At 34.2% G+C, this 53,369-nt stretch overlaps 4 protein-coding genes, 1 long non-coding RNA gene, 1 other non-coding gene and 4 pseudogenes across 8 annotated transcripts; 6 read left to right on the forward strand and 4 right to left on the reverse strand.

The window, feature by feature from the left end:
* Positions 1 to 662: 662 nt before the first annotated feature.
* Positions 663 to 1,750, reverse strand: LOC117931858 (annotated as a pseudogene).
* Positions 1,751 to 5,791: 4,041 nt separating this feature from the next.
* LOC117931512 lies at positions 5,792 to 8,005 on the forward strand (annotated as a pseudogene).
* A 920-nt stretch (positions 8,006 to 8,925) lies between these two features.
* On the forward strand, positions 8,926 to 11,274 carry LOC117931581. The gene is made up of 2 exons (XR_004654068.1): positions 8,926 to 9,066; positions 10,526 to 11,274. It is a non-coding gene; the product is annotated as an uncharacterized LOC117931581 (long non-coding RNA).
* Positions 11,275 to 15,952: 4,678 nt separating this feature from the next.
* LOC117931645 lies at positions 15,953 to 21,809 on the forward strand (annotated as a pseudogene).
* Positions 21,545 to 26,889, forward strand: LOC117932596 (UDP-D-xylose:L-fucose alpha-1,3-D-xylosyltransferase MGP4-like). Its single transcript, XM_034853871.1, has 6 exons — positions 21,545 to 21,559; positions 21,637 to 21,678; positions 22,924 to 23,469; positions 24,078 to 24,239; positions 24,964 to 25,179; positions 26,310 to 26,889. Exons 1-6 carry the CDS (start codon positions 21,545 to 21,547, stop codon positions 26,517 to 26,519), a joined length of 1,191 nt encoding a protein of 396 aa, XP_034709762.1. The 3' UTR covers positions 26,520 to 26,889.
* A 231-nt stretch (positions 26,890 to 27,120) lies between these two features.
* On the reverse strand, positions 27,121 to 27,192 carry TRNAG-UCC. Its single transcript has one exon. It is a non-coding gene; the product is annotated as a tRNA-Gly (tRNA).
* Positions 27,193 to 28,304: 1,112 nt separating this feature from the next.
* LOC117932307 lies at positions 28,305 to 38,839 on the forward strand. 3 transcript variants are annotated; one of them, XM_034853498.1, is made up of 14 exons: positions 28,305 to 29,126; positions 29,306 to 29,392; positions 31,245 to 31,354; positions 31,915 to 31,965; positions 33,366 to 33,537; positions 33,687 to 34,004; positions 34,091 to 34,297; positions 34,949 to 35,425; positions 35,775 to 35,984; positions 36,170 to 36,358; positions 36,887 to 37,050; positions 37,149 to 37,301; positions 37,394 to 37,472; positions 37,580 to 37,841. In XM_034853498.1, the coding sequence occupies exons 1-14, from the start codon at positions 28,704 to 28,706 to the stop codon at positions 37,604 to 37,606; spliced, it is 2,667 nt and encodes an 888-aa protein (XP_034709389.1). In that variant the 5' UTR covers positions 28,305 to 28,703; the 3' UTR covers positions 37,607 to 37,841. The 3 variants fall into 3 exon arrangements, with proteins under 3 accessions (XP_034709389.1, XP_034709388.1, XP_034709390.1); XM_034853497.1 differs by lacking the exon at positions 37,580 to 37,841 and adding an exon at positions 38,145 to 38,839 and having other exon boundaries at positions 28,311 to 29,126; XM_034853499.1 differs by lacking the exons at positions 34,949 to 35,425; positions 37,580 to 37,841 and adding an exon at positions 38,145 to 38,839 and having other exon boundaries at positions 28,311 to 29,126.
* A 977-nt stretch (positions 38,840 to 39,816) lies between these two features.
* On the reverse strand, positions 39,817 to 40,962 carry LOC117932643 (annotated as a pseudogene).
* A 2,219-nt stretch (positions 40,963 to 43,181) lies between these two features.
* LOC117932597 lies at positions 43,182 to 44,362 on the forward strand. Its single transcript, XM_034853872.1, has 2 exons — positions 43,182 to 43,623; positions 43,758 to 44,362. Exons 1-2 carry the CDS (start codon positions 43,182 to 43,184, stop codon positions 44,360 to 44,362), a joined length of 1,047 nt encoding a protein of 348 aa, XP_034709763.1.
* Positions 44,363 to 46,111: 1,749 nt separating this feature from the next.
* On the reverse strand, positions 46,112 to 47,458 carry LOC117932474 (acidic endochitinase-like). Its single transcript, XM_034853733.1, has 2 exons — positions 47,086 to 47,458; positions 46,112 to 46,937 (listed from the first exon to the last, which is right to left on the reverse strand). The coding sequence occupies exons 1-2, from the start codon at positions 47,448 to 47,450 to the stop codon at positions 46,361 to 46,363; spliced, it is 942 nt and encodes a 313-aa protein (XP_034709624.1). The 5' UTR covers positions 47,451 to 47,458; the 3' UTR covers positions 46,112 to 46,360.
* Between the last annotated feature and the right edge of the window lie 5,911 nt (positions 47,459 to 53,369).

The raw sequence follows: 53,369 nt of genomic DNA on the forward strand, positions 1-53,369 counted from the left end.
AACAAAAGCAACCCTTGAACATGATATAAATATATTTACTCAAATGCTTGTATGCATAGTATCTATCCAAAAAAAAAAAAAAAATGCTTGTATGCATAGTTCTATAAAGCTATTTACTAAAATTTTATTTTATTAGAATGCATAGATAGTGTAGAGACTGTCTAAAGATTTATTTGCAAGATCAATGTCAATAGGCAGACAAAATCATTGGGATGGATGCCCAAAACCATTTGCAACATTGAATTTGCTTCCACACAGTTTCGAGACTTTGTAGGCCACTTGTTGATGTTTGTTCTTTTCGGTTAAAAGTATCTTGTAGCTTGGCATGTGAATTCTTTTCTTTTGTGTCTGCTACATTAAGGAATTTTTGTAGTCAAAAGACCCAAAAGCATAACACAGCCAGGACAAATGGGACAAAGGTATAAACATGCCAAGTGGTTATTTCGGCTTCAAATCGACTTTTTACTAGTTGGGAAATAAATGGCCAAATGAGCGTTCAAACAATGAAACCTAGGTACGACTCTGTTAGTCTCATCTTGAAACTTAATACAAATGCTCCCTAATACAAAGGCTTTTACTTGTATGATTTGCAGCCATACCCTTCTCCAAATTCTTACCATTTTTCTATTAAGATGGTTCAAACAGTTGAAAATAGGTGAACATGATATTAATAGTAATTAATGTGCTATGGAGAATACATTATGAAGATATGGAAACTCAGCAAATATGGAATTGACATCGAGATGCTAGAGTGTCCCAGGTTTTAGACATGGCTCTTGATGGCAGAACTATAACCAGTTTGCTCATCGTAGTACTTGGACCACAGTATAACACCGCCATACTTGGCAGAATCATTGATGGCTGGAAGCACAGTCGATATGAGATCACCTACTGGAATGAAGCCACTTCCTGCTGCATCAGGAGCTGCAGGCAGGCCAAGGAAAATCATGGTGGGTCCATGCATCTTCGAGGTTGCCAGCATTCCCAGGAGTGTACTGACAATGAGGATTGTTGTGTAGAATTGAACCCAAACATAATCGAAAAGGCCTGTCTTTAGGGCACCTCCTACCCAAGCATCAGGAAATAGACATTGGGGAGCTGCAGTTAAATACACCTTGTTGCCTCACTTGCTGTATCCAGAAAGGCACTTAGCAAGATCATCCCAATGTTGGCTTGTTCCTCCTTTGATGTCAAGGTAATTCCATCCAAAACAGCTGGACCAAGTGAACGAGAAGCCGAATGACCCCCCAAGAAGTTGTTCCAGAGGTAAGTCGCGACTTGCCTAGCATCTTCCTTGGAGGTAAAGGTAGTAGCTCCCAGCTCCTCCCCCAATAGAGAGCATCACCTTGATGCCTTGCTTGACATGACTTTACGTCCAAGCTTAAGCCAGTGCAATCATTACTGTGTGGATCACAATGACCAGCAAGGTTGATCATTGGAGTCTGTCCATTGCCAAAAGTTGGTAGAAAGGCCATGTTCACAAAATCATAGTTCCCACTGGCACAAGCCTCTGCCAGGGTTCCCTCATTTCCATTCTGACCCCAGTAGATGGCAATTCCTCCCGCTTCGGTACCCACCACTAGTATTAACACTACAATGGAGAGAAAAGCTAGCAGAACCGACGCCTTGAACGCCATTCTAACTGGTTCTGCTTTCCTTTGATTCTCCCCCTAGTATACTACTGTTCTAGTTATGTTTTTGCTCTGCATTGTTAACAAACCATCCCTTTTATAAGTAGACGATGATCCATCAACAATAGCTAGTGTTTTGTACTTACCCGATTGAATGAGCGTGGTTGAATCGTTACTTCCATCTTGCTGATCTTAACTTCGAACTATTCAGCCGTAATGCTGATGCTGATGTTGATGCTTCATCTTATGAGATTGCTCTGTCTTTTAGCTTTTGTCCAGTTCGTGCTGAGCCAACAATAATCTTGTTCCCTGTCTTGAACTCTCTAAATGTTTGTGTATAGTTGCTATCAAATGTGACTCATTACCTGGAGAAGAGAAATCCTTTTTGAGCCCTAGACTTTGACATGAACTGATTCTTCTTTTGTCTGCTCTGTCTTGCTCTTCCTCTGTTTTGTGAATGAATTCAATGAGTCTGGTAACAAATAATTCGACCCAGTCCCTCCTGAAACAAGAACCAATGATTTCATTTATCTGCTCATGCTGGGCTGCCTGTCATTCATCAATTTAGCTATATTTCTTTCATTTTTTCAAGCTTTGGTTTAGGCTTATGATCCGGGTTGCCTTGTATTTTTCCACAAACAGAGCAACTTCCAACTCAATTTCAAGGGCATTGGAATGCAGAAACTAATAAATCAGTCCCGCCCGTTTAAAATAGTCCGGCCCAATGCATGATTGGCCGGCCCTGTACTTTGCTTTGAGTCCAAGCCCAGTTGGGTTAGCCTGCACTGGAGATTCTCCTCCTGGAATAGGCCCAAGATAAGGCACGCTGTACCACATAAGAACTAGCCCAACTTAGACACTCAATTTCATGGTTGTTTGATTTGAGTTCAAAAGTGAGTTTTTCATGTTCGAGAAGTCAATCCAAACAAGGCCTAAATAACGATTATTTGTTACCATCACTTCAAAAATGATTTATATTCTTAACACCAAATTTATCCTAAAAATTCTAAACATTAAATACATGTAATTTGAAATAAACAAGATGGATTGAAGTCCTGCAGGCCCAAAATAAGCTAGTCCTATCTTTAAGGGGCCCAAATTGCTTGAAGTAAACGGGTTTGGATGGAAGCTTTATGGGCCCTATCCGGCCCAATTGTAAGAGTTATTTATGGGTGGGTTTATTCTTTAATTGCAATATTCATCATAATTTTGAAGTCCTTATAGTTTGCATAATTGCTATGAAGGGTAGAACAAGTTTCTAAATTGCTCACTTATGTAAGCACATTTTATGAGCCAAAAATACCCAAAATATCCTTAAAAAAGGATTTTTTTTAAAATACACATGGAGATGGTTGATATGGAAATTATTTAATGGGAAAAACTCCAATTGTAATTTTAAAATTCGAAATCTCTAAAATCTTGAAATATTGGTTGTCACCTTAAAAGTAAAATTTAAAATAAAGTTTACTTTTGCTACCATACATTTTAAAATTTTTAAAAACTAAGGTCTCTTTTAAATATATTTATTGTTTTTTATTTTAAAAAAATAGAAAGTATTAATCATTTTTATAATTTAAAAAATAAAAATTCTTATATGAAGAATGTTGGCTTGTGTTATATCCTTAAAAATTACTTTCAAAAAATTTTAAAATGTGAAATAGTAAAAATATTTTAATGCCTCATTTAAAAAAATAATTAAAATCATTACCTTTTTAATGCAAGCCTATAATAGATACTGTTATTTTTAATTTTCAAATTTTATCTTAAAATAAAATTAAAACAATCTATTTTTATATTTATCAAATGGGACAACTCATATATATATAAATTTTTTTCCTTCCACTAAAGAGAAAAGTTGCAGAATAAATTAAAGATGGACAAAAACGGGAGCTTTATGAGTTCTTTGTTGGTAATGTAGCACAAATTCAAAGATCACTAGGAGACTACTGTTAGCCCCTTATCCTCTTGACCCAATGTTGGAGGAAAGGACCTCCATGGTAGGCCTTGCACTCATGGGAGCCTAAATGGAAAGCAATGATGGTCTAGAGATTTGGGGGTTCAAACTCTGGGAGTTAAAATGAAGAGGTCATGTGCGAGCCAGACACACAATGCGCGCGCACCATGGGCGAGCCAGACATGCACTGCATGCGCATCTGACAAGCACCGCACACGCACCAAGCAGACACCGCGCACACACCAGATAGGCACAATGTGCGCGTCAGGCAGGCACCGCGCTCGCACCAGGCATAGGTGGGCTATGGAGTTGGTGCATATGGAAGGTGAGGTTTATTTTAGAATATAATTTATAATTATTTAAATATTTCATTATGTCTCCTCAAGCATATATGATGTATCCTCCAGACATCTTGAGAATGACCCGTATTACTTTTTAAGAGGAGGATAAGTGACTCAAGGGAGTACCAAGGGAAGACCTTGACCGCACCAAGGAGGCACCATAACATAGCCTTGGGCGTGCCTAGGACACACAGACGACACTCAAGCACACACACATGGGCTTCACGACATGTGTGATGTGCACCCCGTGACCACAAAGACATGGGGTCTGGTGCGACCCACTCCTCCTCGTGCTAGCACAAGGGTGCCTAAGCCTTGTGCAATGAGTCAGCTAGAGAAGCCATGGGCGCAACGCCATGGTTCGATGGGGCACTAGGATGTGCGGCTTACTTGGACCCATGATGCTTACGCATGGCACAGGGGCGCAATGCCCTATGCACCAAGAGGGAACAGCCATGAACGCAATGCCATGGCTCGTTGCTGTTGAGCTTGACTTGACAGTGGAAGCTAGCAACATGCCCAGGACATGGGCACCTCAACATGGCATGGGTTCACACATCAGTGTGGGAAAGGCACAATGAATGCACCAGACACTTGGGCAGCTGGTTGGTGCATGCTACTGGTTCAAAAGGCCTTGATCAGAGACATGTTGGTGGGCACCCGTTCACAAGAGGTATTTTATGGGGAGGAGGCAGCTTGTTAGGGGAACTCATCAGTAGCTTGATGGAAAAGGCTTGAGGGGATGGCAGCTAGCTAATGACAACTAGCTAGTGATCAGGACAACATTCAGCTACAAGGGACTGGCAGATGGTTGTGGTGTTGATGGTTGGTGCGAAGAGACACCTTGGACTGAATGAGTGTCTCCAGCTGGGTGGTTATGCAAGCAGTTATGGGAGGTTGGGGCAGTTGCATAACCACTAGACAGGCTCCTTAGTTTTTAAATTCATTGTAAACTGCAGGCTGAGTCTTTTAAAAGGGTCTCCTACATCTCTGAGACATAGCATGAGAGCATAGAGAATGTTTCTGAATGCTTAAGGGTTCTAAGCATTGTACTTTGACTCAGGTCAGGTGTTAAGACACTTTGGGAAGACAATTTTGTATCTTGTAGAGTTGAATAATACAAGTTGGGAAGGGTGTTCCTGTAATCGTGTGGTTGCCTGTTACTTTGCTTTTTTAAGGGTTGAGAAGAAAGGTTGGCTAAGGAAGGGTCCTTAACACCGCACACTTAGTGAAAAAAATTAGGTTGATATTTAAGGGTGTGACAACTACTAAGTGGGTTAAAATGATCTACAACAATTACAAGGTATGACAATTGTAGTCAAACTTACAAGGTTTGAGATGATGAATGCAAGGATTTCAAAAGGATTAAGATGAGAAAGGGGAATGGGTTGACTAGGTAGCTGAAATGGCACTTGATAAGGATATTTTAGTAATTATGTAAAATATGTGTCCTTTAATATAATTATTAGGCTCATCTACCCTTTTATTGTAATTGTCACTTAAATTTGTTATTAATATTTTAAAAATAAATAATTTTAAGTTTAATATTATATATAGAAGTACTTAAAAATATTTTTAAATTTTAAGAATATATAAATTATATATTTCATCATGCTTGAATAATGGAATCAAGATTGGAAATATACTGTTTTGGAGAAAAGAAAAGTTGGGTGGAAAATGTTCTCTCTTGCATATACCGTTCGATCGACAGAACATTCTTTCAAAAGACAAAAATGAGACGGCTCGGATCAATGGGCTCGACGCGTAAACATACACTTTTAGGAAGATACGTGCGCTGCCCAACAGCCAATCACATTTTTTTCTCTATTAATCACCCGATAATTTGAATTCTCATGAATTATCCAAACACAACTTATCCAGACGTATCTTCCAATTTCCCTTCCATATTTTCCGGTTGGGGCCATAAAATCTCTGCAGATTTTTCCTGACAAGTTTCTCGCCAAAAATGTCCTTTTCCGGATCAACTTCTCCCTGATCCGCAGCTTCTTCTTCCCTAAACCTCACCGGAATCTGACTTCCGATGGCCGTTCTCATCCATTCTCCGGAAGTTTCATCCATTTCCGGCCGCCTCCGCGGCGAGACTTCGGGGAGGATTGTCACCAATCCTAGCCACAGAGCTCTCAAAAGCGTCGCAAATTTGAAGCGCTATGAGAAAGGCGGTGGTAGGGGTAGGGTTAGAATTGGGGTTCGTTCGAGCATCAAGGAGTCGGAGGTTAGGGTTTCCGATTTGGAGCAGAGCGCGGGTCTGTACGGACAGTTCTCAGCTCCAGTGAAGCCAGGATCGTCGAAGCAGAGCAAAGAGGATGAAGAGAAGCAGAATTACTACGTGAATACCGGGTATGCGATTCGGACTCTAAGAGAGGAATTTCCGGAGCTATTCTATAGGAGCTCAGTTTCGATATCTACAGGTTTGAACGCAATTTCTTAATTTTATTATTGTGGACTTTGGATTTATGATCCGTTTGGTTTCCTTAAAAGCAAAGAAATTTGGAATCCTTATATGTTATGTTTTGATTTCTGTTCTAGGTTACTGCGAAAGTATTTACATTTAAATTTTAGCATCTTTGCTTTCCTACATTTTCTCAGCAACCAACCAGATGATTAACCTTGAATTCAGTTAATTCAGTATAGAGAACTTTTGTTCATGATTATTTCCAATTCTTTTAATTCACCATGTTTTTTCTCCTGATTAATTCTAATAGATACTAAATCCTGTGCCTTTTCTCACTGTTTTCATGATCTTTATGCAACTTCTATGTCCAGAAAAAAAAGGGTACAGACTCAAACAATTCCCGTCTCTTTTCTTCATGATTGTTTCCTACATCATTGGTTAAAGATCACTTTCGTTGTCAGACCAAAATCAATCTGCTGAATGCTAAAGCTAAGTCCAAAGTAGGAGTGCCATTGTGAAATTCTCAGTGGGTAACATAAGATTCTTTTGAGTTCGTTAAGCTTCTTCTGATACACACAAAGGATAATGAATTCAGGCGTCTTGTGCTCATTGTGACACATAGTCTAGTTGGGAATCAAATTCATTTTTCTATGGCAGATATGTCTCTTATTTGTTTCCCTATGACACTGCATGATTATATAGAATGATGCCCTTTTCATTCCATGGCATTGGATGCTAATCTGGTATGTTGTATTATTCTTAGGGATGACATTGTTTTCAAAGATCCCCTCAACACTTTTGTGGGTGTCGAGAATTATAAGTCAATCTTCTGGGGCTTCGATTCCATGGAAAGATATTCTTCAAGGCATTATGGGTCGACCTTATCAGTGTTTCACAGCCTGTGGAGAATGTCATAATGGTTCGCTGGACTGTCCATGGCATCCCACGAGTCCTATGGGAGAGTCACAGCAGATTTGATGGCACATCTGAATACAAACTCGATAAGAATGGAAAAATCTTTGAGCACAGAGTTGACAACATCGCCCTCAACTCACACCCCAAGTTTCGTGTCCTGGCCGTGGAGGAACTAATCCAAGCTCTCGGCTGCCTATCAACTCCCAAACCAACCTACTTTGAGATTTTGCCCTCTTCCATCATAGACTTCACGCCACCACCACCGGAACTCACTAGGATGACATTCTGCATGGCTTCAACCCTTGCGGTTTCTGGCGGATATGAAGAAGAAGCAGAAACTCCAAATGAACCATAACGTTTGCTGCTCTTCTTTCCAAATTTTGGTACATATTGTGGTCTGTTGCAGCAAATAATGAGCTTCCAGCACCCAAGTTAGATCCAGATGGTAGGCCTTCTGGCCCGGTCCTAATGGTGAATACCCAAAATCTAATACAAGGTTGGAGTCCTTTTTCCCACAACCCAGTTGACTATAATGCTTAGCTCTCATCTTCAACCTCCCACTTATACTGTATAAGGATAAAGATTGTATACTATGCATACCAGGAGTGAAGTATATAGCTTGGTGTGTTGTTAGAGAGCAATGTTGTGTACTCTGTACTTTGTCAAATATTGTATAGCAGTGGCTGCATGTGTAGAGAGCATATTCCTTGGGCGATTTCTCTTTGTGCAGAAGAATTGCACCTTTGAATCATTTTTAGTTATTTAATTTTTATTTCTATGAAAAAAAAAAAGGTGAAAGGGATTTTAAGTCTTTGGGAACTTCTTAAAGAGGAAAGTAGATTTAATTTTTATTTCTATGAAAAAAAAAAGGTGAAAGGAATTTTAAGTCTTTGGGAACTTCTTAAAGAGGAAAGTAGATTTAATTTTAATAAAAGTATTTTTTAAATATTATATTTTAAAAAAAATCGATGCAACAAATAGTAAAAATTAAAGGCCGTTTCAAACAAACTTGAGTGAAAAATGAAGTTATTTATAATCATAATTATTTAAAATTTATATATTTAAGATTTTTAATTTATGTATTAAAATACTTTTCCTTAGACTTTCGAATTTAAAAGTTTTTGTTTCTATTCTAGACCATAGAACTACCTAGCATGAAATTTTACCAAAAGTTAATATCTTAAATTATTTACAAAGATCACCTAAAATTCCAACTATAAAAATAGATCTATTAAATGAAGAAAAATTTACTAACTTTGTGATGCAACTATCTTACAAATTTTATACGACTAACATCTGCAAGTTTTCGTTATAGGTCCTTAAGCATTAATGTGATATCCCACATCGGATAGAAGGGAAAACTTCTGACGCTATATAAGTATAAACTCTTTATAATCCTGTAAACACATTTTTAAGTCGTGATGACTCATTTTTGTCTAAAACAAATAATATCTACACAGTTGGGAGGTTACAATTAAAGCCTAAACCCCACCCATATGAATAGGATTTGAACCCTTCTAAAGTCATGTTTGAGAAGATTTTTTTTTTTTCAATAATAACTTTTGTGCTTGTTTGAAATTGCTTGGGCTTAGGGCCGTATCTCGACTGAGAAATAAATTTTTTTCGTCTGGGATAAAAGGCTTTCTGGGCCGAGCTAAGGCAGCCCGATCCGCGTGAGCCCAAGATAAGAGGGCTCGACTCTCGGGTCCTGGTCTGGCCCCTTTTTATATTAAGTTACTAATGACCTTTGCTTTGTCTGAATGGCCCACACACGCCCATCTTATCTTCTGGAGTCAGACTCTCTCCCTGGAGGTAAAGGTCTCACTCTCCTCCTCCTTACAATGCCATTTTTTTATGAGTTTGATTTTGCTTTAATGATGTCACTTTTCAGCAATTTTTTTACAAGTGGGGTTGGTTGAGAATCCTGATATTGGAGCTCCATCCATGAATTTTATTGCATAAAAACGATGGATTCGTAGCACTTTGAAAAGTGGTAACAGCATGGCCAAAACCACCCAAAAAAAAGCTTAGAATCTCCCACTGGGTCGTCTCAACTTTGTTCTTAACGCAATATTTCATGTGTTAAAAATATTAAGAATTTCATTTTCCCTAAGGTTCATATCAGCAGTGTTTTACCGATTCAATTTTTCTTCTGTTGCTAAAAACATAAGCAGGCTGCAGGATACAGTTTTAGCAGCTTTTGCAACTTCTATTCTCTTTCATATTCCTATGTTACTTGGTGGGATTAATGACTTGACCTTAATCTCATGGAGTTGATAGAAGTTTTGTGTTGAGGGCCATTTTTGAGGTTTTTTACTTCTGAATATCTTCTTCTTTAAAGTGGTTTTCTGTTTGAGTTGATTGAGATTGTTGGTGAAACAAATAAGTGGCTCACTCCTATTTTGAATCTTGTTGGTTTTGTGGGTGTTGCTCAGGCGGCTCCATGGTTGACCTATTTACAACCTTATCTTTTTTGCTTGGCTCCTAAGAAACTGCAAAAATTACCCTTTGAAAAAAAAAAAACCTTCACTCCTTTGCAGCATATTGACCAAGATGAAGGAAATTTTTGGACTTCCATTTTTGTCGACTTGTTGTGTGGGCCATTTTTTCTAGTTGTGTTAGAAATGAAAATATTAGGGTTTTGTGCATAGAGTGGGAAGAAAATGCAAATTTTGTTCAGGCATTGGTTTTGTGGTAGCCTTTGTGTTTGGATTTTTCAGAAACATTGTTCTGTTTTTTCCTTTACCATTTCAGAGATTTGGCCAGGGCTGATCATGCTAGTTTCAATTCCCTCTTTTGCTGACTAAATGACCCATATCTGTGTGTGTGAATTAGTACAAAGGGAAATAAACTCATAGACTTCTACAATATAAACTTCTTCCACTGGATCACCTGAATCACATTCCAATGAATATACTATCTACCTCATGACAATCCTGCAGTGGCTCGGGATTAAGGACAGTGATTAAGAGTGGTTGAATTAACGGTTGACAGGAAGTGGTCAGTACTGGGGATGACAATGAACTCTTTTCCAGACACCTCTCCTTAAAACTATCCGGGTGCCTATTGCTCTTTCCTGATATGCAGGCCTCAAATAGTTTAAGCTATCTCCTATTCAGCTTATGTGAAAAACTTTCTATTATTGTTTATGATTGGACTTGAATTTGAAGTTCAATGGTATGCCCACTCTTAATCTTTTCATGCCCCTGTCTTTTGCCTTAATTTGTCAAGTAATGGTGATTATGCATATGTTTTTTGTCCCCTGTTGCAGTTTAATCCAAGGAAGGGGGAAAGGTTGAGCAGGCAAAGCCATGGAACCAAGCCGCGATCATATTAAACAGAAGATAGAAAAGATGAGGACAATAAACTATAAGCAAGAAAAACGCATAAATTACTTTGAAAAAAGTGCTTACCGCATTACAAGTTTCTACTTCATCTTTCAAGGAATGATCTTCATTTCCATCTCCAAACGTTCATCATCCCTCCCTTGTTACCACTGGTGGATCCCTTTCACTCTGTCCCTCCTCTCCTCTACCATCTATGGTCTCACATTCTTCTCCACCCTCACCAATTGCATCCAAACCTTATATCACCTCGACTTGAACAGGCTGGAACTTGAGTTGATGATACAACAACTGCACATGGGGGAGCAGCAAGGTAATCAGATGACCCAAGATCAGTTGAAGCCTGATAAAGTTCAGTGGTTGCGACGCTATGCGCTTGTTTACCTAGTAGTTCTAGTCATGCTTGCCTTTGCAGGCATAATGCTATATGCATGTCACTCCTTTCTCTGCAACAAGTAATGGCAATTCCCAGCAGTAATATTCAGCTTTGATGAATAAAGAAGAATCCCGTTTGTTGTTTGGTTGTTTTAAGTATAGAGTTTGTGTAAATCATCTGCACCTGGGCTCTGATACATTGCCTTATTGTTAATATTGGTAGATCCTTGTGAGTTATACTAGTGAATGTGAGCATGTACTATGAATAAAGTTAGTCTCATGTTGTGATTTTGTGGTTTCCCGTTGGTTTGTAGTTTTGGGAAGGTATTTGTGTTTATGGTAGTCACTTGCTTTCATGGTGGGGACTTTTGATGCTTCAATGATAAATTATTGTTTGGTTCTAAAGTTTAAGTCATTAGAGAATGTATCTATTAGGGTTTTCGGTAAGATGGTCAAAGACCAATCCAAGAATTGGTATTGGAGTCAAAGTCACAGGTCTGAGCCGCAATAGCCTCATGTCAAGGGTCACCCACATTAAACCTTGATTGATTTTTGGATGAGATGATTCAAAACTTAGAGGAATGTATGGATTTTGATTCAATTCTTAGAAAATGGGGCAAAGTAAAGTGGTTGAAATCTAAAACAAACAATCAAGTTAGTTAGATGTGCCATTGAAAGTAATTTTACCATATGTTTCACTCATATTTGTGGTCTTGGTGTATGAAAGGCCATGTGATAATCCTACCTATTGTTGGAAAGTGTTCCAAATTTTAATTAGTATAAATTCCTTTTTGTAAAAAATATTTATAAAATATATATTATTGTAATATTAAATTTTCTTATAAAATAAGAAAAGTTGTGATGTCTCACATCGGATAGGGGAGAATGTTCCTGACGCTATATATATGTAGAGACTCCTCTTAACCAAGTAGACGTGTTTTAAAGCCGTGAGGGCCCTCTTGGGCCCAAAGTTGTGATGTCCCACATCGGACTGAAGCCTTATCTGAAGAATAAGATATCAATTCTGAAGCTTAGTGTTTATTCAGAGGTGGTAGACAGAGCCCTTATTGCAGAGAATAATAATGAAGAGTTTCACCAGTATAGGAAACAACAAAGGAAGAGGAATAGAAATGATGGTGTTCATGGTAACCAAGCACAGAAAAGGTCTGCTCCAAGTAGAAATCAGAATAAAGGAAAAACGGCACAAAATTTAAATGAGATTTGTCCTACTTATGACAAGAAGCATGGGAGTAGGCCATGCTATAGAGAGACAAGAGTTTGCTTTGGTTGTGGAAAACAGGGACATATGGTTCGGGATTGTCCAGAGAGTAGGAAGTTTGTATTTGGGAAGCCTAAGGAGGAGAATAAAAAGGATAGACAGAAGCCCAGGGCTCAAGGGCGGGTATATGCTATGACTCATAGAGATGCTCAGGCTACGTCTGATGTAATGACATGTACTCTTCGAATTCACACCTTATTTGTTAGAGCCTTAATTGATCCTGGATCAACGCACTCTTTTGTTTCCGTATCTTTTGCTGGTTTGTTGGGTATGCCGATTGATAATATGGACTTTGATTTATTTGTTGCTACTCTTTTGGGAGATTCTGTTGTGGTTAATAAAATAATTAGAGATTGTTGTGTGATGATTGGGTATAGAGAGATGACAGTTGACTTAGTACTTCTAGACCTTCAAGATTTTGATGTGATTTTGGGGATGGATTGGTTAGCTTCTTATCATGCATCTGTTGATTGTTTTGGGAAAAGAGTGACTTTTAGCATTCATGGTCAGCCTGATTTTAGTTTTGAGGGGAAGCATGTGGACAAACCACTGCGTGTGATCTCAGCCTTGCGAGCTAGTTCTTTGCTCAGGAGAGGATGTTAAGTTTTTTAGCTTATGTTGTGAATGAGGAAAATGATTTAAAGTTGGAAGACATACCCATTGTAAGGACTATCCTGATGTTTTTCCAGAGGATCTACCTGGCTTGCCACCAAGAGGGAGGTGGAATTCACCATTGATTTGGCACCAGGGACAGCTCCTATCTCTAAGGCCCCTTATAGGATAGCACCTATGGAGCTTAAGGAGTTGAAGATTCAACTTCAGGAGTTGTTAGATAAGGGCTTCATTAAGCCTAGTGTTTCACCTTGGGGAGCTCCTATTTTATTTGTAAAGAAATTTGTAATGGCTCGCATCCAACCGTGTAGATTTTGTCCGCTTTGGGCCCAAGGGGGCCCTCACGACTTTAAAACACATCTACTTGGTTAAGATGAGCATCTACATATATATAGCGCCAGGAACATTCTCCCCTATCCGATGTGGGACATCACAAACACCCACATGCAGACACAACATCCTCGTTGTGTCCCATAGGATTGCGGCGGCTAAACAAACAAACACCCCATACGGGGCCAAACAAACCCCCACACGGGGGTTGGGGATCGGCTTTGATACCATTTGCAATGGCTCGCACCCAACTGTATAGATATTGTCCGCTTTGAGCCCAAGGAGGCCCTCACGGCTTTAAATGCGTCTAGTTGGTTAAGATGAGCCTCTACATATATATAGCGTCAGGAACATTCTCCCCTATCCGATGTGGGGCATCACCTTGTGTCTACTTGTGATGTCCCACATCAGATAGGGAGAATGTTCCTGACGCTATATATATGTAGAGGCTCATCTTAACCAACTAGACGCATTTTAAAGTCGTGAGGACCTCCTTGGGCTCAAAAGCGGACAATATCTACACGGTTGGGTGCGAGCCATTGCAAATGGTATCAAAGTCGATCCCCAACCCCGGTGTGAGGGTTTGTTTGGCCCGCAATCCATGAGACACAACGTCCTTGGGGGGGTATTTGTGATATCCCACATCGAATAGGGGAGAATGTTCTTGGCGCTATATATGTAGAGACTCTTCTTAACCAAGTAGACGCGTTTTAAAGCCGTGAGGGCCCCCTTGGGCCAAAAGCGGACAATATCTACACGGTTGGGTGCAAACCATTACAAAAGTTATTAGGAATATCTTTATAAATATTTTAGATATGAGGGGAAAAATTTAGGAGATAGAGACAAACTCATAAAGACTATCCAAAACGAATAGAAATGTGAAGAAGAATATGACACGCCCAATAAAATGAGGGGTGTGTTTAGGATGGGGAGACATGAAATGTTTCAAAAACCTAATGATTGTATATGGTTCTGTTTTTTTAATATTCTTTATGGTATAATTAAAATTATAGAATGATCCTCTCTTATTCGTAAATATAAAGCATGATATAATGAAATGATTATCTCTCATTCATAAATATAATATAATTGATCGAATCATGTTAAAACCCTATATACCTTTATATGATATTTTATCTTCGTGTTCTTTAACTAATATTGTTTTTATTAAAACTTTGGTTGGTACAACAAACTACTACTAGCATTAAAACTTCTACATGCTCAACACCCATATTTGTTTCCAGGTATTAACACCCATTCTATAATTTATTTATTTTTAAACTTTGCACCCCACGAAAAGAAAGCTTTGATGGTACATTCCCTTTACACATTTATATATATATATTATATATATATATATATATAATATAAATCTTTGGATATTATTGAACATTTGTATCATTACAACATGATTTGTCCTCTAAGTAAAGTTTCAATCAAATTCACCATCAATTATTATTTAAATTGGAGTTTCAATTAAAAACAACCATCATTCGTACTCCAAATCCACCATCATTACTAGTATCTATAAAAGATTTTGAGAGAGAGATTAATCTTTGGGTTATGATTGATCATGTGTATCATCATAACATGATTTGCCCTCTAAGTGAAGTTTCAATCAAAAATTCACCATCATTTATGATCTAAAATGGAGTTTCAATTAAAAATCACCATCATTCATTCTTTATATTTACCATCATTACTAATGGATATAAAAGATTTTGTGAGAGAATTTTTTGTATAAATTATGCAACTAAAATTTCAATTTAAAGCAAGTCATGTTTTTTGAAACCTATTTTTAAATTAAAAATAAAAAGTAATTTTAAAAAATATTTAAAAACAAGTTTCATAAAATATGATCAAATGGGTATATGTTTTCTTTTTATTTTCAAAAATTGATAAAAATAATTTATATTTTTATCTAAAGTTATTATCTATTTTACTTTGTTTTGAAAAATTATTTTAAGAGAACAACCGTCAAATCGTGTTAAAAATTTTTAAAAACAGGTTTTTATGTTTAAAAACAGAAAATTTTAAATCATACGACTAAACATACTCTTAGAACCCGTTTAATTATGTTTTTTTAAAAATTATTTTTTATTCTTTAACTTAAAAACAAATTTTAGAAAACTCATAATAGGCTTATATTTTTATTTTGTTTTTAAAAACAGGTAAAAATAATTTCTATTTATTCTCTAAAAATTATTATCTATTTTACTTATTTTTACTAATTTCTATTTATTCTCTAAAAATTATTATCTATTTTATTTTATTTTTACAAATTATTTTTAAAGAACAACGGTCAAATTATATTAAAAAATTTTAAAATAATTTTTTATATTTAAAAATAAAAACTATTTTTAAAGTCCAACGAACTTTTATTTATCTTTTTGAAGTACATCTTACCTAAATTCATAATGATTATGAATTTATCAAAGGAAAATTCTAAATTTAAAATATCCTAAAAGTAATTTTATGTAATTTTATTTTATAAAGAGGGACATTTATTAACTTATAGCATACTATATTCCAATAATTTTCATTTTCCAATATGTAATAAAAATTTTGTGAGATGTAATTTTAGTGTAAAAAATAAATATTATGGAAAATGCTTTCTAGGAAAATTAAAAAAAATTAAATAATTTAGTTTTAAAATCATTTTGATTTTCCAATTAAAGAAGAAAATAATTTTTTTCCCTATTTTAGAAAATGACAGGACGAAATTTAACTTTAATTTCAAACCACTGTCTCTGTGAAGTCAGTGATGTGTCAACCAACAACTCCTTACCGCTATCAATAAATATTTTCTCTCTTTCCAAACACCCACTTTCCCGGGATTGCTTCTACTTCACTCTCTCTCTAGATTCCTGCTTATCTCTCCCACCGAAACCTAACCCCCATCAGAATTATTCATTTATTATTGATTCCTCATTATATTAATGCAATTAAGTTTTGAGCTTTCTCTGCCTTTATAGTGATGGAATTGCAGGAATCGCGGTCTGAGCATCCTGCAATGACCTTCGATGAGGTGTCCATGGAGCGCAGCAAGAGCTTCGTCAAGCCCTTCAGGTTCCGTTATTTCTCGTATTTGTATGCGTGGGTTTCAGATCTGGTGATTTGGGTTTTTGTCATTTGATTTGTTTTGGTGTTCGGTCGATTTTGGAGTTGGATTTGGATTGTTTTGTAGCGTTGCATGTGTGTGGGTTGATAATTTCCTTCATGGATTTGCCTATGAATGCATTTTGTTCTGTTTTATTTCGTTTGTTGATGAAAAGTGTTTAATTTTCTTGCTTCTGTATGTGGTTCTTGAGCGATAATTCATTGATAAACGGGTTTTATCTGTTGATTGTGTCCCTCTGCTGTTCAGATGTTAGGCATTGTCTCTATTCACAAGGTGATTCTGCAAACAGGGTTGATTGGGTTTGAAGTAATTTGCATGTTCACGGGTTTTGTAATGGATTCCTGATTGCATCATACTTGTAATTTTTTCCGAATTTTCCGTAGGAAATGGGCGGAGGTTGAATGAGTTCAAAATAAGTCCTTAATGAACTTGGTTGGTTTTGTTCGTTTTGCAGTTTTCTCCGTACTTCTGAGTATAAACGCTTAATGAACATATATACTGGCTGAGCATAAACCCTTTGATCAGAAAGTTGTTTGCTGTAATTTGTGTTGCTAGATGTACTCATCTTAACAGATATTTGTGTTTGTGCCTGTTAACTATTTTTTCAAGGTATTTTCTTCCAAGTAGTTTCTCCATACCACAGTGTGTATTCAGTATGGGACATACAAATTGCTGTTTGAGATCCATTTTAAATCCTTGTGTTGTCTGTTTCAGGAGCTGAAGAACTTGAGGCCTCAACTTTATTCTGCTGCAGAATATTGTGAAAGTCTTATCTTCATAGTGAGCAGAAACAGATGTGAGACCACTTGCACTACCTACAAATTGCAGAATCAAATCTGCTGCATTATTAGTTTTTCAAAAGCTTTTTTTTTTTTTCAAAAACTGTAGCATCCCTATTATTGTTTTTCAAAAGTTTTTCTCTATACCTGCACAATCCCCAATTGGAAATTTCTCTATACTTGCACAATCCCCAATTGGAAATTTCTCTAGGCAAAGCTTTTAACAAGGTGCTGACCTCAATTTGGAGAATTGATGAATTGTTTGATTTCATTGATCTCGTGGATACTATTTATGGATAGTGGAACTTAAACACTTAAAGAAAGAAGTAGATCTTAGTATCATTCCTCTTTATGGCTCAGAATCATGTATTTACCCAATTGTATTCACATACAATAAGTTTTGTTGGATCTTAGGCATTCTTTTTCTTTCTCTCTCTTTCTCTCTCTCTTTTTTTTTTTTTTTTTTTTTTTTTTGTGGGTTGTTACTGGAAAAATAATTTGCAATTATGCATTAGGGTACTTGACAACCTGAAAGATTATGCCGTACGAGCCCTTGTCAATGCTGTTGACCACCTTGGCACTGTTGCCTTATAAATTAACTGACCTCCTTGATCAACAAACCTTGGATGTGTCAACCATGGAGCTAAAAAGTTTCATGTGTAAATCAGGTAAGATTCTTTGCACTTGCTAGTTTGAGTATATTGTTGCTTAAAAATGTATGAATAGATACTAAATTGGTTTGTCTATGTTAGAAACTTCTTACATGCCAAACATACATGGATAAAGAAGGTATCAGCAGCAGCAGCTGTTGGCTTTCATCCCAAGACATCATAAGCACTATATTTTACCTAGTAAGATTAATTACTATTAGCTTCTTTTTAAGTGTTAATCAGTATGACATAACTTATGATTTTTTGTTTCATTTGCTTTTCTTTTCCTGCTTCTCTTTCCCTGATATACTCCATGTTAGATTCTGTCAACAAAAAGGTGCATTTTAGTCCACAAGTACAGAGAGATGCTAGCCAGAATCATAGTCAAGCAAGACCTCGTATTTATCCTACAGGTAATTGGTTCTTTTGAGTGTGGGCACATCAATTTTGTCACTATTATGTTGGTTTTAACATTTTCCATATGCTTTTACTTATCCAAGACATTCCATTCAGGTAATGCCACATCAAAACTCTTTCCTGGCATTTAGCCTCAGAAACTAATCTACCTTGAAAGGGAGTGCAAATGCTTTTTTGAGGTTAGTTTGTTAACTCTTAATATAAGTTTCACAGACGTTTCTGTTTGTATATTATTGCTGCTAACTTTTTCCGAAAGCTTGACATTTTCTAAAATTTGCCTATTTGTGCAGCACTAATGAGCCAGAAACTTCTGGCAAAACTTCCAGAGTCTTCCATTTATTGGGTATGTATGGTTGAAGCTATCCCTTACACTATTTTTTAGTTTCACTTGCAATTGTGCTGAGATGGCTGGTGCATTTTCTTTTCTTTTTTACAGAGAAATGATAACATCTTGTCTTACAAGTTTTTATGCATGCAGATTCTGAAGAGAGTATTCGGACAAGTGGAGGTCCTGCTGGTGGAGGTCCTTCAAGTGGTCCTGCTTCTAGTGCAGTTACACAATCACTTGGTGTCGTGTGGAGGGTAATGTCAAAATCAACAAGAAAATCGACATGCCCAACATTCTTCTAAGTGCATGCTTGATATTCTACAAGAATTAGATGAATATATACGTGGCGTATTTTTTTGCTTGAGTTTTTTTTTTTTTCTGCAAACTCATTGTTCTTTATTTTTCCATGGAAGCGTTATAAATCATGAAGATGTATCGGCATCATATAGTGTACAAAATGGCTATCTCTGGCCAGATTTTCACCAACCCTCTTCTTTCCTTCTTTGATAAATCTTCTATGAAATGTGTTGATGATTGAGGGTTTCAATTGTGGACACATCTGCTGAGCGAAAGGTGCTAAACTAACAGCATTCCCAGTTGTTACTGGGTTCTAGAAATAAATGTCTGTTTCTACATATAGGCATGAATATAGGTGTGAATCTTGTTTTGTACATAATCAGGTCAAGGGTGAATAGATATATCGAGAGAATTAATTCGTTTGAGAGTGAATGTGAGGGCAATTTCAGGTGATGGATAGCAAGTGTAGGAAGTATAATAAGGTGCCACCAAACCAATTATTTGCTGCAAGAGAGTTGCAGGTTGTACATGAGCAGTACTGGAAAGTATAGGTTATGGTTGTTTTGTACCTCCTTGCACTGCTTCATTTTCCTCTAATATCAGAGGGTAGTGCTGGGGTACCTTGTTGTCAAAATGAGGTTTTATGTTAACCATATACGGTACTTGCAGTGCCTTATTTAAAAGTTTAGGAAAAAAGATTGTGATTTTGAATATCTTTGATTGAAATTTGGTGGTTTGGAGGAAAGCTGTCTATTTTGATAGGTTGTAGGTGTTTAGATAGCCATCTATACGAAGAACCAACATTCAAGAAGTTGAATTTGGTGATCTGTATAGATCTTTCAGCTTGTGGAAGAGGAATGATTTGAGTTTTACCGGGAAAATGATCTGGACCAAGTTGTCCTGGTTTTGATAAAAGCGACAGTTATGGTAGCTTTTAAAGTAACTGCTCTAAACTTCCACCCTCTTATTGTGATGGGTCCAATCAATCATCCCAAATTGAAATTTTCTTCATAACTTCTCAATTTTAGGTTTAATTATTTTTAGTATTATGACAGGGTTTGCTGATAATTCTTCAGGAGTTAAAATCCAGTGAGAAAACAATAACCAAAGCAAATTTTGTCCCATGCGATTTCCTTAAAATATAAAATGTAACTGGAATTTAAAGATTAGAACATGATACTATATATATAAGATTATTATTGTACCCTTCACTAGAGTTTTTAGATGCTTGTGGATTGCTAGAGTTTGATGCACTTGATGTTAAAGGTGCAAATACTGTTTTAACCTAATGAACTTCACAGTCATACTGTTGAGAGTTACAGTGCATCAGACAAAAAATCTCATGGTAGGGTTTTTTGGTACAATAATCAATATTGTGTCTGTTTATGAAACAAAAGACAAACTAATTGTTGTACTACAAAGGAAACTTGGGTCATTTGAGGTCCAGTGTCTGAGATGTTGTACAACCATTTTTTAAATGCTTATTTGGTACGGTTTCTACTTGGGTGGAGAAACCTTGAAATGGACTATAATGTCTTGGTTGCCATTTTTTCTAGCAGAGACTATAGTTTATGAATGGAATGCTGATTTGGTGATTGATACAATAGTAAAGAGTGGAGTCTGTGCACAAGTATTCCCATGCATAAGGTTGCTATATTTGTTTTTTGTTATAGCCAAGTTTTGGATGTTCTCTCAAGACTGGATTGGTTTATTGATTGCCCCATGACTATAAGATTACATTATTATTATTATTATTATTATTATTATTATTTTCTTTTACATTTGTGGATAGGAGTTCTCTAGGTAGTGCTTTTAGAAAATCTTGAAGGGATATGGGATGTATTACTCCTGTGGATTAAATCAATATTGATTTGTGGCTGGTTATTTAAATGTGATGTACTGTGATCGGAGATCTGAGGGTAGAGCAGTTTGCCTGAATTCCCAGTGGAGTTGGTGTCTTGAGAAGGTTTGATATGAGATAGATAGGTGCTGAGCTTGCTTTGTCAAGTGACCAATGAGGGAATGGTGTAAAATTCATTAGTTAGCTAAGCCTTTATTGATCATGTGTGAGTTAAAAGATTCAGGGATGCTGAAGTTTGTTTACTTCAATTTAGGCTGTTGGATCAGCCTAGGTCTGAGGAGATAGTGAAGGAGTCACCGACTTAGCTGTAAATTGGTGTCCTGCCTTGGCTATATCAAAAGCTCAAGGAACATACATATAAGTTTTTGGATACTATTGATATTTTATGTGGCAATATTTAATGGTTTCTGATCCATTGTACAAGATACTTGTGGACTATCATCAAACAGTAGCTATTATTGGGTTGTGAACTTTATTTTACAGTTTTTATAGATATTGCTTGTTGGATATTGAACTATTGTTTGTCCTCAAATGCTTTATCCCTGACTAGATTAATGAACGGAACTATCAAACTTACAAAGAAGTGTGCTTTTGCAGGATTCATCAGAAGGCACCAAACCAATGATGCCATTCAGGTCATTTGACAACCGAAACCGACGTCCAATGGCCCTTGCCCATCCAGCTGCTCGGAGTAAAAGTGTGCTATCAGCTTTCTTTGCCAAACAGAAAACACCGAGGATATAGACCAGCACAGCCTCATAACCATAACTGAAGCAAGTCACAGTTTACCCTCATATTCTGAGGGTATTCACCCTAACCTGTCCCCAACAGTTGATGATCGAAATTGATTTGTCTACTCTCCCCTCCTTTCATGGCTGCCAAATAAGAAGCAAATAAATGCTTAACAGTCTGGTAATGAAGGCAATCAGATTTGTATACCTATGAATGAATTGCTGTGATTAATGACTGCATAAACTGTTCTTGTGCAGATTACACAAGTTGTAGCCAAATTCTATCTTATGACTGATCATGTACATTTAACTATGTGGTATTACTCTAAAAATGGTTTATCTACCAACAGGGCTTGATGCTTGAACTTTGTGTGTATATGAGGTCCAATTTTTCATTTCATGTAATAAAATAATTTCTCTATCTGCCCAGATCTCCCAAAGAAAAGTGCCAAAAAGAGCAGAAATGTTATTGCTGAAGAAAATTTTAACAGGGTTTGAGTCTTGGCAGTTCTTTTGAATTTAGTTTTATGTACCTTTTTGTATCTCCAATGAAGGATATACTGTAACATTAGACCAGTTTTATGCTTCTGGAAACAGAAAGGGAAAAGAGAAAATTTAGAAAACCTCTCAAACCTATATGCTTCCTGAACTGCTTTTGAAAAACTATTTTCAGAAAACACATAGGAAAACATGTTATGTATGTAGAGTTTGGATGATGTTTTGGGAGGTCACAAGTTCCTTCTTCCGTTTCTTTTCAAGTTCCTTCAAAGGTAAATAGCCATGAATAAGAAAAAGGCATGTTTTTATTTTTTATTTTTATTTTTTTAATATGTTTGATGAAAATTTTATAGTATGAGTCATAGAATTTAAAGCTATTTGCTCCCCTCCATTTTCTTACAGACATGAAATTATGGTAGTAATATACTCAAAAGGTAATAAGGGTGTGTTTATTTTTTTTGAAAAATTTGATGAAAAGAGAATAGGAAAAAAAAATAGAAGAAAAAAAGATTAAAAAAAAATTAAAATCAATAAATTATTTTTATGTAATTTTTTAATCTCATTAACTTTTATGCAAAGATTAAATGATATGAATTTTTAATTAATTTTATTTACATTTAATTTTTTATTTTTAATTTTAATAAAAAAATCAAACATGAAAATTATCTTTTTAATATTTGTTTTTTCTTTTTCACAATACTTCCATAACCCAAATTTCATAGGTTTCTCCTTCCTTGATTACTTTCTCCGTTGGCTAAAGGTGAGGGGTGGTTTTTCACCAAAATTTTCCCTAAATCATGAAACGGTGCCGTTTCGTTGTCTGTTTGTATGCCTACGTGCAATTGAAATCTGCCGTAGATCCGACTCAACGGTGAACACCGACACGTCCTGATCTCTTTCTCCACCGTCGGATCTGCTGACTCAAACCCCACAAATTTCATGCAGACAGATCACCATCTTCATGATGACAGATCCAACTGTAACCTAGAAACCCTAGAAATCCCACTCAAATCCTCACATCTTACACTCAATTTACACTTACTGTAGCTGTTGTCGCTTCATCTTCGTCCTTGTTTCAGCAATTTCCATTGCCCAAATGTCAACATCAATACACCAAAGACAACAACAGCAACCCCACCATCACCACCACCTTCTTCTAACCCTAACCCGATTTCCCCTCGAAATCAGCCCGATTGGCGACGACCCATCTCGATTTTCGGCCGAACGGGGCTGTTGATTCTTCTAACGCTGATGGTGGTTGTCGGGGTTTTGCTGCCGACCATGAAGATGAGAATGCCGGATGGGCTTTTATCCCGAGCTTCGGTTTCGAAATGGAGAGACTACACGCTAGCTCAAGCGGCGGAGTTCGTGGCCAAGAACGGGACTGTGATTGTGTGTGCAGTGAGTCAGCCTTATTTGCCGTTTTTGAACAATTGGTTGATTAGTATTGCAAGGCAAAAGCATCAGGACAAGGTTCTTGTGATTGCAGAGGACTATGCCACCCTTTATACCGTCAATCAGAAATGGCCTGGCCATGCTGTTCTGGTTCCGCCAGCCCCTGACGCTCAAACTGCCCATAAGTTTGGTTCTATGGTATAAAACATTGTCATTTGCTTTTGATTTTTCTTGTGATATATAGCTCAAGGGTTTGTTGTTTATGGCATTCTTGTTCATGGGCTAAGACTAGGTGTTGCAATATGCTATTTCAGTGCATCTAGGATCTTGGGAGTGAAGTTAGTAACTAATGAAATGATTTTACTTGTGGGATTCAATTCTGTGGGGGCATTGGAAATTTGAACCAGAAAACATAGCCAAAAATGTAGGAGGGTCGATTTCATTTGTGCACTAGTGAGGATTTCGAGCATTCATCCATATGTGATTCCTGGGTTATGCTTTGCTATTTTGTTGGTAATGGGTACTTGTAGCAACCTGAACGTCTTGCCCTTTCATTAATGGGCGGTTTTTCATTTCACACATTGTTTTGAGTTTGGTTCTAGTGAAAATTGAAAGCAATCAGATGTTCTCCACGCTTTTAGGGTATATTTGCTTGGTAAATTGTTTTGTGCTTGAAGTTTAACAGTGGAAGAGTTGGAATATTCTACTTTGCATTTCCTATTTCTTCTTTGTCAATAGTGATGAATATTTTATAGAGTTTTTGTATTCGATTCTTTGAAATGTTTTTGATTGATTTCATTGTACAGGGGTTCTTCAATTTTACTTCCCGAAGGCCTCGCCATCTACTGAATATTTTGGAGCTTGGATATAATGTTATGTACAATGATGTTGATATGGTGTGGATGGCAGATCCATTTCCCTATTTGCAAGGGAATCATGATGTCTACTTCACTGATGACATGGCTGCAGTATGTATACCAACTTTGCTTTTAGCTTTCAGTGTGTTCCGGTGTGAACTGTAAATTATTCATGTCATGTATGAGTAATGGAGTTGATAGTACAATAGATATTCTGCAAACACACTGTCCAAAAATTATATCCGATATCATCTCTAGAAAAATGAGTTAAAACATGCTGGAACCATCCGTTTTTCCTTTTGATATTAGAGGAATTTTATGCCTGTACAATCGTTCAAAGGCCTGGTGTTTTGGACACCGAGGCCACACACTTCAATTTCTTAGAATACGAATTGAATTCAATGTGATACAAGTCAACTGCCTTGAATTCCTGAACTGTTGCTCTTTAGGTCTGCTTGGCGCCTTCCAGTTCCATGTACTGAGTGACAACCCCATTGATATTCAAAGTTAACCTCAATTGCCAATAAGGCAAGGACCATTTATAATTGAAGGGTTCATAGAATCACCATATGATGGATTTGAGTTGAGTCAGCATCATTGGGGGAGATGCCTGTGTATATATCATAATACATTTTTCAGTTGCCACATGTACTCTAATTAAACTGTTCTCTTGGATTTTATTAGCTCACAAGTATAAAATTGAGTTAGATTTTATCTCCTATGGCACTTCTTGAATGTATTGCTTGCCTTGAAGTTGTATTTCTACCCATCATACACTTCTACCGTTTTGGTGGTCACATTAAGCTATATATATATTTTCTCTTTGGGTGACCAGGTGAAACCTCTGAACCACTCTCATGATTTACCACCTCCAGGGAAAAAAGGGCGCACTTACATTTGCAGCTGCATGATTTTCATGCGCCCCACCAATGGAGCAAAGCTGGTCATGAAGAAGTGGATTGAGGAACTTCAAGCTCAGCCATGGTCCAGAGCAAAGAAGTCAAATGATCAGCCTGCTTTTAACTGGGCATTAAACAGGACTGCAGGAGAGGTTTGTTATGCTTGCCTTCTTGCTATTGCCTTTCCAGTATCTTCTATAACTCAGTATGCAGTTATGTACCAGGAAACTTAGGCATGTTCTTTTTATTATGGAAATAAAACGGTTGAGAAGGCATGTAAGGCTATATTACCATAAAAGATGTGCTGAAAGGCGTCTGAGACCTTAATTTCACAGTTCACCTTCCTCTTGTTGGAGCATCAGAGGAAATGCCTTGGGCTTCAACACCAAGGGTCATGCTTCAAATGTGTTCCTCTCATGCGTTAGCCTGACTCGTATATGGCATGTGCCTCCTGCATTAATCAGAAATAGGTTATAGCCAGAGAGCAAGTACCTAACAAAATAGTTTGTTTTTTCAGTTGTTAGTCCTTTCAAAACTGCATCTTAAGTCATATTTATTAATTATTTTTGTTCAAAAACTCTTTTTAACTTTTTACATATGGTATTTCCATAGTAGATGTTAAATTTGGTATTCCTTTGCAATTTCTTTCTTCTTTAAAGAATCCATGTCCACCATTCATTGCAATACTCTCATCCTGTCTCTTCAATGTTTCAGTGATGGCAAAGTTGCATGTAGACTATATATGTCGCTAAAATTATACTTACTTTTAACTAAATTACTACTTTACTTAAATAATGAGCAATCATGAGACTTAACCTCAGCCCCCAAGCCATGCACCTCAAAACATTAGAAGGTTCCATTCCTTGTTATCCTTAAAAATACTATATAGATGCACTCTGTTGAACAGGGCCTGGTTGATTAGATAAACTACTATGGTTAGTTTTTTTTCCCCCCCTGATATCCTACGATATGTATACCCAATCCTATTTTATCATGCTAATCAAACGTAGCAATAGGGTTTTACCTGAATGTTTGGAGAACCGGGCAAAATAGAGGTTTCTCAGGAATGCCTCAATATTTGAGAAATACCGAATAATCTAGTTAGGTTGGTTATCATAGAGAGAACATGTTCTACGAGGCATTCACAAAAAATGCTCCACAGTTAGATATTCGGATCAAAGTTATGCTGTATTGTAAAAAATTAACTGAAAACTAAAAAGTAATATTGGTTGTTTATTTCCATTCATTTAATACTGAAATTTGGCATTCGATGATTTTACAGGTGGATCTCTACCTGCTGCCCCAGGCAGCATTCCCCACAGGAGGATTATACTTCAAGAACAAAACATGGGTGCAGGAAACCAAGGGAATGAATGTTATCATCCATAACAATTATATCACGGGTTTTGAGAAGAAGATAAAGCGCTTCCAGGACTATGGACTCTGGTTGGTAGATGATCATGCACAAGAATCCCCACTTGGCAAACTATAAAAAAACCGAAACCCCATCATCTCTTTCAGCAGAACCAAGCAGAGTCATGGTTCAACCCCGCATGAAATGCAACCTACCAATTAGTTCATGATTTCTGCATGTAACCTTCAGCCATGGAATCAAACTGGAGGGTTCACCATTGACAACTACTCAAATCTTCCACGCTTTGTTGTCTCCCATACCTGAATTGCACCAAACATCAAACTGCAGAATGGTCCAGATTGATTGTTGTTTTTCTCCTGTCTGTTAGGGAAGGTGAACTGTTTAGACTGATTCATCTCTGTATTCTTTACAATGCACACAGCATTTGTTATCAATCTATAACTGCTCAAATTCAGGCTTTTCAATACACAGTATTTGTTACCAATCACCCCAACTGCTCAAACCCTAATTCAGAATTCAGGTCATTTTTTACTAGGTCTATTTGAGAATCATTTTTTAAAACAGTTTTTTTTTTATATTTAGAAATGAGCATTTTTATAAGCAATTGGTTCTTAAAACCAGATCTTTGTTCAAGAATAGAAAGAAAACCGGATGAATATTCTGAGAAACTGTTTTCCAAAAGCAGATTTCTGTTTTGAAAAAGTAAAACATTTGCAGCTGCGTTTGCCGGGAGTCGAACCCGGGTCTATTGCTTGGAAGGCAATTATCCTAACCGTTGGACTACAAACGCTTGGTGGTAGGTCACTTTCCAAATACTGTATATCACTTTGTTATAAAAATGAGTGTCGGCGAACATCAAGGTGACCAGACTGAGAGCTAAAATAATAATAACAATAGGAAATGGCCCCATCTCAATTGTTTTTTTCTCGGGAAAGTTCTGATAGAAAAATATTTTCCCTCACAACAAGCAGCATGGTCACAAGATTTTCCTAAGGTAAAAATGACTCAAACACCCACTGTGAACATCAGTTAAGCATGAAATGAAATTGGAATTATTATTTGATAGGATGGGTTTCATTTATTTACTCCTCTCATCTGTTTCCAACTTTATTTTTCCAAACATCTCCAGTCTGTCCACTGTCCAATCCCTATTTTTAATCATCTTCTCTTTTTGTATTTTTCCTACAATCAATTTCTCAATAAAATATGAACAACCCATCTTAATTTTATGCAATTTTAATAAAATAGTAATTAGAGTTGGATGTTTTTTTTTAGTATAATTTTAACTTCATATGAATCGGTATTTTAAGATATAATTTCTACATTTTTTTTATTATTTTTATTTCAAAATAAAATAGAGGTACCAAATAATCTTATCAATTTAAATTATGATTTTATTTTCCAATGCACAAGGCATAGTTTCGTTTTCACTTTTGACTTTTATTTTAATGTTTAATTAAAAAAATAATTTTTAGATAAAAAAATGTTTTTTAAAATAACTGTTAAACGAATTCTTAAATAGGTTTTTATTTATTTATCAAAATACAATATTTTTTATTTTATTATAGATTAATTAAATTTTATATTAAAATTCAACGACAAATATTGAAATTTTGATAAGATGCATTTTCAATGGGTTTGAAAATTTTAATTATTTAAGATATATTTGAAATAAATTTAAAAGAAGGAAATTGTCTCATATTTCATAATTGCAAAATTAAATAAATATTTTAATGAATGCCTCAATTCAATTCAATCCTTAGGTTTTAACCAAAAGGTAACAACAACTATATGATAAATGCAAAATGTACGTCACAGATTAATCCTTTCATAAAACAATAACAGACTCATTCACATGTAGCTAGATTTCATTTCTAGATTCTCCACCCCGCAAAATCTCCTACAATTTCTCTAGCAATCTTCACTCTTTTTCTCCCTTATCTAAAACTTTTTTATTTTTTGTATTTTTTTTTTCAATTTTCAGTTGACAAATTTGTTGAAATTCCATCCAAGTCCCAATCGTTGACAATCCACGACCACCGCATCCACGTCAGAGCTCTGTGCTTTTTGGTGTTCTTCTTCTCTCTCTAGCTGTGCTTTTGCACTATTCACAAGCATCTTGATTTTTGGCGTTGATTTCACATCTGGGTTCCAGTCGTAGTGGTGGAGTGCGGGACTGGAAAAAGGGTATTTTGAGTGTTGGGGAAGTCTCCTATTTTTGATCTTGATTTGTCGGTTGGTGTTTTTTTTTTTTTTTTTTTTAGGGAAGCTTTTTCTGTGTTTTACTTTATGGGTCTGTAAATGGGTTCTCTGGAAAATGGGGTTCCGGTGAAGAGAGACCCTCTTCTTCGCTCTTCGTCGAACAAAGGCTCGGCTTTTCAGAGACCCATTGTGAGATTTTCAAGGTTTTTGTTCTTCAGGAAGCTAGATTACCTCCAATGGGTGTGCACAGTGGCGGTGTTCTGCTTCTTTGTGGTTCTATTCCAGATGTTTTTGCCGGGTTTGATAATGGAAAAATCAGGGGAGTCATTGAAAAATATGGAGAATGGTTATGGGGATTTGAGTTTTATCAAGAATATTGGTGGGTTAGATTTTGGGGAAGGTATTAGATTTGAGCCATCAAAGCTCCTTCAGAAGTTTCAGAAGGAGGCTGATGAGGTAAATCTCTCTTCTGCTTCAAGGCTACGACACCGTTTTGGATACAGAAAGCCCCAGCTTGCTCTGGTAAGTATTCCTACTTTTCTTTTTCTGTGTTTTTTCTAATTTCTCTAATTACATTTTGTTTGGCATTTGATATGTAGAATTGGACCAATTGGTTGCTTGCTTCATGTTTACTTGTTTGTGCTTGGTTTATGGTTTTTGTTCTAGTTTATAATTTGTTTGATTTTGATGTCTTTGTGAAGGTTTTCCCGGATCTGTTGGTTGATCCACAGCAATTACTGATGGTGACTGTGGCATCCGCATTGCTGGAAATGGGGTACACTATTCAGGTAATGCCAATGATTCCTGGATTTATTATAACTTTGAAGTTTGAATTTAGGGTTTTGAGGTGAGAAAATATTTGTTGTTTGAACTTCTAAGTGAAGTTTGTAGGTATTATTTTCTCCTTATTATGGTACTGGTTCCTTTTTGAAGTGTCTTTGCATAATGCATTAACCAATCAAGTGCTTGTTTAACAAATTGAGCATGGTGTGTACTTGAAGCAATGTAAGAGATTGACAGTGTTGGAAGGATGGGAGTTTTGGTAGGATTCCTAGGCAGATTTGTAGTAGAAGAAACTGTTTCATCTGGAAATGATTTTTCAAAAGTCAACTCCTAATTAACATGTGGATGAGGTAGATTTTGTATTGGAGGGTGTTGTAAGGGTCTCTTGTAACATTTTTATGCAAGGGAGGTGGTCTTTGTTTTCTATCTGAAGTTTGAATAGGTGTGAATTTGACTGAACTCTGAATAAAAATCGATACAAAAGTTTTGGACAAAATATCTGAGAATAAAACTTTACTTATAAAACAAATCATGCTAGAATATCTGAAGTCTATCAAAGCTTTAGACAAAAAAAAACAGGGCCGATGACTTATGGAGGGAAGTGGAAAAGCATGGGAACATTTTTGGGTATGAAGCTCTTATTTATGAAACTACTTAGAAGTTAAGGCATGTGAATGAGATTTGATGTTTCTTTTGGATAGCAAGGGAATCCAGATCAATTTCTTCTTTAAATAACAATCCTCTGATCAGGCATAACAACCATGTCAGTGAAGTTCTAGTTTTGAGGCATCATTCTCTAATTTTCCATCTAAATTGAATGTTCCATGGTCACACTCATCTGCTGTGTCCAAGTAGCATTTGTTGGACTGTCTACATCCCTTTACTAGCCTTATGTTTGTCTGATCCACAAATTTATTGCTGCAGCTATGTATTGTTCTTGTAAGGCCTGGATCCTCTCAAGACACTCTTCTTTGCTGCTGCTACATGGTTTTTCTAATTTTTTTATGCCCTTTTGCCCTTGGAATTAGGCACTACCTTATCTAGTGTCAATATATGTTGCATGGATTCAGGTATGAGTGTTGGATGTGGGTATGTGTCTAGATGTCTAATCTTTCATAACTCAAATTTTAGGATATGGGGACTCGGCTAAAAGAATCCAAAAAACAAGCACTTCAACCGGGATACAACATAACAAAGAAAAGTCAATTGAAATAAATTGGAAATGAAGATATCATTTTTAAAAGCTCCTATCTTTTCTCTATAGCCCTTTTTATTTCTCTTATCCCTAAATATTCTTACAAAAACTCACTTTTTAGTTTGCGCTTCTTTTTCTCTAATGTAATTATTACTAAGAAAGTTGAAAGAATAAAAGGATATCAATGAAAAAAATCAAACAGCTATACCCAAAGTGAAATAGGAGTGTCAGACAAGGATCCCATACCACAAGCCCATGTTATGTTGTGTCAAAATGGGTACATTTGGTACAATTGAAAGATCCGGGTATCATAGGTTTCTACAGTTGCCTTCTTATCTTAGTACCATATTGTAGTGGTAACTACTAGCATGGTGTAAACTCTATGATTTGGAAGACAAGATATGATATGTTATGAATTATAGTGAGCTTTGTGCTAACCATTTTGGCCTGTGCTAGATTTGCCTTTTTGGATTAGCATATACGTATTTTCCTTTTTTAATCAGATTTTGTACGGAGGATAGTTCACTGTTGGAAGGATTTATTATCCTTCTTGCAATTTACTATTTCAATGCAATGAAATGATTGTTTCTGATTTTTTTATTAGCACTATATGTGTTTTGTTTCCTTATTTTTGTTAATGTATTTGTTTATTTTTTTTTCAGGTGTATTCACTTGAAGATGGTCCTGTAAATGCCATTTGGAGAAATGTAGGATTTCCAGTCACAATTATCAGAAGCAATGCCAAGTCAGCGGCTGTTGTAGACTGGCTAAAGTACTCTTTTGATCATAATTATTCTTTATCATGAACTTCTGCACCATTAATCCTCTCATTCTAGCTACCACAAACAATGGCTTTGTTCAGTTTCTCTATTTACATTTGATGTCTTTGTGGTTCTGGTGTCTGTTGCAGGGTCTGCCATAACTCATGTCTGTTTGGGGTGAAAATATTATGGTGGTCCAGATTAAGTTCCCATATTTTTTTATAAAAATTATAATTTTAAATTTAAGTCTGTTTTAAGCGATTCCAAAATCTTATCCAATTGTTACCATGTTTTCTCCTCTTTAAATTGCCTATGTAGTGTCACTATTTGAAACATATTCTTTTGCTGAATGGATAATCCTGACTACTCCAGTCATTATTTAGATGATGTAATGGCTTTATCATTCTGTATAGTTTGTTTCTAGAATTGACTTAAATGCATTTACTTATTTGAGTAGTGTGGTCATGCAACATCCATTCTTGATTTGTTGCTAAAACTGGACACTTGGTTTGATTGATTGGAATCAGTCGATTGTGGTCATATCTAATCAAGATATATACTCTCTTTGCAGTTATGATGGCATAATTGTGAATTCTCTTGAAGCCAGGGGTGTTGTTTCTTGGTAAGTTTTGTTATATGTATTTTTAAAAGGATGAACTTCCAAATATTTATACTATGACTGGAATTCTTTGCATATCCCAATCCAAAGACTTTCTGAGCTAAAGATTTAGTTCTATTATACTACAGTTGACATCTAGATAAACTGAATGGTCAATCAAAAGATGGTATATGGTTTTTCTTTTTGAGACTTATGTGACTGGCTTTTGCATGCATCTAATACTTGGTAACCTTTTTGAGTTGAAGATACATTGGGGAAACTTCAGATACTTTAGAAACTTGTCTGAGATGTTAACCTGTTACTTGATTTTTTATTTATTTTTTATCTCAGATTATTTATCAAATTGTAGTTATTGGTACTGGGAGGTATCAAGTCAATACTTCATGTAAAGAGGTTGAGTGAATATTTTTTTTTTCTATCAAAAAAAAAAAAATTGAATGAATAAAATACAGAAGTATCTGTGGGAATGTGAGTTGGAGTTTTCTGTTTTTATTCACCTAAGAGATTTTCTTCTTTTCTATAATGTGGACATATTAGAAAGGCAGACTGTATTGGATGAGATTGTTTGTTCATGTTCTGAAAAGACCAGTAATCACATCAGGTGAATGAGTGTATCGCCTCATCTTGAAGGGGCTACTGGGACAAGGACAGGAAAAAAGGGGATGTACATTGAGATAGAGAAAAATAAATTATTGGCTTATGGCAATACTTAATAGGAAATATGGCCCTCAATAAATTATATTGGAGAAGTAAGGTTCCCATAGCTAGCCTCAAATAATCAAGAATAAAGCCATAGTTGCACTTATAGGTTGAGAAAATTGGTTAACCTGGTTGTTTGCTTAGTGTTCTTTTGGCTTGTTTGATGCCAAGCACCTTGTCATTAGGCTTTGGACTCACTAATATGTATAGATATGGATCTGAGGCACATGCACATAATCTCTATTTATGAGTACTAGTGCTTCTCATTATGATGTTTCTGAAATTTGTTTGGGAACTTTCTGCATGTCTCGTTTGCTTATGTGAAAACTCTTGGATCCTTTTGCCAGTGAATGTGTTCACTCTATTTATGATCCGCATAGATGCTTTCAATTGGCTTCTTTTTTATTTGCTTTATTTTCACTTTTATATTCCTTTTTAAATATCTGTGAAAACTCTTGGATCCTTTTGCCAGTGAATGTGTTCACTCTATTTATGATCCGCATAGATGCTTTCAATTGGCTTCTTTTTTATTTGCTTTATTTTCACTTTTATATTCCTTTTTAAATATCTGTAATCTAAAAGCTTGTCCTTGTGAGGAGCTCAGTTTGTTTGTTATGCTTGTTCCTGATATTTGTTGATATTTCAAAGCTATTTGTTCCAGCAATGTCCTTATTCAATTGAAATGAATGATTTTACTGTTACAGTTTTGTGCAGGAACCTTTCAAGTCTTTACCACTTATATGGACCATCCCTGAAGGGACACTTGCTACACGTTTGAGACAATACAATTTGACTGGCAAGATTGAGCTTGTAAATGATTGGAAAAAAGTCTTCAATCGTGCTACTGCTGTTGTCTTTCCAAATTATGTCCTGCCGGTAACAAGCTTTTGGTCTTGTAGGAATTAGTTGTGTTCCCTGGTATCCTGTTCATAATGCTGCATGTCTGTACAGAACTCATGCTTTGAAGTTTGGTGCTGAGATTGGTCTTTTTCTAGCGTTTTGATCGGTTGTTCTACCTTCTGCAGATGATTTACTCCACATTTGATTCTGGAAATTATTTTGTTATTCCGGGTTCTCCTGCTCAAGCATGGGAAGTGGATAACTTCATGGCATCACATAGAGATAGCCCACGTGTCAAGATGGGTTATGGACCTGATGACTTTGTTATTGCACTTGTCAGAAGCCAATTTTTGTACAAAGGTTTGTGGTTGGAGCATGCCCTCATTTTACAGGCTTTATTGCCACTTGTTGCGGAGTTTCCAGTTGACAATAATTCCAACTCTCATCTCAAAATCCTTATCACAAGTGGAAATTCAGCTAATAACTACAGTGTGGCTGTGGAGGTATAGCTTTGCATACCTGTAGAATTTTGGACTTAATTTCATTTGTGTCTAATTATTTTAACATCTTAATGTTCATATTTCCATAGGCCATTGCTCTTAATTTACGATATCCAAAGGGTGTTGTGAAGTACATAGCCATTGATGTGGGGGAAGCAGACAATGTTCTAGCTGCTGCTGATATAGTGATATATGGATCCTTCCTAGAAGAGCAATCATTTCCAGACATTTTGATAAAAGCCATGAGCTTTGGGAAACTGATCATAGCTCCAGATCTCTCCATTATCAAGAAATACGTATGCTTCTAAATGCTGCTTTCTCCTCGAGACATATTTATTAATTAGTGAAAAATATCTATCAAAGATAAAAAGTTTGATGGTGTGAAAACCCTTTAAAACACTCCAGACTAACAAATCCTTATCCAATACTTGGGTTTGGATGCAGAAATTATTCATATTTAGAACTTGACGTAGTTGCATATCTTCCATTAGATAATGGTCCACTGTGTTTTTCTCATGTCCTTGATCCACAGTGCTCGTCTGTATGGCACCTTCATCTGTATAACTTTCGTTATGTGATTTTTTTAACTTAATTTGTTAGGAAACATGAGGGTGTAGTTATGAGCTCAGGGCAGGAACTGATTAAAATATTGGCTGGGATCTTATAGGGAGGAACCAACCAAACTATTGGCTGGGATCTCCGTGGGAGGAGCTAACCAACATATTGGCTTCAATCTTATGGGAAGGAAATAATTAATATATGAATGGATTTAATCTTGAGTGCATGTTGCCTATGCATGGATATGATTTGAAGACAGCTTTAAAGCATCCTGATAGTGAATTCTCTTTATTGTACTATTTTTAATCATCCATTTATTGCATACTTTTACTTAATTAATTAGTTTTTTATTTTAGAAAACTACTGACTGCATTAACGATAACCATTAGGTTGATGACAGGGTAAACGGCTATCTTTTCCCAAAGGAGAAAATTAGTGTTCTGACACAGGTCATATTGCAAATGATCTCTGAAGGGAAATTATCACCGTTAGTTCATAATATTGCATCACTTGGAAAAAGCACTGCAAAGAACCTGATGGTTATGGAAACTGTTGAAGGGTATGCTTCACTGCTTGAAAATCTCCTTAAGTTCCCATCTGAAGTTGCATCTCCCAAGGCTGTGACAGAAATCCCTCCCAAATTGAAAGAGGAATGGCAATGGAATCTATTTGCAGCAAGTGGACATTCAACATATACAAATAGAACTTCAAGAAGTCACAGATTCTTAGACAAGTTTGAGGAGCAGTGGAGCCAATCTCAAACAGGGGGTTCTGTGACTACAGATGAATCATTCCCATATAGTATCTGGGAGGAGGAGAAATTAATTGGAATTGCTAATGCTAAAAAGAGAAGAGAGGAGGATGAGGTAAGAGATGGTGAGGGCAGTATTAAATGTTTTCTTAATTAGGGTTGAACAGCATCCAGTGTTGTCCATTGTTTATGTTGATACTTTTGTTAGGAATTGACATTCTTTACAACCCTGCATGTTTGACTGCCCATTCTGATTGATGAGGCTGTGGTTATTTTATTTTTTATTTTTATGAAATGATGATGAGTTTTGGTTTTAAAATAGGGGGGCACTGTCTTCCATGTGATTCAGGATGTGGATTTAGACAAGTGCTTTTTGAGAGTTTCACCGTGATAGATATAGAATGCTGCTTTGTATTTTGTAGCATCACACCCTGAAATTTTTTTTTCTTGGGTATTTGATGTAGTTGAAGGATAGAACCGATCAACCTCGTGGATCATGGGAGGACGTATATCGAAGTGCCAAAAGGGCTGATCGGGCAAAGAATGATTTGCATGAAAGAGACGACGGGGAGCTTGAAAGGACAGGTCAACCGTTGTGCATTTATGAGCCTTACTTTGGGGAAGGAACTTGGCCTTTTTTGCATGCTACTTCACTTTATCGAGGAATTGGGCTGGTGAGTTACAAATGATGTTAATGTTATTATGGATACCTTCTTTTATATCAAATGATGCAGTAGATGGGATCAGTGATGGCCTTGTATGCTAGACTAGTTGTTTTTCTTACAGTTGATGGAATCTATATAAAAGATGAAATTTTTTTCTCCAATCTGATCTGGATCCATGGAATTGATGATTGTAGTCCACCAAAGGTCGTAGACGCGAAGCTGATGATATTGATGCACCTTCTCGCCTTCCACTTCTTAACAACCCTTACTACCGAGATGCCCTTGGAGAGTATGGGGCCTTTTTTGCAATAGCTAACAGAGTTGACCGTATTCACAGAAATGCTTGGATAGGTTTTCAATCTTGGAGGGCAACAGCAAGGAATGTATGTGATCTCTTCTGGTTCTGAGTTCCTATGTTAATTCCATGTATAGGAATGTTTCAATCCTTCATTTTAGCATCTTTCAGGTTGGTCTTGTCAGCGTTATAGGTTGGCCCTTTGTCCATATTGGTAGACCCTGTGACCATTGAGACAATAGCTCTCACATGGCCCAACTATGTGGACCAATTGTGATACTCATCTCAATAAATCCTGATGGTGGTTGAGTTGGGTTCATTTGTTCATAATCATTCAGATGATCAACTTTATCTTATCATCTTGAAAATTCTTTATATTCTGCTGTTTAATGGAGATCTTTTGAATTGAGAAATAAGAAAAAGTAGAAACTATACAAATTTTCCTTTGAGAAAAAACACCTTTGAAGAGCTTCTTGGTATGATGCAATAGGTTGTAAAGGAAGACCTACATACCTGACATACTGACCCTTTGGTTAAGTATCTTGTGGTTAGGAGCAGCAGCATAATTATTTGTGCCTACTCTGTTGCTACATATCTGATTTTGGAAGTTAAACAGGCATCATTGTCTAAGATAGCTGAAACTGCACTGTTAAATGCTATCCAAGCACGAAAGCATGGGGACACACTCTACTTCTGGGTTCGCATGGACATGGATCCTCGAAACCCTTCACAACTGGATTTTTGGTCATTTTGTGATGCTATAAATGCTGGAAATTGCAAGTAAGACATATTGCATCCATTACATTATTTTTTCCCATACCTATTCTGACCAAATAACAAACTATTATTAACATATGGATCTCCCATGATGTTTATAGGTTTGCTTTCTCAGAGGCTCTTAAGAAGATGTATGGCATAAAGCGAGATTGGGATTCCTTACCACCTATGCCTGTAGATGGAGATACATGGTCTGTCATGCAGAGCTGGGCTTTGCCAACCCGATCCTTCCTAGAGTTTGTAATGTTCTCAAGGTACTGGATATAGCAATTGAGGGGTGTATACAGGCAAGTTTAGCCCATTTTTCATCTTTCAAATCTTAATTTGAATATTGTACCATCTGCAGGATGTTTGTGGATGCATTGGATGCACAGATATACAATGACCACCATCAAAGAGGGCACTGCTATCTGAGTTTGTCCAAGGTAACTTCTAGTACTTATTATGATGATTTTTTCTTTCAGTACAGAACTTCTGTCTTGCCTTTTCTTTCTTGTACTTCTGTTATGAGAATTTTCTTTCTGACTCGTAGCAAATTCAATGCCTCACACACAACTAGGGCTTATATACTGAAGATTCATCTTAAAACGGTTGGCATGCTTGCTTTCTTGACCACAGTATCCCTCTCTGATTGATTATTTTTCTTAGGGAAGAGCAATGATTGATTGTTTTTCTTGTGGCTTTAGGGAACCAGCATTTCAATGGCTGAAGAATTTGAGAACTAAAGTTTGTCTTGTTTAGTCAGTACTGACTACATCAACATGAATGGGAAAATGTCCTTATTCTAAGCTTTATGATAAGTTAACACTATGTGTATTGAAAAAGAAAAGGAAAAAAAAAAAATAAATAAATGTTGAAACAAAAGAAGGAAGAAGAGGGTCTTATTCTGAGTGATGTAAAAAAAATGGTAGAATCTTTTGAAATGCTTTGAGAAACAAAATGCAATCCTATTATCATCTGATTAGCAATGTCCTCATGCATTTGCTTTAGTCAACTGATTATTTAGGGCTTTGTTTTCTTTTTCTTAAAATAAAAAATTAATGGGGCTGTCATTAAATTGTATTATGGAAATCACATAATGGTATTCCCTCCTGCAGGACAAGCATTGCTACTCTCGGGTGCTTGAGTTACTCATAAACGTTTGGGCATATCATGGTGCAAAGCGAATGGTGTACGTGAATCCTAAGACAGGCGAGATGCATGAACACCATAAATTGAAGAATCGTAGAGGTCATATGTGGGTAAAATGGTTCTCATACGCCACCCTAAAGAGCATGGATGAGGACTTGGCTGAGGAGTCAGATGATGACCACCCCATGAGACGGTGGTTGTGGCCCTCAACAGGTGAGGTCTTCTGGCAAGGTATATACTTGAGAGAGAGGAATCAGAGACTACAGCAAAAAGAGAAGAGAAGGCAACAAAGCAAAGACAAACTCTCGAGGATGAGAAGACGATCCCACCAAAAAGTAATAGGCAAGTATGTGAAGCCTCCACCTGAAGACGTGGAAAATTCAAACTCAACAACGGTATAGAAATTGGTGTTATGGGGTTTGTTGACCCTTGAAAGCTAGAGTCTAGTTTGATCATTCTTTTCTTCTTCATATTTAACCTTCTTTTATTCCTTGATTTTTGTCAAAAGGATGCATAGATTCGTATTCCATTCTGTATGTGAGGGCTTTGTATGTAACAACTGCATCCTTCTGGTCACGAGGGCTTTTGAATGCTTCAAATATGCAAAATGTATACTAGTGTTTTTCCCATTCTGTGCCAATTTCTTCTGAATTCACTGGTTCAAAGACGATCATTTCTCACTATGTGCATAAAGGATTTGTATATACTACTGGCTTCAAAATCAGTGTTTGATGAATGGTTGCATTTATGATTGGGCTGGGTGAGGAATTATTACTTTTGCATGTTCATGATTAGTTTAAGGCCTTCTTTGTTGCATATATGGCTTGTGATGAAGGTTCTCAATAAGGGTTTTTTAGAAGGGTTTTTTACATTGACACTCCTTGGCCGACTTTGTTGGCCAATGTGGTCCCAACACAATCTTTGCAAGCTGATGGAAGATTACATGTGCCAATAATTAGCCTAATCAAGGTAGATTTGAAAATATGGTTGGGCCTTCCGTGAAACCCATTAGGCATGGGGTCTGTTAGTGGTGGAGGCCCAAAAATCCATGGGTGGACTGACTTGGGATGGCCACCTTCCAATTCATCAAACACCACAAACATGTTTTTAAAACCACATGTGTGATTGCTTGCTCCCATGTTAAGATATCATGTGTTTTTCTCTTTGCCTTTTTCCTTTATATACTAATAATATGGTAGGTTATTCTTGATATATATTTTTCTCTAAAAACTAGTCATGGAATAGATAAAATAAAATCTTATTGGAACTATTTATTTTCTATACTTTCATTTTGCTTTAAAAAAATAGTGAAAACAATTTTAAATATTATTATATGTATTTATTTTAAATATAATTAAAAATTTTAAAAAATAAAAGGTCAAACGAGATAGGATGAGATGGGTAAAGTGCAAGATCAACAAGGGAATTGCCAAGTAAAGTTGGGAGTACATGGTTGAGGCAAATGGGCTGCTTGGTAAGCAGAGGCTTTTAGAGAGAGCCTTTGAAAGATATTGTGCCTTATATATATTTGTATTATTCATCACAGCAGAAAATTTATATTTCATTCAAGTTTCAGAAAGTATCAAAGCTCATTTATTTGACCATATTAGAAGTTGACATATATAGGAAGACAAGACTTCAAACACTGGACAGAATATTAATGGCTGCACTATAGTTATTATCATAATATCTAGACCAAAGCATGACACCTCCATACTTGGGGGAAGTCTTGATGGACGGCAGGACCTGGGAGACGAGCACGTCCGGTTCGATGTAGCCAGACCCAGCTGCTGCTGGGGCTGCCGGCAACCCCAAAAATACTTGACCAGCTTCAATCGTGGTCCATTGATTCCAGGAGTTGATAAAGTTGTCGGCGTTGCCGGAGTATTGGCAGGGGGGATTGTTGTAGAATTGGACCCAAACATAGTCGAATAGGCCTGTGGCAATGGCAGTGCTCATCCATGCATCCGGAAATGGGCACTGTGGAGCTGCTGATAGGTACACCTTCCTCTGCCCGCTGAACTCCGACAAGGTCTTGGCTAGTTCATCCCAGTGCTGGGTTGTGCCTCCCTGACTGTCAAAATCAATCCCATCTAAAACAGCATCTCCTAATGGTCGTGAGCTTGATTGGCCCCCAAGAAAATTGTTCCATAGGTAATTTGCAACTTGCCTGCATCACAACGACAAAATCAGCATTGATCCCACAAGGATTAGACGCTATGGCTATGGCTATGGCTATGATTGGGTCCCCGAAAGTTTGAGGGAAAATGAGAGGGAGAGAAAATAAGGAGAAAAAATAGAAAGAAAGAAAAATGGGTGGAAATCGAATATCATTTTATTTAGTATTTTTTTCTTAGGAACCAAACATAGTCTACGTATTTGAGAAGAATAATCACCTGGCATCCTCTACAGAGGTCAAGGTATAGCTTCCCGAGGCACCTCGCAACACCTTGATGCCTTGATCCTGGCATGCTTTAATGCCAGTACTCAACCATGATCAACCACCAGAGTTCGGGTCTCAATGGCCAGCTAGATTCATCTGCGGAGTCTGGTTATTGCCAAAAACAACCAAGAAAGCAATATTGACAATTCCATAATAGCCCGAGGAGCAGGTATCAGCCAAGCTGCCTCGTTCCCATTTTGGCCCCAGTAGACTGTTATTGTGCCTGCATTAGTGTTGGAGATCAAGGCAAGAAAGAAAAAGCTGAGGAGGGCCAATGAAAGGAGAGAGCGGTGTGCCATTGAGCTTTGTTGCTTGGATGAAAAATTGAGAGGAAGGTATGGAAATTTATAGGTACATATGTTGGACTATATGTATCAAAATGTTTGTCAAATCTACACGTTTGTGGAAGAAGATTGCAAGAAACTTGTTATAGTCTTTCGGGTATGAATTTAATGTCAAGAATCCACTTGATTTGCATAAGGGATGCCTCATTTAACACGTTCATGCATGCATCTTTTGATAATAATTGGTATGTGTTATATGCACCAACACTTTTATTATTAGGGAGAATTATCTTTTCAGGGTAGATGGATCCCAAATTAACAAAAGGTCTATATAACTCTTCAAATTGAGTTGAAGGATATGAAATAGTAACGGACAAATATACTATTTAAGAACACATATAAAATATTTTATAAAATTAAGTTAAATAATTTTTTTTCAATAATTTTTTTTTCAAAAATATTAAATTAAATAAAAGTAGTTTTTAAAAATATTAAATTAAATAATTTTTTTTTCAAAAATATTAAATTAAAGTATTTAAAAAAATATTAAATTAAATAAAAGTATTTTAAAAAATATTAAATTAAATAAATTTATTTTTAAAAAATATTAAATTAAATAAAAGTATTTTAAAAAATATTAAATTACATAAAAGTATTTTTAAAAAATATTAAATTAAATAAAAAATATTAAATTAAATAAAAGTATTTTTCAAAAATATTATTTTTTTTTTCTCAAAATCAACAAAGGGCATTTTTGGAAATACTGAAGGATGATATCCTTCAACTCAATTTTCATACTTTCATTGGGTCTTGGGCTCAATTTGAAGAGTTACATGGACTTTTTGTTAATTTGGGGGTCCATCTACCCCCAAAACATAATTCTCCCTTATTATTATTGAGGTTCGTACGATACTTTGGAGAGGGAATGTCTCCTTTAATACGATTATGCAAGAATCTTTTCTCTTTTGCCATGTTCACATTAATATTTCTGTTTATAAAACATATTGAGTAAATAAATAATTTAAATTTTATAAATATAATATCTAGCAATAATAAAGGAATAAATACAATAATAAATAAATATAGAAAATTAAGCAAATAAAAGTTTAGTACAAATAGAAAAATAAGAATGTAGCAAAAACAAGCCCTAACCCTTCCATTTGTTTCTTGGAGGAAATAACTCTAGAAATAATGCCCTAGGTAGGAATCAATTAATTGTACTGATTAATAGATTTCAAATTTGAACAAAAAGAAAATAAAAATATTCTACCGTGATTAACTATGAGATATAGAATTTATGCCTTTTTTTAATTTAATAATAATAATAATAATAAAATTATTTAATAGATGAATAATTTAGTCAATAAATAATTCAAGTTTCTTTATAAAAAATAATATATATTTAAAAAATATGGACAATAGATTTTGAAAATAGAAAATCAAGTTAAAATATATATATATATATATATATATATATATATATATATATATATATATTTTATACATGAAAGAATAAAGAAATACAGAAAGCATGTTTACTAAGGTGGTGTTTGTTTTTTGGCTTTTTACTAAAAACCATTTAGTTTTAGAATTTAGGTTGTTTGCTTTTTTACTTTTTCATAACTTATTATAAACTTTTTACTAAATAGAAAAAGCCAAAATATGTGGCTTTTTCTAAATAAAAAAAATAACACAATGATTTTTTTTACTTTTTAATACTTAATAAAAATAAAATACTATAAAAACAAACAACCTAATATTTAATACTATTAAGTATTAAGGTTCTATTTAGAATTAAGAAAAAAAACAAACACCACCTAAGTAAATTATTTTATTTTTTTTATAAAAAGAAATAGTATATATTAAAGAAATATGAAAATAGAAGGTTTAAAAGTTCAAGTAATGAGTAAGACATGAACAATATATGGAAACAAAAGAATTAAAATATGGAAAAAAATAAAAAGATTATTTTGATGAGCTATTTAAGAAAGTTTTAATATTTAAATTAATAATAATAATAATAATAAGTCTACTTAATTTATAGATATAGATATAAATTAAATTAACTAAAATATTTTATAATGCAATTAAATTTTATTATTAAATTCTATAAATCTATAGAGTTATATTTGGATTGAAATTAGGTTTCCAAATTTGTACTCATTCCTATATATACACATGCACCCACCCTTTTTTTTTTTTTATACGTTAAACCCTAATCTATTAAACCCTAATTTTTCATCATCTTCTTCCTCTTCTCGACCACAATCAGAAGAATGGCTTTGCCCTCAAGTTCAGGTTGGGCATCACTCTCTATAAATCTTCTCGGTTCGATCTTAGATTACTTAGAGCCCATGGAGGACTACTTCACATTCGGTGAGGTTTGCATTCAATGGCAGCATGCAGTTCGTGAAAAACTTCGACATTTATGCTCTAACCATAAACGCCATTGTCGTCTGCACCAACAAGTCCCATTGTTAATGGCTCCCACCGCAGATAATCCCAAAGAAAGGTGCTGTTTATATGACGTCATGAACGGAAAAAGCCTTTGGGAGGTTCAGTTGAGGCAGGGGCGATGGAGGTATGAAGGGTCTTCTCATGGCTGGTTGATTCTGGTAAATAATGATTCTTATAAGGTAACCCTCCACAACCCATTCTCTGGAAAACTCATTCATCTTCCTCCCCTCGAAAAATCATCATCCCTTGAACTTTCAGGCAGTGAGTACAGAACTATCTTCCCTTATAACCCGAGGAGGGTGTATTGTCTATTGATCCTGATGTGAATGGGGATGAGTTTGTACTCATGATGACGTGTGGTAGTTTGGTAGTAAGATTAGCATTCTTTAAATCAGGAGAAAAAGACTGGGCTTATATTGAAGGGTTGCGGGATGTGAAAGACATTGTTTACAGCAATGGGTTATTCTATGTATTAGACGGACGGGGTGTGCTCTTCTCTTGTGATGTGAGTAGTGATTTGAAAGTGAGAAGGATTACTTCACCCGATATTGATTGTGCTCTTGTCTCATATTTGGTGGAATCTCCTGAAGGAGATCTCTTGCGGGTTATAAAGCATGAAAGGGGATTTGTGATTTATAAGTTACAATGGTTTTCAAAGAATCCAGTGGAATCTCCTGAAGGAGATCTCTTGCAGGTCACAAAGCATGAAGGGCGATATGTGATTTATAAGTTACAATGGTTTTCAAAGAAACCAAGATGGGAAGAGGTTATGAGTTTGGGCGATGTTGCCTTGTTTTTGGGAGACAATCATTCAATTTCTGTCATAGCTTCTGATTTTGCGGGATGCCGGCCAAATTCTATATACTTCTGCCAACGTTATAGTTTTTTTTCAAATGCTGATGGAAGTATGTATGTTTTCAGTCTAAGTGATAGGACTGTTACACTGCTTTACCCACATTCCCCACAACCTCTACTTTGGATTTCTCCGAAATTTGCGTGAAGCTATTATTCTTTTTTATTTGTTTATATTTCTCTTTCTCCTCCTCCTCCTTTGTAATTTTTGCAATACAATGAAATGGTGTGTTTATGGGTTCTTTCATAGAGAAGAAAATAGAATCTTTCTTAATAGTCTATACGATATCTTCAATGAGAACAAGTTCGTATATTTCCATTTTTATATATTATTTTAAAAAATAATTAATAAATTAAAAAACACAAGATATACATCTTCAATGTAAAGTTTACATGAGAATGGATGAAAGCTGGAAACTTTGCCAATTAAATCTTTACAAATAACTCTTTTTCAAAAGCATAAATAATTATTTTTTAAATTTCAAACTTATAGACATTGGAGATTCTCAAATTCAAATGAAAAAAAGAATTAATTTTTAATAAATTTATTTAAAATAAAATTTATTTTTCACAAAAAAAATAAAAATAATGAGGTTTGAACTTTGAGGAAAGCTCAAATTAAGATTTGGTGGTTATGTGGTTCAATTTATATAAAGAATTCATATGTCAAATTCAAATATAAACACATATCATTTGGTAAATCTATTTAACAGAAAATAAAAATAGAAATAAAAATAATTACTATTTGGGATTGTATTTTAAAAAGATTTATATTAAAATTGAGTTGACATTATTATTTTTTAAATTCAATACGACCTACTTTGAAATTTATATCTTGATATTTGATTTGAAATACATTTTTTAATATTTAAAAAACTTTTCTAAATATTTCACCTCTAAAACATTGAGACATCTATACATTTAGAAAAAAAAAAAATCATAATTTAATAAAATTAAAAAAAAAGGGGGGGTGATCCTACCTTTCAATCATCGTTTTGGTGGCATGCATATATAATTAATTGTGATATTGTGCGTGGATTGAGGATACTGGTTAACTTCCCCCAATTGAGGTGGCAACTTGGGTATGTCATCCCATATTTAATTTTTTTTAAATAAAAAATAAAAATGAACTATTATTTTTATTTAATTATACATATAAATGATAAAGACATAGAGCTGGGATGAGGTAATACTATAACCAATATCTTCTTAAACCCGTTTCTAACCAGTTTAGGATTTTTCTAAATATGTTTTGTTCTATTAGGGATAAAGTGGGCTGAGTACTTAAAGAAAAATATGTTTCATTATTATCTTTCAAGTTGAGTAACCGCTATTAACTATGAGAGTTAGGATTTATGCCTTTTATAATTGAAGAAATATAATAATAATAATAATAATAATAATAATAATAATAATGATTTAATAGGTGAATAATTTAGTGAATAAATAATTCAAGTTTCTTTATAAAAAAAAAATATATATATATATATTAAAAAAAATGGACGAAAAGGTTTTGAAATTAGAAGATCAAGTAAATAAATAATTATGTTTTTTTGGTAAAAAAGAACAATATACATGAAAGAATAAAGAAATACCGGAAGCATGTATACTAAGTAATTTTTTTTATTTATAAAAAAGAAATAATATATATTAAAGAAATATGAAAATAGAAGAGTAAGTAAATAAATAAATTATATAAGTAATAATGTAGATCAAGTGTCATTTGCATTTGTAAATCTGCTTTCGGATTCAGATTATGAAGCATGTTTTGGTCTTTTTGTTCTCAAGAACAACACACCCTTAATTTCTACTAGAAAAAAGGCATTGCCTGAAACTCAGCTAGCAAATTATGTTAATCAACCTACTCTTGAGAGGTGGAAGATACCAACAGGCAGGCTAAAGGTAATTTTATCACACAAACCACACAACTTCATTAACAGGGATACATCACACTAGGTACAAGCTTGTTTTGGCTTCATACCTATATATTTACCCCCCAGATCACATGTGTCTCTGTGAGGAAATATGCATGAGAGGCCAAATTTATTGAATGAAAAGCAAACAGCAGGCGTTACAATACTATTTCAAAGTACGTACTTAAGCTTACTGATCATGGGATGATCAGCCGCCATTCATACGGATCTGCTTATTCAACTTCAACTCCTGAAGGAGCAGTTTGAATTGCAGAATTCACATCTTTGATCTTTGCGCTGTAACGGGACTGAAGGTCAGTGTAGACATACCACACCATCACACCTCCAAACTTTGGGGAGGTCATAATATGTTGTAGGAACGGCCCATAGACCAGAAGATATGGATCAACGTAACCTGGATCATATTCATTTGCAGTCACTCCCACAAATATTTTATCCACTTTAGCCTCTACCTCCCATTCATCCCACGCTGTAATCATCCCATCGAAGCTGCCGTTATACTGGCAGTCATCTTCATCGTAGAATCGCACCTGAGCATAATCAAAGAGCCCAGTTTGAATTGCAGCGTCGAGGTATTTGTCTGGGTATTTGCATTTGGGAGTGGCACTTAATTCCATCTGGGTTCCATTACTGAGGATTGTAAGGGCCTTAGCAAGCACATCCCAATGCAGGCCACTGCCTGCCTGAATGAAGAAGTCAACTCCATTCAGAATTGCATCCCCAAACGGACGATCAACACTCGATTTGTTGCCACCAAGATAGGCGTTCCACAAGTACTCTGCGAACATCCTACAAATTCAAATGAAGTGAAAATCAATCAATAAGGCACCTAATTAGCTTAGCCCTGTTTGGCAACTGTTTTTTAAAACGATTTTATTTTCTGTTAAATCATCATCATAATAGTCATCATCATCATCAGTTTTAGCAACTAACTTACTTAGCATAACCTGAAGAAGGCAGGTTGTAGTCTCCACCCGGGCCTCCAATAGAGATGAGCACTTTAACCCCGTTTTTTTGGCAATATTCTATTTCAGCGCTCACGTTCCTGCACCCATCTTCTGATGCATTACAGGTGTGGATGTTGAGTTTTGGAGGCCAGTCATATCCAAATCTGTCTACGAAACCGATGTTGACGATACTATACAAGGAGGTGTCACAAGCATTTTTCAGGCCACCATCTCTTGCATCAGTGCCCCAGTAAGTAGAGATATTGATTGATGAGGCCTCGACTGCAGGAGGAGCAAGCAGGCAAGAGACTAGCGCTACTACTACTACCACAACTGCAAAGCTATGGAGAGCCATTGATTATTGTTTGGTTGGTGGTTTAATGAATCTGTTGGATGTAGGAATATGCCCTATTTATAGCCCATATTTCACATTTTTGCAGAGGGCCGGGATGCCTCATTTAACACATGCATGCATCTTTTCACCTTTTCCATGTCCACATTTTGATTTCTTATTTTAAAATGTAAAGTGGAGTGCAGGAGAAAAGGATGGATTGAAGGATAGTGTTTTGGTTAGAATCTTCTTTCAAATGCTTCGCTAATAAGTTTTAGAAGTGATTTTTAAACTTTATAAAAGCGTTTCCTAAATTTTTCAAAATATCTTTTTTTTTTTTTTATTTATTAAAAGTGCTTTTTAAAATTACGAAAAAATAGACTATATAAAATTTTAATTATTAATACTTTCATAAAAAAAAATTATCAATTTTCTTATTTTAAAATACAAAAAATCCTTTATACTTATCTTAAAAAGAAAAGAAAAGAAAAAACATAATGGCTTTTGAAAAAGGTTCTAAAAAAAATTGAAACACTAAAATATTTTTATTTTTACAAATTTTAAAAATATATAATTTTTTAATTCCATAAATAAAAGTTATTATATACATGATATATAGAACTTACTAGTATTTTTCATTTTTAAAAATAAAAAATATAATTTATTTTCAGACAAACAATAGAGCTGTTTGGTAAAACTTAATATTTATTACTTAACTTAAGTTGATTTTAAGTTAAATTATATTAAATTGTTAACTTAAAATTTATTACTCAATTCTTATAAGTATTAAGGTTATTTGATAAAATTAACTTAAAATTTATTTTAAATCATCAAATTGACATATTTATCCTCATAAATTATAATTAGGACAAAAGATGTCAAATAATAATGGAGGTCGTGGAGTAGTAAAAAAGATCATAGGAGTAATATGACAAATAAAGGTAAAAAGGTAAAAATAAAAATATAAACTTAAAATAAGTTAATTGTTTTTATTTATTACTTAAAGTTGTTAACTTTAAATCATATCATTAAGTTATTTTATCAAACAAACTAAATTTGGACAACCACAATATTAAGTTAGACAAAATAAAATCAAAGTCTAGGAGAATTAGAAATAAATATTTTCTTGACAAATTTTCTAAAGAAAGAAAACAAGTTGCTAAAATCAAAGAATGAAATTCTTTAATTAAGCAATTAAATCTTGAATATTTCAAATTTAATAGGCTAATTTTGCCTATAAATAATGGTAAATTCTTTCAATGACAGAGATTGACAAAATGACTCCACCGAAGAAAATGTTTCACAAAATCTTCCTACAAATTTGAGAAATCACAAAAAACTACAAGTGTTTTTTTTTTTTTTTTTTGAGTTATTTGAGAATAGACCATTCTAAATCATCTATTGACTTTTAAAACAAAGAAAATACTTTCATTACTTTTCAATAGAAACTCATAAGACTCGTTATATTTTATATAAAAAATAAATAAATATTTTAAAATTTTTATCAAATACTTTAATTTTTATAATAAACAACTTTCTAACTTAAAAAGCATCTTATTCCCTCAAAATGACTTATCAAATGAATTTTAGAGTGTATTTAATAGTGATTTTTGAAAGTATTTTTAATATTTTTAACGTTTTAAAATTTTTACCTTTTAAATATTAAAAATATTAAAAATATTTCTTTAATCGCTATCAAACGGTCTCGTGATGTAACGTAAAATTATTTCACTTTTACTTGAAAGCAATAATACAAACTCGCTGCATTAATGCAATATAATTATAAAAAAAAAAAAAATCGTGTCTACAAGGCATTTTCCTACGTCAAACGTGGCTTATGGCTTATGTTGAAAATAAATTTGGATATGGACATCTACGTAATTGGGTTGACACATCGGACATCCAATTACACTATTAATAATACAATTATTAAATATATAGAATCAAATAAAACGTGGCAAACTATTTACTATATCAATATTGGCTTTATTAAAAATGGTTTGGAAATGGACAAAAGTAGTTATATATATCTAAATGGATTGGCATTCATGAACCATGACTCATCAATGCAATGAGGCCTTTTTTTATTGAAAGTCATTATCAAATTGTAAATACCCGTGTATATATTTCGATCTAATTATTTTATACTTAAGTTCCATTCATTTGTATCATTATATTTTAGTCATATTTATTTGGATTTTCATTAAGTATTTAAATTTCATCATATATTTCCATAGATTAGATGGAGGGTTGGATAGATGTATTTTAAATTATACAATTTAATCAACTTGAACTTCATCCAATTGACTTAAGTTTAACTCTATAAATCCGAGTCTAACATGAACAACTTGAACTCAACTTGAATTTAGAAGAATGAGGTTGAGTTGGAATTGAATTGAGTACTTCAAGTTAGATGTTAGGTTTTGTTAAGCTCAATTGATGGTTTTTAAAATAATGATTATGTTAATTGAAGTTTTTAAAAAGAGTTTATAGGTAGATAGAGTATATGATAATTACTAACAATACAATATAATATTTTAGAATATTTGTGTGAAACATGTTTCGAAGCATCTTAGAATTTTTAATCATCTATGCGATATGGACAAGGATTTGAAAATTGTTCTAATTTTAAAAAATTATTCTTATTGACAAGGATTTGAAAACATGTTTCTAGTATTCATTTAGTGTTTTTGAAGAGTTTTTAGTTTTATTTCTCTTTCGCATGAAGATGGATATGTCATATAGGTTTAAGTTCGTCTTGTTCTTTGTTTTTTAGGATAATTCTTCAAAATTCTTAACCCGTGTTTGGTATTTGTTTTTAAAAACAATTTTTTGTTCTCTAGAACAAAAAATAAGAAAACATATTTAGTAATTAGAAAATAGAAAACAGTTTTCTTTCTTAAAAACAGAAAATAAATAAAATATTTTCGAAAAACATATTTTATTTATTTCATTTATTTTCTAAAAGTTGTTTTCAAAAATAATTATACAAATATAGAGAATGATAAAAAATAAATTATCACATTTTAAAACATAAAAAAAACATGTTAAAATATATTAGAGAACAGTTTTCGAAAACACATCTTAAACAAAACCCTAGGCCTGTTTGACAACTGTTTTTTAGAACAGTTTTTCATTCTCTAAAACAAAAAAAAAACCTAGAAAAAATATTTTACAATCAACCTAGAAAACATGTTAAAGTGCTTTTTAAAATTATGAAAAAATAGACTATATAAAGTTTTACTTATTAATACTTTCATAAAAAAAAACTTACCATTTTTCTTAAAAACTTAAACTTGTAGGATTTGAACTCAATACGCATATTACGTCCTTAACAACGACTGCATATAATATTTATATTACTTATTAATGTTTTATATAAATATTCTAAAATATTATATCGTATTGTAAGTTATAATCTCTTCTAAAAACTATTTGAAAAGGGTCGGGATGCCTCCCTCAATTAAAACATTCATACATGCATCTTTTCTCCTTTTTCATGTTGGCATTTTGATTTCTTATTTTAAAATACAAAAAATCCTTCATACTTATCTTAAAAAGGAAAAAAAAAAAAGAAAAAAAAAAACATAATGGCTTTTGAAAAATGTTAAAAAAAAAAAATTGAAATACTAAAATATTTTTATTTTACAAATTTCTACAATATATAATTTTTTTAATTCTATAAATAAAAGTGATTATATACATGATATATAGAACTTACTACTATTTTCTATTTTTAAAAATAAAAAACATAATCTATTTTTAGACACTCTATGGAGCTGTTTGGTAAAACTTAATATTTATTATTTAATGATTTAAGTTGATTTTAAGTTAAATCATATTTAAGTTGTTAATTTAAAACTTATTACTTAATTCTTACCTTAAGTATTAAGGTTGTTTGATAAAATTAACTTAAAATTGATTCTAAATCATCAAATTGACATAGTTATCCTTATAAATTATAATTATGACAAAGGATGTCAAGTAATAATGGAGGTTGTAGAGTAGTAAAAAAATCATGGGATTAATAGGACAAATAAGGGTAAAAATGTAAAAATGAAAATATATACTTAAAATAAGTTAATTGTTTTTACTTATTACTTAAAGTTGTTGTTAATTTTAAGTCATATCATTAAATTATTTTACCAAATAAACTAAATTTGGATAACTACAAAATTAAGTCAAGCAAAATAAAATGAAAGTCAAGGAGAATTAGAAATAAATATTTTCCTAAACAAAGGAGACTAATATTTTAATTGTAGTCAAAAGAGAATTAAAAATAAATATTTTCTTGACAAATTGCAAAGAAAGAAAACAAGTTGTTAAAATCAAAGAACGAAATTCCCTAATTAAGCAATTAAATCTTGAATATTCCAAATTTAATTGGCTAATTTTGCCTATAAATAATGGTAAATTCTTTCAATGTTGGAGATTGACAAAATGACTCTATAGAAAAGAAAATGTTTTACTAAATCTCCTTACAAATTTGAGAAATCACAAAAAACTACACGTGTTTTTAGTTGAGTTATTTGAGAACAGACCATTCTAAATCCTCTATTAACTTTTAAAACAAAGAAAATACTTTCATTATTGTTTATTGAACTATAATCAAAGTGAAAGGAATCAGAAAAGATATTTTTTTATAAAAAAAATATCACCACCAAGATTTTACCAGAATCAATTATTTACCAAAATTAATTAATTTTAATAAAAATTCTTGTTGATATATATATATATTTGATGTAATAATTTTTTTTAATATTAAATAGTTTTAAAACCATTACTTTTTTTAGTGGAAACTCAAAAGAGTCATTACATTTTATATAATAAAAAAATAAATATTTTAAAATTATTTAAATTTTTTTTATCAAATACTTTAATTTATATAATAAATAATTTTTTAACTTAAAAAAACATCTTATTCCCTCAAAATCGCTCATCAAATGAGTTTTATAATGTATTTGACAATAATTTTTTACAGCGTTTTTAGTATTTCTTACGCTTTAAAACTTTTACCTTTTAAGTATTAAAAATATTAAAAATACTTCTTAAAATCACTAGGAAACGATCTCTTAATATAATGCAAAATTATTTTGCCTATACTTGAAAGTAATAATACAAACTTGCTGCATTAATGTAATATAATTATAAAAAAAAAAAAAGTGTCAGCAAGGCATTTTCCTACGTCAAACGTTGCTTGTGGCTTATGTTGAAAATAAATTTGGAAATAGAGGTCTGCCTAATTGGGTTGACACATCGGACATCCAATTACACTATTAATAATATAATTATTAAATAGAATAAAATAAAACGTGGCAAACTATTTACTATATCAAAATTGGCTTTATTAAAAATAATTTGGAAATGGACAAAAGTAGGTCTATCTAAATGGATTGGCCGTCATGAACCATGACTCATCAATGAGGCTTTCTTATTGAAAGGCATTATCAAATTGTAAATATCCGTATATACTTAAGTTTCATTCATTTGTATCATTAGTCATATTTATTTGGATTTTCATTAAATATTTAAATTTCATCACATATTTCAATAGATTAGATGGAAAGTTTGATAGATGTATTTTAAATTATACAATTTAATTAACTTGAACTTAATTCGATTGACTTAAATTTAACTCTAAATCTAAGTCTAACATGAATAACCTGAACTCAACTCAAGTTTAGAGGAATAAGGTTGAGTTGGAATTGACTCAAGTACCTCGGGTTAGAGGTTATGTTTTGTTAAGCTCAATTGATTGTTTTTAAAATAATGATTATTTTAATTTAAGTTTTTAAAAGGAGTTTATAGGTAGCTAGAGTATATGATAATGACTAATAATACGATATGATATTTTTGAATATTTGTATGAAACATGTTTTGAAGCATCTTAGAATTTTTAATCATCTATGCGATATGGACAAGGATTTGAAATAATGATTATTT

This window comes from Vitis riparia, chromosome 15 (genome assembly GCF_004353265.1).
Source record: "Vitis riparia cultivar Riparia Gloire de Montpellier isolate 1030 chromosome 15, EGFV_Vit.rip_1.0, whole genome shotgun sequence".
Taxonomy (NCBI): Eukaryota; Viridiplantae; Streptophyta; class Magnoliopsida; order Vitales; family Vitaceae; genus Vitis; species Vitis riparia.

Coding starts and splice junctions, on each gene's coding strand:
- LOC117932596 (XM_034853871.1), top strand. Junction 21,679..22,923: donor TCTATCTTATGACTGATCAT/GTACATTTAACT, acceptor CACTTACTGTAG/CTGTTGTCGCTTCATCTTCG. Junction 25,180..26,309: donor TAAACAGGACTGCAGGAGAG/GTTTGTTATGCT, acceptor ATGATTTTACAG/GTGGATCTCTACCTGCTGCC.
- LOC117932307 (XM_034853497.1), top strand. CDS start 28,704: ATGGGTTCTCTGGAAAATGGGGTTCCGGTGAAGAGAGACCCTCTTCTT. Junction 29,127..29,305: donor GAAAGCCCCAGCTTGCTCTG/GTAAGTATTCCT, acceptor GTCTTTGTGAAG/GTTTTCCCGGATCTGTTGGT. Junction 33,538..33,686: donor TTCCAAATTATGTCCTGCCG/GTAACAAGCTTT, acceptor TACCTTCTGCAG/ATGATTTACTCCACATTTGA.
- LOC117932597 (XM_034853872.1), top strand. CDS start 43,182: ATGGCTTTGCCCTCAAGTTCAGGTTGGGCATCACTCTCTATAAATCTT. Junction 43,624..43,757: donor ATCCCTTGAACTTTCAGGCA/GTGAGTACAGAA, acceptor TCTTTAAATCAG/GAGAAAAAGACTGGGCTTAT.
- LOC117932474 (XM_034853733.1), bottom strand. CDS start 47,450: ATGGCTCTCCATAGCTTTGCAGTTGTGGTAGTAGTAGTAGCGCTAGTC. Junction 46,938..47,085: donor CCTTCTTCAGGTTATGCTAA/GTAAGTTAGTTG, acceptor TTGAATTTGTAG/GATGTTCGCAGAGTACTTGT.